Below are 71,311 nucleotides of genomic sequence, written 5' to 3'. Positions count from 1 at the left end.
AAAAACTTCTATATTTATATCAACATTTGAAATGTGAGGTATTTGTTTTGATAAATTCGCACCTTTCAAGCCGTATGAGTGTCTGGCTGACTTGAAGACACACAAGAGATTTTATTACAGAACATTTGATTTTGCCTGCCAACATTCATGTTCAGAACTTAATCAAAGCGTTTGTCATTGTGAATACAGGCTGTGTAATAAATGGGTCCCACACAGTCTGTATGAGCTTGCAGTGGAGACGTCTGCCGTGAAAGATACAGTATTCATGGTCATCGTAAAGGACTCTGGGAGAAATTAAAACGACATTCAGATATGCTGTTTTTCAATGACGCTGTATGAAAACAGTCAATCATGTGTGCAAAAACAAAACGAATTAAAAAACATTAAAAAGGGAAATGCTGCACAGAATTTTGTTCATACAAAAAAGATATTCTCTTGGAAATAAAAAGATAATTCGAAGTACTGGCAGTGTTCCTCATGATGGCGACTGGAAATCCTGCAGGAGGAATGTTCAGTGACGTAAACACTCATATGTCCATTTTATATTAAAGGTGGGGGAAAAAAACAACAACGTCGTGCTCGAGAGCTTCTTCACTGCAGAGTTGATGTGAGTGCTCATATAGAGAGTTTTTAGTCAAATAACACCCACATGAGAGCTTTATTACCTTTGAAATAAAGGTGGAGCAAAACCTGCACTGATGGAGGAGACTTCCACTTATGGAGTCGTGTCTGAGAAAACAAGCCAAGCAGTGTGTGTGTGTGTGTGTGTGTGTGTGTGTGTGTGCGTGCGTGCGTGCGTGCGTGCGTGCGTGCGTGCGTGCGTGCGTGCGTGCGTGCGTGTGTGTGCGTGTGTGTGTGTGTGTGCGTGTGTGTGCGTGTGTGTGCGTGTGTGTGTGTGTGCAGGGTTTTTCTTGGTGGGGTAAGTCCTTGCCATCTGTCCTCGCTGTGAGAGTCAGAGAGACGGTGCTGCCAAGTCAGGCGCGAAGGCAGTATGAGGTCGGATGGTGTGCCGTCACTCACACACACACACACACACACACACACACACACACACACACACACACACACACACACACAGAGGGAAAAACTTCCTTGGCTCCCGGTGACAAGTCTTCCAGTCCAACAATGACTCATGCATAACATCCCCTCTTTGAAAATCCAAATCTGTGTTTGACTTCAGGAAGCAGTCTGCTTCATAAACCGCCCTAAGTCAGCAAATCCAGCCAGAGCACCTGCTGCTCACTTCCAGTCACACATCTCATGGAGCCTATTGCCCACCTCAGTCCAATGAAGAGCCAACTTCAAACATCTGCTTGACATTGAGCAGTTTAGAATACACAATATCAAGCACAATCCGATGCACTGATCATTTTAATATATAATGTTGTGGCAGTTGTTGTTTTTTTACCTTGATAAAGCTTGAAGCTTTTCATATGGAATTATCGTCACACGCTTTTCAGAAACCTGAGTGTATAGCGTACACATTCAGGTGTATTTATTTATGTATTTTTGCCTCATTAGCCGCACACAGCAGACACGACAGCTGGACATTTCTACAAAATAGGACCCAGCGTGTCAAGGCTGAACCATGCTTCGCTGATCTGGTCGGAATCAAATGTGTGGGAGGAGAACGGTTTGTTGAATCTGCAAGGACAAACACATGCTGAAATATAGTGGCATGTAGTATGGCACTGGTGATCTTCAGAGCTGTATAGGAGGGAGTCAACGTTCCAGGTGGCAGTTGGTGTCCTCCAGTATCTATTTCACTCACCTACACTTTGATATGTGTATAGTATGATATTCCAGACTGAATAAAATAAAAGGTAATATCATACAGTCTACATGAATTTGCCTTGCTCTGGCTTTTTAAATAAGGTGTCAAAGCATTTTGATGATCGGCCTGCAGCTTACGACTTCACTTGAAAGTAAAAAAAATAAATCACAACTTTCTTTTCAGAGAGTTTGAATCAAGCGAGTTGCTGACTCCTGAAGTTCAGTTTCTCAGGAGCGACTGTTACACATGAAGTCTTACAAACACGTTGTCTTTTAATATTTCATGACAGCCTGAAGACTTTGACTCACAGACATCAGCAGATTCTTTATCTTCTTTCTCTCACAGCTCTCGCCTGCAGGGAGGTCTTTTTTTTTTTTTTTAATATATCTATACTTTCAAACTCTTTCATTGTAGTTTCACGCTCAGATTGAAAGTCCTGCTGGAAGATGACATGTTGTACAGTCAGTGGTGACTGTGAATTCTTGGGAGTGTTCAGTATTCATCTTGCTGCTTCCACATCCGTGAAACTGGCGAACAGCAATCTGACTAACACATGAAGGAATACAATTCAGGCCACGAGCGGCTCCCATTTTATGTAAAATTTCCATTATTTTTTTTATTTTTGTGCTGAACTTCTAAAGTAATGGAAAATAATAATTGTTTTTGCTTAATTGTTAAAGAAGTCTGTAACTAGAAAGCATTCCTGACTCACTTTGAATAATTAAACAGGATCTCTTCTTTTCCACTCATCCAGATTTCTCCTCAGTCTGCCAGCTCTTTTATTTGAGCGCTTGCTCCACACTTGCGTCTCAGCCTCCCCAAATATTCATTGCGTCCATGTGACACATGAAATATGATTAACACCACCGTTCCTCAATAAACAGCGGCTCAGTGTGACGCCTGAGTCCCTGCAGTTAGAATAGTTGAAAAAAGTATCTCTCTTGCACTTTTGCCAACACTGATGTCAAACCTATTAAATAAGAGTTAAAATCAAAACTTATGTTTGTTTTGTTGTTGTGTGTCTTATGGAACATAGATGAGGTAGCTGTCCTGCATAACTCATACCATCAATAATCCCTCAGTTGTAATCTGTGCTTGTGGCGTTTCTATGTGGAGCTTGCCTGTTTTTGTATCTGGGTTTTCTCTGGATACTCTGATTTTAGTCCAAAAACATGATTTTGTTTTTACTCAAATAGTGACTCTAAATTGCCTTGAAGTGTATGTGACCTGTCCAGGGTTTACACTGCCGTTAGTCACAACCTAAACTGACATAGACGGGAGAATGATTGAACATTATACCTGTTCTTGTATGAAGGCTTCCGGTGTTGAGTGTAAACTGGAAGCAAAACTTGAGATGTGTCTGTTCAGGTTAATTTACATTTACTTTTCAGGACACTGCACCTCAGCATAGTGATCAAGATCTCTGAATCAGAGTGAACTTCAAATTTTATTAAAAAAATTATTAAAAATCCCAACTCACTCCTGTCCAGCTTCGTGTTTGCAGAGTGACCAGGGTTAAATTCAATTAAATTCTGTGCTTATTTGTTGCTTGTCTTTCAGATCCAGACGACAGAACAAAATGTCCTGAAATGCTCTCTGAAAATGTCATAAGCTCAACTCCCGTACTTCCTGTACCAGATTAGTCCAGACCATCTGCTGTTTTTGTCCCTGCACGAGGAAAATATATATATAAAAAAATTAAAATATTATGAAAAAAATGTGGGAAGACAGGTCATGGACAATATTTGAGTATGCATATTGACTACTTACTTGAACCAAAACTCTAATTCAACGCCTACATGAGATCCGAAGCGAGGATTATCTTTTATATCATCAGTATTTATGGCTCTTGTCCAACCACTGAAGTTTTTCTCTTGACAGGCCGGTACAACAGTTGTCTCATGTAACTATGTCACCCATAGTGTAGGACGCCGGCTTTAAAAGTTTAAATTACATGTGACACAATCATGTGCAATAAACTTTTCTTTAACTTTTCTTTTTTAACTTCCATCACCTTCTGAAATACTTTGACATTTTTTATGTATATATTCCACTGATTAGTGCAGGCTTTCATTTATTCTTGACGAGCTTAGAAAGCATTGCTCCAATTTTTTGCAACAATTATTTACTTTGTTGGTTGTAAAGCATGATGGAGTGGTTAGCGTTCTTCACCCACAGCAAGCAGGTGATGGTTTTACATACAAGCTGGAGCTTTTTGAGTGGAATTTTTCATGTCCTTCCCTGGACAGACGACCTGTCCAGGGTGTATCCTGCCCATAGTGAGCTGGGATTGGCTCCAGCAACCCTGAACAGGATAAAGCTGTAAAGATGGGTTTAAAGCAGCATGCTATTGTTTACACTGAACCCTGAATATGTAAAAAGTCTGAATAGAAAAATGACCTTCAAAAAAATGTAGAAAACGTTTTTAATTCAACCATAAATCTACTTTGAATCGACACAAGATACTTCAGACCCACAGCACAGCTTTGTATTTGCATCACTGTAATGTATATGAAAGTCGTGGAACTCCATAAAGAAATCCGTCTCCAGCTGTGTTCTGGTTTGCACAATGAATTAAGAGATCTAATTATATGGTAATGTTCCTTTGACAGTAGGAAATAAAACAACAAAACTATCCTCCAGAGCTCCGCGGGACAGATCACATCCGATCAGGCGTCGTCAGGTTTGTCTGCTGGTGGTCCACACGGCTGCAGCATCTTCTCCATCAGGTTGAAACGGACCCGAGCTTTGCTCTCGTTCTCCGCGACGGAGAAGTAGTTGAGCAGGTCGAAGTGGCCCATGTAGGAGCAGTACGAGTCCCGGTGCTGGTTCACCAGCCATTCCCACTTGCTGGTGTCGGCGTGTCCGGTGCCGATGTACTTGGACTGCAGATGCTCCAGCTGGCTGTGGATGTTGTATCGGTCCGTCATGGTGGCTGCGAGGAGTCCCCGAGGCTGTAATGACAGAGAGGAAGCTCCGAATACAGATATGAACTAAACTACTCCGGTCGTTTCGAGCGGCTTTACTGTTAGCATGCTAACAATGCTAATAAACGGAAGCACACTTAACGACCTAAATCGTACGTTCAACAGCTCGTTGAGCGGAAGTTACATACTCATTAATCAAATATAAAGGAAAACCAAACTCACGCAGTAGATCTCGGTTCAGTTGTAATGAGAAAGTAATTTAAACGAAACAAAGTGTCTGATCCACTGGACACGACGAAACTCTCGCCTCCGCTGTGTCCGACACTGTGAATGGTCCGGGCAGGAACGAACATAACTGGGAACCTTTGTTGTGCCGCAATTTCCACAGTTCTTTCTTTCTTTCTTAAAAAAAAGACGTCTTTAAAGAAAGACGACTTGAAAAACACCTTTGTTCAGAAAACATAAAAATCACTACTACCATATGACAAGTTTATCCATCCTCACAACGTCAACAATAATATTTAGACAAACAGTGTGAAACCAGAAAACGGGTTGCACACTGTAATCGGCTATAAAAACAACCCAAGATCACGTGCAATGTTAAAATGTCATGATGAGAAAGAAAGAAAGAAAGAAAGAAAGAAAGAAAGAAAGAAAGTTCATAATTATTTCTCAATTATACTATAATTCATTTTATACAGATGATGAGGAGTGCTTTGATGTAAATAACTGAAAATGAATAAAAAGCAGAGTTTTTCCTGAACTAAGGAGGGGTGATAAAATACTTTATGGGATATTTAAGGTTGAAATACTTCCACTGTAGCAGGCACAACAAAACCAATGCTATGCTATGGTTTGGCATGCATACCTCTGCCTTCATAGAAATATGTTTTTCTTTGGAGATTTGCTCTTCTACTACACAAACAAAGAAAAAAAAAAGAATATAATTATGAACAATAATTAACAATGATGATGATGAGAAGCTAAAAGGAAAAACGTTGAACAGGAAAAATAAATAAATAAATTAAAAAAAAAAGCCAGATTTTCCACAGAGCTCAGTTTGATCTGTTTTCAGTTAGTAGGCCCAGCGGCTCTTAAGAAAAAGTGTTTCATGAATAATATATGTTTCTGTCTGTATTGTCAGATGTAGAGCATCAGCCATGCTTCAGTATTTCTGTCATGCATTTTGTAGTTGCTCAGAAACTTTGTCACGCCGCCTTGTCGGACCTGAATTACACTGGAGTTTTGGAGCAGATGCCCGGAGGTTGATGGACTTTTCTTTGGGTCCAGACTGTGAGAGTGCACTGCTGTGCTGCGGCTCAATGCTATTAGAGGAGCCAGACTCCATCACTCTGCCATGGGCAGGAGGTTTTCTGATGATTGCTTTGTTGCTATGGGCAACCAATTCTAGTACTTTTCTTGCAAAGTCTCACTTTCACTGACAACTTCATACAATCATAAGCTTTTATACCAAGAGGATCTTTTAGCTACTGTCCAATTACATCTGCCATGCAATTTCATATTGTAAATGCAAAATTCTGAACATTTACAAAAGTTTTCTGCTCTTTGGATTTTGTCTTTGCATCTTTTCATGGTAATTTTTTTCCAATTTGTTGGCATTTTGTGTTTGTTGTTTGTTTGTATCGCTCTGTGTGGTAGTTTTGTGTCCTGGTGGGATCATCTTGTATGTATGTATGTATGTATGTATGTATGTATGTATGTATGTATGTATGTATGTATGTATGTATGTATGTAACCAAATTTTCCCAAAAACGATTAACCGGACCTGCATGAACGGTTCAGGGATTATTTGTCATCATCCAAGGACCTGCCCATTAGATTATGGGAGCTGACGGCTCCTGGGGAAGTGAGATATTTACTCCACTGTAGGCAAGATGGAGCTCCATGGTGCGCTCGTCACTCAGGGCTGACGCTGCCATTAGATACTCCACTACGCGCCCCACCTCTCCACTCTCAGCCACTCACATGCCAACTCACTCGAACACAACATCATTTAACTTTACCATTGCAGCAACATGAAGCAATTAAAACAACCATAACAAATGATGGAAGGAGTGATGTGGGGGATCAAATAACCTTGTAATCCATTGGTTTCCATGGTAACAAATGTGGTGTTGGCGAAGGTATGAGCTCTACCGAGTGCCTGTCCTAGTAATTGTTTTGCGTCTCTTTTAGTTTCTCTCCATTGGTGTGTTGTTTCTTCAAATCTCATTTGAACTTTACATATCTGGATGTTAACTGCCCTGAAATCACCATGTTGTAATTAGTGCCAAAAAATATGAATTGAATTAAAGTTTCAGCACAGTGACCGTGGAGAGTTTCTGCCGTGTACAACATTCACAATGAAGATTACAGTGGATGCTTATTTTTTGTTTGTTTACAAAAAATATTTTAAAAGCCACCACAAGCAAGTTCTTTTTTTCAGTTTGTCCTTCACCTCCTTTAATTTTCCAATAGAGTGAGCTCATCCATATACAGTATATCCTTATAGCTCTTTAACTGGAACACAATTACAATTATTACAATAGCAGTGACCTATATGTCTAGTTTTAATTGCTGTTCTTATTTCAAACTCCATTTTTTTTTAAAAATGGTAACACTTTGATTCATTACCTGACATTTGAAAAGGCTGCGTGGTCCTTGTATGTTTATTTCTTAAATTCAGTTTGTTGTTGTTGTAAATGACTCAACTCCTTGTTGCAGTTGTTCAGCCATTGGTGGCTGCATGAATATCCCCTACATACAGTTGTGTGACCTCTTGATTGCTTTACTCAGAGATATTACTGCTTTTGTTCCCTCCAGAATCGCAGTGAAAACAAAATCACAGCTATTTTTGTAGGGCTGTTGCCAGACCACATAATAAAAAATCCCCACACAACACACAAGAAGGAGATCACGTGGTTGAACATTTAGAAATTCAGACATATGAGACTGAATGATCTGAAGATACTTACAACTTCAGGGGGAAATTAGTTTAAAACCCATAAACCACCTTGAAAAGCTTCTGTCCAGTAGGGGTGTTGCAATTCTGTAGTGATATTGAAGTTAAATTAAGATGACTATGCAAAGTGGGTAGGATTAAATAAGTCCGTACTTCTTCCTACCCCCTTCATGACGAATATGAAAAATCAAGTGTGCTATCGCCGTACTTATTTTTAGGTTTTTCTTTTTCACTTGTTTGTTTCTTTTCTTTCTTCTGTTTTTACATGTCAGCAATAAAACATTCATTCATTCACGATAATGATGAAACTAAAACCGCAATTCCCCAAAGGTTGTGACACTTTTTAGATATATATTTTGTTGTGATCTAGTACTCTTCAAAACATTGTCAAATTCAGCAGCTTTCTCTGTTTCAATGTTAAAAAAAAAAGTGAGAATTGAGATTTGCAATGAGAATTGCAAGTCATTGCTTCACATCTGCTTGTTCTTTACACACAAAACAAGCAGATCACCACTCCACAGGTGGGTCTTGATCCGCTTTCAAACAAATTCCGATGCAGTTTGATCAAGGAGCGAACGCATGCATGGCAGAGAAGCATATAAATAGAGCAAGCACGAGATGTGGCAAGCCCCAGAAGGGCCATCCTCGTGCAGCAGGAGAGATTTGTGCTGCTCGTTTCCCTCCTTTATATTTTATGAGCGATACTGAGTCCTGAGCTCATGAAAAATGCCATAATAACTCTACGAGTGTATCAAGGCCAGCAAATCGTGACAGTATAAGAAAGTTTCATAATACATGGAAACCAATCGAATGTTCCATCTGTCTACATTTTTGAGTCCAAATGTTAAAACTACCAGTGCCAATATCATATAGAGACAAAATGCGGAAGTTCTGCTTTGGTAGAGACAAACACTGCACCTCAGGAGTGGGCACAGTTTTAACATCCATCCATCCATCCATCCATCCATCCATCCATCCATCCATCCATCCATCCATCCATCCATCCATCCATCCATCCATCCATCCATCCATCCATCCGCTACAGTTGTATCCAGCTATTCTCTCTGTGACAGTGCTCACCACCACACAACTTGTAAATGAATAGCTCGTTCTTAGGTTGCCTGAGAAGAACTGACTCATTTCAGGTGTAACAGTAATAAACGGGGCAGAGCCCATTTATGCACCGGCACCGCGGGGGATTGAGATCAGGCTGTATTCCTTGAGAGTACATCCTCGCAGAAACCAATGAGAGAGAGGTCAGAGCATTGCGACCCATAGGCTGTGATGGAAACAGGTTTTCTTTATTGAATAGTTGGAGAAAAGCAGCAGTGGCCAGAGGATTTGAGCCTTGATTAGTACCTGGTGTCTTGATGCATGGCTCTCCTGTGTGAAAGAGGAATAACAAAGAGCTCGGTGCCATCACGGGGATGAAACCTGGCTGTGTTATGAGACCGCGTACAGGTACAGAATGAGCTGATGGAAACAATACAGGCCGCATACAGTTGAAAAGATTCAGTATTTGCATTAGAAAGAGAGTATTTATACAGACGGATGGTATGGATGTACGACACAGGGTAGGGGATTCGCTGCTCATTAATTTACGCCTCTGGTTTCCATTCTGATTATGACCATTAACAGAGCTGCGTTTCTATTTCGCCACACTTCAGCATTCATCAGTTTTCTTGAAAAGCAACGCAGCAGGAAAAAAACACTGAGAGAAAACATTGAAAAGGCTCATCGTCTTGTTAAGTGGACTTAAGCTGAATGAAGATTCATCAGGGACAGAACGAACACATTTGCATTTCAATTTCTTTTTCAGCTCTGAAGAGCACATTTTACACATCCAATAATCTCTTTTAATCAAACTAATTGAATTGATATTGTTATATATAATATATTATTCACTATACATGAGCAAGATTGCATTTATGAAACTAGATAGTCTAAATGACCTTTGAAATAATAAACTAATGATCCTCTAAGGATTTAGGCCATTGACAAAAGGCTGTGTTGCTGAGGCTTGACTAAAAGCTTTCAATTGCCTTGTTTCAATGTCCTTTTCGCAAATCCAACTATTGAGAAAACATTCTCTAAACGACCCTGTCCTCTTTTTGTTTTGTTTTGCTTATCTTAAGCTGCAGATATATTTTGAAAAAAAAATACAGAAAACAACGGAGCCCTAAAGGGACATGCAAAAAAAAAGTCAATAAATAAATAAAATAAAATAAAATAAGGCACGTTCATCAACAATTTAAACACATTTACTGCTGCTTTTGGCTTTTTAAGCAATTTAATGTGAACTTTGTTTATATTGGGGTTTTTTTATATGTTTTTTGTTGTTGCTGTTTTTTGTGAATAAATGCAAAACAAGATGTCCTTCATGCTTAGTTCTTATTCATTTTTGTCCATTGATGAAGAAATGTAACATTTATCTGATTTCTCAATAACAATAGAAGATATTAAAAATACATTTAAATCTTAAGGATGTTTTTCACCTTGTCTTTAAAAATAATTACTATCACTCGCACTTAAAAAATAATCAAAAATTGTGAACAAATTTTTAATGCTGGTTTATCCAAATTAGCGTTGACGCGATCCCAGTTAACTATGGGTGAAAGCAGGAAACGTCCTGGGCAGGTCAGCAGTTCATCACCCCGGAAAGCCTAACATCGAAAAAGAGTCAAAGACATCGAAGAAAGCTGAGTTGAAATTAGAAAAAGACTTTAACACCTGTTGACATACAGTTTCTTGAGTAAAGTTCAGGCACAATAACGTGCTAATTAAATATTTGTGTGGAAAAACCAGTGAGGTGCCACATTTCGACAAACACAAATAAAGCGCAGGGCTCCCCATACCACAGGACAAATTATGCATAAATACAAGAGCCAAGTTAATGGCTGGCTGACGTTTACATGTATTTATCACAAACGAGTTATATTAACTGAGTGAGACTTTACTTCTTGTAATCACAGGTTTTTCTATGTCTGCCAGTCAGGAAGAGTGTTCAGCAACACCGGGCCGCTCAGGGAACCGTCCTCTCTCCCTCCCTCTATGTCACGGACTTCATCTTCTTCACCTGTCACCTCCGGAGAGTCACTGATGACTGGAGATGGACGTGTCAGCGGGGGTGACGAGACTGAGTCCAGGGCGACGGTGGATCATTGTCTGCAGCTCAATGTGACAGGTCCTGAGGAGGAACAGAGTGTCCGTGTTCCCTGTTTCCATTCGGGGGGCGCCGGTGTGGGCATTGTGGAGTATAAATATATTTCAGTGTACATAGACAATGAACTTGGACTGGGTGAGGAACACTGACGCCGTCTACAAGAAGAGCCACAGCTGTCTCCATTGTTTGCTGCTGCTCTATGCTGAAGGTGTTCTATGTTGTCTGTGGTGGACGGTGACGTCCTCTTTGCTGTTGCATGCTGGGACATCGTGGCGGGTGGAAGCGGACTCTGTGGTCTTGGAGAGGAGAATATGGTCCAAACCGAAGTCCATTCTGAACCATGTGTCTCACACCCTCCATGATGTCCGGGTCAACAGCAGGAGCTCCTTCAGCAACAGACTCAACTCAGCAAAGTGAATTACAGAGTCACAGGAGATCCTTCCTTCCTGTGGACACCACACTCCATAACTCCTCTTTGTAAATATTGTTTATATTGTGTTTTTCTGTCAGATCCATTCTTTCCATGCTTATATTGGTCATGGTTAAGCTTTGTATTTGTAATGTTTTCCATTCTGTTTTATTTTTGCATTTGAATTGAACCCATCACTGTTATGGCCGCTGCACAGCGCTGTAGCGGTCAGTGATGAGTGATGCCACCCCACAATATTAAAATGCAGTACCTTTCTGTATGGAGTTTGCACGTTTTCCTCATCTATGTCACTTTGCTCGTATTGTCCAAAGTGGATGAATGGTATTGAATCTGGGTTTAAGCTTTGTGCCGAACTTTCTGGGTCATGGAAAAAAATGTGTTAAAAAAAATGAATAAATAAAGGTTACTTTGTGACTTTTTTTTCCTGGCTTGTAATAAAACCAATGTGTGTATCACTCCACATCCCCTTATAAAGCCTTGACATTAGAAATTGGTGAATGTGAACAATGTAGGGAGCAGGGATTCATCATAGATGGTATTATATGTACTGTGTACAATGTACCCATGAACAGCCCTTAAGAAAGCTCCTTGAGTGTGTAACTACCTGACCGTGTGTGGAATACCAGGTCACGCCTGTTTAGGCGGGAGAGAGGCTCAAAGCTGCGTGGCGGTAGAGAGTATAGATTTGCAACAAATAGTCTTTTCTCAAGTGTTTTTGTTTTTCCTGCAGGTTTCTGCGGTTTTACCTCTTTTTTGTTTGGTTTTGTAGAGTTACTTGTATTGTGAAATAACAGTCACGGAGGCATGATAATCAAACGTTGATAGCAAATCTTTGTTGGCGAGCAGAGGTAGGAAGTGCAAAGCAAAGCACTAGGAGGAGGACAGGGTAATGAAATCAGGTGGATGGATGGGAATATTACCTGACTGGAGGGCTCCCGTGCCCCACGGTCCTGCTGAGTGATAGCCCAGTAAAAAAAAAAAAAAAAAAGGGAGTAAGCGATATTTCCTGTGATTTAAACCAGCCGTCTGAGCAGGAGCACTGTCCCAACCGTCAGGCTCCAGAGGCAGACAGGACAAGGAAAAGAGGTAAAGACAAATGAGGCCCTGTTGGGCTGTTGGAGCGACAGCTGGTCGGTTGACTGACAAGCCGAGTCAGCGTGTTGCTGCTCGGCTGGACGGCGGGTGAACTGGCAGGCAGAATGCTGATGTGAATCACAGTGGCTGCTGGATTCTATCCCTTCCTATGTGCTCGAGCTCAACCAGGTGGCTGGTTTATTCCGCTCACTCTCAGTCTGTTTTCTAACGACAGTGCGAGATTCAATCTGGCGCCTCCTCATGTGCCGCGAACCGCAGCAGCAAAATGCCTTGTTCCCCTCGGTCAGATGATAGCAAGAAGTTGGCCATTCGTCTGAGTGTGAAATAGCCTGAGGAAACTACCTCTCTCATGACGGGGCTGAGTGGAGGGGGTATCAAGGCCTTAAATCGGATTTGGCGCGGCTCTGAACACAATACTTTACTCCTTCTTGCCCCCCCTGCTGTTTGGGGCGGTTTTTATAAAGGATTTACGCTTTCGTGCGGTCAAAAGTCATTACTGTCCCCATTTCTTAGTACCTTCAATCAGTTACAAGCTGGTTTAAACGAGCCTTTGGTTGTGACCCGAGCAAAGACTCCTCGTAGACGAATATAGAAAATAAAAAATAACCTTTCTACCGTTTGGTCTTTTATCGCGGCGTGGTCAGAATGGAGCTCAACGCTCAGCACGAGGCAGATAAAACCATCTCAAGTACATCAGAATTCTTGGATGCAGAGTTCAATCCTATTTTCTTGCTTTTGAGATTTATAGATTATGCAATAATGAGCACAATATAAATCTCTCAATCTAATAATCGATCCATCACCTGACAGAAAATCTGATGATTTTTAGTTATCTGTGTGCATCAATTAGAATTTAAAAATTTTTCTTTTACAATTTCTGGTTTTTCAAGGTTTTTTTTGTTTTGTTTTGGAGTTTTTTTGTCCTACTTGGTAAAACGCCATCTGATCTGGCCAAAATAACACATATAAGGCAGCGGCTTAGGCTTTAAGATATTTTTTCACCATTTTCTGACAATTCACGTATCAAATAATCAATGAACTGTACAATCAGAAAAACAGGAACAATGATTGTTTGTTGGAAGGAAATGTTTCTTTCAAGGCGTGCATGTGTTGATGTTTACCGGGTATTCTGATTTTCTTCCACAGCACAAAATGTATATGAGATGAATTCATGAGTCGTGTGTGTGTGTGTGTGTGTGTGTGTGTGTGTGTGTGTGTGTGTGTGTGTGTGTGTGTGTGTGTGCGTGGTGTACTTCGCCTTCCCCTATAATCAGCTGTGATTGTCTCCCGCGCTCCACAACATTATGTTTGATAAATCAGTGTAGAACATGAATGGATGGCTGAAACACATTTCCAAGAAGTACAGTGCCATATTGAAAACGTCCCACACACACGTACACGGTGGTCTATATTCCAGAAGCATGATTGTAAATATATTCACATTTAGAGATGTAATGTTCCTATATCTGATGTTCTTGGAGAAAACATGAACAGGGAGTACCTTTGCATGCGTCATAAATTTGACTGTGGATGCGAAAAAGCACATTCAAAATAAAACGATGTGTAAAGGGTTTTCTTTTCTTTCTTTTTTTTTAAATATCTCAAGCAGATTCTCATTTTGTCCTGGAGTGAAAGATCTGACCTTTTAAATACGGGGTCGCTCGATTTAGATTTGGTGCATTAGCTTCGGTTTGGTTGATTACCTTCCCCATGCGCCTTTTGATAATAACCGTTGTGACATGACTAATCATGCTGCCAGCTCCACAGCCTGACCTCGTACATGACAAGACAGAGTTATGGGCATATGCAATAGACATACATGCTGTGAAAACAGCCATGTACCTCCAAGACAGTGATGATGACGTTATCCCTGGCAGACTCCAGGACCTCATGCACAGTGCACGGGCATGCCTGCGCCCACACACACACACACACACACACACACACACACACACACACACACACACACACACACACACACACACACACACACACACACACACACACACACACACACACACACATATACACACAACCGATCACATGTGCAGCCAGACTGAATGAAATCTGGGTTGGTAGCGTCCAGGCATTACTGAGACAAAACTGAATTTTTTCAGATAGTCTTTGTAAATTGCTTCTTTTTTGTTGGGAAGCTTATTTCACTGTAAGTTTCAGGCTTTTTTCAGTCACAATGTGACAGCGTGAAGATAGTGTGGGAGCAGCTGGATACACTGGTTAAAATGTTGCACCATATGTCAAGCCAGGAGTCACTTGCTGAGTGAGAGGACAGAATGACACACTTCTGAAGACTGAAAAAAAAAAAAAAAAAAAAGTATATGCAGACGAAATCAACTTGTACTTAAATGAATAACAGATTGCTGAATTTTAACATTAAATTGCAAAATGTTAACACATGAATGTCAGAAGTGGTATTTTATATTCTTCAGGAACACGCCTGGAAAAAAAACAAAACATGCACGCATCTTCCATCTCTCCCAAAGACCTTGAATAATCAATCTCACTACGCGCTTAAGTTATTACAGTATATATCAAGAGAATCCAAAGAAAATGCAAAGCGACACAATAAACAAGGTCATGAACACACCCTCACAAATGTAGTCGAGTTTCCATCAGGCCCTCTTCACTGGCAGCCACTGGGGAGTTAAAGAGGGTCGAGGAGCCGGAGAGACCTAATTCCTTGAGAAATATAATACATTTGAATGGGTGATATGATTTCCCTGCTGCACATTGAGACAAGTGTTGGATTTCAGGGTTTTGATTGTTTGGCTCTTCTTCCTGTGTCTCAGTCGCGGGAGTGCCTGCTTATCACATTGACTGTACTGTTGTGTAGTATGCAAGAGCTTCAGTCACTATTATTACTTACTTCTTCTTTCAGTCACTCAATACAGCATCATTTACTTTAAAAAAAAAAAAAAGCTTATGTCGTAAAGTACACTAATAGCACGTTATGAACCTGTCTTCGAGATCCTCTCACGACTGTTTTTTTTATTTTTGTTTGTTTCATTCTGTTTATTTTAACATGTTATATTGGTTTATTTTTAAAGGGTCTCACATATCGCCGCCATAATCATACATTGTTATTGTCCAGTAGACAAGGTAGAAATACTTAATTTATTCATCTGTTTCTTAAATGTGCATTTCACTTCACCTTGTGCGAAAATCAATTGCACTGGATAGTATTTTAGTTTATTTCACACAAAAAAAACCCCAATGACATGGCATTTTCGCTCCTGCAGGCAACACCTGCCATTCCGAGTCTGGCCTCCTGTTATATCGCACATGATGGTTTCTGCAAAAGGCTTCCAGGAACGGGAAGCTTGATCGATTGGGAGAGTTATATGTTACACATGTGCATTTGTTGCTGTGACGAATCTATATTTCATCAGGGGCTTCGACTCTCAGACAAAAAACACAGTGAGCTGATGCAGCGGCTGAAGGCTGAAACATGGAGGTCAGCAAGTGTCACGGCAATACGTTTTCACATCATTCCGCCCTGAATTATTGTCGCAGAAGGCAAGACATGATTGAACGGGCGAAGGTACAGTCTCACATCGAGTTACATGTTCTCCGCGAAAATGCAATATGTTTTGGAAAGATTTGAATTTGTCAACAACTCATTGTTGTTGTTGAACAAAACCTGTCCCGGAGAGGAAAATGAGCCTGCGCATAGGAAAAGACGGATCACAATGGCGATAATACTTTATTTGATGCAAGAAAGAAGGCATTCAGTGAGCTGCAGAATTACATTTTATTCCATTGACATTGCATGTATTATCCACTATGTTATATATTAAATTACAGAATTTCATTCTTAAATGAGAAAAAGGAAAAAAACAAACAAAAACAAAACATAGTTCATACTTTAGATTACAATAAATGAATTTTCAGGACATTAGATATCATGGTTAGTCGTGTAAACAAGCAAATTAAATCAAAGTTTGATGGCTGTGCACGGTGGCAAGGTAATAAATTAATTCTAATGATTTTGACCTTCATGAGGAAGATTCTCTTGCTCACATCTTCCACTGTTTTTTGTTTTTGTACAAAGAGGCTGAATGCCACATTTTACAGTCTTGAGCAGATTATGCCAAATCTATCCCTTCTATTCAATGTAGATATATGTATAAATACAGGATAACATTGCTTCTGTTGCAATGCTTGTCAACCACTTTGTGGTTGAAAATCTGCATTTAAAAATAGTAAATATGGTAAACTTATAAACAAATCCATTTGACCTTCAGTTTTGGTGCTCAAATGAATGTTTATCAATATTGGGAGGTTATTTACGATTATTACCTTCCCATGTGACATTGCAGGCTCCTGTTTTGTTTCTAAATGACTGTAAATTGGGTGTTTCGTTTGAACTTTGTGGCCACACAACATGTTCATGGAGATAACGTGCTTTGAATCTAAATCAAAAACCTGGGGGACACAACCCTCGCTCTCTTACCTAAATAACTGAAAGAGTTTGCGTCTGCACACATGATGCTATATGCATGATTGATTCTGCATGTTCCCCAATGAAGAAAAATCTACATAGCTGACTGGCTAATGGGCCAAGCGCAGCGCAGAACAATCCTTTTAGGTTTTATTAACTCCCAGAGCTCTTTCTATACTGAGATCAGACTTACTTTTCTTCAATAGAAAATTGGCGAGTTCTCTATCTGTGCAATTATCTATTGTTTTGAAAACGAAGGCGTAGCTCTTACATGAGGACCTTTGTTGGTTTAATGCAGCCTCCTGCTTTTGCATTTTGTCAAGGCTTAATAAAAAAAAAAAAAAAAAACCTATGGCACAAAGCATTACCAGAAAATAGAAATTTACTCAGAAAAGACATGACCAGGTCCAGTCACATCACTTTTTTTCTGAATGGCAACCTGGAGAAACAACCTATTCATGCCTTCAGCTACCGGCACTATAGAGTGGAAACTAGGTCCGAGTCAGTCTTTTTACTTTTACTGAGACTGTAATGGAGGTCATTTAACTGTGACAGGTGGGATTTGGCCTCTTAGCATTTTAAAAAAATGTTTTGATCCGAGACATGTTGCACATTTTGCCCATGCAGTGCATGGAATACAGCATGTGGCAGTTCATGACTTGCTGGTAGGAGAAGCCTAAATTTCAGACTGAAAGACTGAAATAAAGGCTGAAAAGAGTAATAATCTGCAATATATTATTTGAAAATGGACAGCAGCGACACCAGAAGTGGCCCGGTTAAATACACAGAGTGACAACGTCATACGTCAGTGTCCTGTCAAAAATTCAACGAATGAAGGAATGTACAAATTGAAAGTTTATATGCATTTTCATATTCACAACTTAAGATTTTACACAGTGTTTTCTCTTTTACACACCTTTACAGAGAGCAAGGCAGATTTATCGGGACAGAATTTATATTGACGAGCACAAAGATTTCACAGTTGTAAAAAAAAGGAAGCGACAGAGTACTTACAGTATTTTACATGGGAGATTAATACAATCATGTTCATTTATACAGCTCTTTAGAAAAAATCACGGTACATATATAGCCAGCATAGAGCTACTGGAAAAGGCAATCATCAAGTAGAGCAAACGGCACACAATGTAAGCACAAGCAATTCTAAAGATCACAACAGATGTACAATCCTGCTTGGCTCACTTGTTAAGCTCCTTAATGGAAAGTGACTCCATTCAAACCCATCTCTGCTCCAAACGGCTATAAAGCTGCAGAGGGTCCTATGCTTGTAAAACAGTATGTTTGCACTATACGTTGCAAAAGCACTCTCTGTGCGCTGCGCAAACAGGCTGATGCGTCTTCTTTGCTGGTTCAGGTCACACACACAGTTTTGGACAAGGAGCCACTTTTAGAAAACGCAAATTATTTACTTTTTGTACATTCAGATGTTGGATGGAGTTATCAGAGCGAGGATACTCAAAGCTCCACGGTCAAGAGGAGAGGCTGAAGGGGTACAGAAAGTTCAGGTGTGCATCAGCACAGTCCATTATCCTGAAGGGGCCAAAGGCGGCGTGCTGTTGCTCAGCTCAGCCGATGGTGAATGGTGTTAATGAGGTGTAAATAATGTCAGGGACAACCCCTCCTGAATTGGTATGGAGGTCGAACAAGGAGCACAGTTGGAGCTGTAAATGATTTTGAATGACACCGCCTGTCGAGTGATGTCTTCATGTGGCGAGAGTGCCTCAGAGCCTTTCAGCACCCCTCATAAAACTGGTTCAGCTCCCACACTTCAATGTGACCCCATAAATACACATTTCCCACAACCTTCACTGTCCCCTATCATGTAGGCACAAAATGCCCATTACCGTTGTTGTCCAGTTGTACGAACTGTACAAACACGATTCATTGATTTGTTTTAATAAGTGATACTGAGTGTTAGGACAGGAGGCTTGAACCCATGAGGCTTTTATAGATCCGACCATGTTTGCTGTACAATATAATGTGGACTGTAAAGTTGGTTTTGTAATATGAATAACACTAATGGATGTGCCAATAGCAATAAACAGATTAACATTATAGCTACAAATTAGTGCGGAGGCTATGGCACTGTTGTAATGACAATCTTGATTATATTAATTCGAGCCAGTCTCATTTTGAAACCCACTTCAGCGACTGGAAAAGTCTCACACAGCCTTGTGGTTGGTTACACTTGTTTGTCAGGTTAATAGCCTGACATGATGCATTGCTGCAGTTAGGCTTACGACACATTGCCAAGATGGATCCCTGTTATTGAGCCTCAGTCATGTACTTGATTTGTTAGTTTGGTGTGCCTACGTATAAGTCGAGGCCCAGATTTGAAATCCATGTTGAACTTAAAGTCTCTAGTAGTCATTCCCAACAAAAGAATTTGATTTGATGAGAAAACGGTAGATGAACATGTAACTTATTAACAATGAAACTATATGACAAAGTAATAAAACACAAATGGAAAATATACTGCAAATAAATTAAATGATGAGAGTGAGAGTTTTACTTCCTCCTTGAATTAGATAATTCCAATCTGGGTCTCAACATACTGTCTGTGTGAGTGTGTGTGTGTGTGTGTGTGTGTGTGTGTGTGTGTGTGTGTGTGTGTGTGTGTGTGTGTGTGTGTGTGTGTGTGTGTGTGTGTGCGTTTGTTTGTTGGTCAGAGCCCTGTAGTGACCTGTGTGATTTCCGAGTTGAGATCATCGTTGGCCATACCGCCACAACAGCGGGAGTCCACCGATGACCCCTCCAAGGCTAGTCATACCTGCGAAAGAGAGAAGAGAGAAACAAACAATTGTTTGTGTCGACGCCATCTGGAATCAGCGGCAGTGCTTCAAGACAGACGGATTACAACTGTTTGAAGGTTCAGACTGAGGAAATACTCACTGTGGTCCTCAAACCTTCCCTGTGGCACTTTTAATATGTGTGACACAGGTAAGACTGCATCAATTTATCCACAATGAACGAATCAAAAGGTTCATATTTAGAGAAACGGGTCTGTATGTTTTCAATAGTACCATTCTAACAATTGTAGGCAAGTAGAAGTAGCTGACTGGAAAACTAGTAAAGATGTTTCGGATTTTATAAAAAGAGGCTGCACAGTGAGGGAGTGGTCACGCCCGCCTCAAAGGTAAGTATGGAAATATGAGAAGCTGCGTTCTGGGGGGCACCGTTCTGTGTTTGGATAGTCAACCTATGTACATGTGGGTTTGTCCTGCCTTCACCTAAAGTCCCGTGAAGGAAGATGTCTCCAAACATGTTCCTGATTTCTTTGTATAACTCACAGGGGGCTTGAATTTTGAGCGTGTTCAGTTTTGTAAAATAGCGTAATATTTGTCATGGGTGTCTGTATGAGTAGTATGTAGAATGTGCCTTGAGCCTGTCAGTCAGCATCTGTCCATTTGTGTTTTGTGATTCAGTAATCGGTGGTGTTTTTTTTTTTTTTTTTAAGGACCAATTCGATCGTTGATGTCAGAACTGATTTGTGATCAGTTCTGACATCAACGTGAAGCGTACAAGACCAAGATGTGGTCGGAACATTTTTATTGTTGGAAAGCATCAGTGTGTTCATCGCTAAACAGCCGAAAATAACGTAAAAATGTGTTTTCTTGCTTCTCTTTTTTAGTCGAGGGTTGCCACAGCATAGTTAGATGATGGCTCCAGCTGATTGACGCTTTACATTGACCGTACAGATATCCTATTAGGAATAATTTCCTCATTCGCCAAGGCTGGCATATGTGTGCAGAGTGAGCGGCTACCTGCTGATTCGACCTTTCCCCTGTGTTTGCGCTGATGTGTTCACGCTGGGGGGGCTTGCGGCTGGTGACTCCGGTCCTGGATGAGTTCTGCATCTCCAGGACCGAAGGACTCGGGGTGCAGAACTCGCGGAAACAACGCTTGAAGTTCTCGTCCAGGTAGCCGTAAAGGACTGGGTTCAGACTACTGCCAGGGGGCAGAAACAGAGCAAAGTTCTTTAACACAGATTCCAGGAGAAATCAGCTAAACCTCCCAACCTAACTCTTGCCTGTATGATATGAGACGGGATCTTACCTGTTGGTGTAGCCCAGAGCGATGCAGAAATGCCAGGTGATCGTTTGCAGCGTGGAGCTGGGGATGTTGATCAGAGCCGTGATGATGGCGAAGATGTGAATCGGGGTCCAGCAGACGATGAAGACGGCCACCACCACCAGGACCATGCGGGTGATTCGGCGGAGGTTCCTGTCCTTCTCCTGTGTGTGAGAAAAGAGGGAGAAAAAAAACCAAGTGTGAGTGGTTTCATAGCAGGGATAAGTGGGTGCACAAGATGAGGAAAGCATGAGGAGGCAGGGCAGAGAGGATAATGACGGTGAAATACACTCAAGAGTGGTGGGCAAGAAAAGGAGGGATGGAGGGAAGTAGAAAGCGTGGGGGTAGAGGAGGAGAGGGCAAAGAGATTAATGCGATTGTGCACGGAGGGATGAGAGCTCATGGGAGCGTCTGTGACGAGGAAAGAGGATAAAGCTGGCAGAAATACTGCTCGTATTGCATAATCGCACTGATTCACAACTGAAATCTAAATAACGACATGCGCAGGTTGTGAGGCAGGTTGTAAACTGCCAAACATCAAATTACCGTTGCCAGTCATGCGATGGTTTGCTGCGGCTCGCTTCTTCTTTTTTTTCCAAAATTAAGCGACCATCGAGGAATCGATACCTTAAAACGGTTTCATATTTAGTTCAGAATTCGCTGATGCTGCTCATTCTAATTTCCCTTCATCACATATTTAGTCTGGAGAGTGTTGAGGGGTTAATTAAAACGGAGTCGCCTCAGGCTGGAATTGATTTTCACTAATTGCTTTGTCTTGAGCCCAATGAGTGCGTTGAATCTGCATGCACGCTCTGGGCGTTATTCTGTTTGTTGCTTTGTTATTCTGAACCCCCCCCCCAAAAAAATCAATTAGTTATGTGGTAAAAACTTTACACTTGCCTTGCATCTTAACACAAGATTCTTTCCAAAGAAAGCCAAGAAAAGGTCCCTATCTAACAGGCACGCGATATAATACACTATTCATTTAATGCATTCACCTTAATCAATATGAAATATTCTGTGTGTGTGTGTGTGTGTGTGTGTGTGTGTGTGTGTGTGTGTGTGTGTGTGTGTGTGTGTGTGTGTGTGTGTATACATCAACAAGGTTATTTATAATGGAGTCATTTGCATTGGTTATGATAACACAATTCTTTAATAGGCTGAACAATTTCATCCTTTAGAATCTGTTGATTTAGTTTTATTTCCTCAGCTGGTTCTCCACGACTTTTATTTGCAACCTTTATGATGGGCTATTTTCTGCATTGTGTCCTCTCAGAGGTCTTGCAATCTACATGGTTGAAAACTTCCCCCATCAACATGTCATACTCCATGGTAATCACATTTTATTTTGTGATCCATCCAATCAACCCGTGATTAACGCGAGAAAACACACATGGTCATGAGAGGAGTGTCTCATGTAAATTTGTCCTAATGCCCCCGTTGGTACGTGATGTACTTGCTAATATCATGAGTGGTGTAAGCTATATGCACAATCTATATTCAGTTCAGCAGAAGTCCTACAGGATCATATTAAATCAGGCCCTTTGTGTCTTATACTGGTAAAAGTGAAGAGATTTTTTCCTGACCTGTGAGCCCGACAGCATGCGCACGCTCTTCAGCCGCAGGATCATGAGGCCATAGCAGACGGTGATGATGAGCACGGGCATGATGAAGGCAAAGATGAACATGCAGATCCTCAGCAGTGTCTCCCAGTACCAGGAAGGGTGCGGGAAATTCAGCTTGCAGTCAACCATCGTGGAACCTGGGAAGAGGCGAGGAGACACACGTGCCTGTATTTAGAGCGCACATCATTTCAGAAGTAAACACTTCAGTCTCATTCAGTATCTACTGTTATGTATTAAATATGTTTAATATGCTTGTTTAATCAGCTTGTAAAAAAAAAAAAGGCAACCTCATAAAGCACTGATTGGAAACAGCAAGAGTAATAACAGTATTTGAGCTACAGAACTCATGTTGATTAGCTTTTCTCTTGATTAGCTGATGAATCATGTCGTGATATTGCAGGCATGGCCTTTTCAGTAGTCACTGAGACGTCACTGATATGCTTGGTTTGCACTAATACAGGTATTTGGAGGTAAAGAGAAGAGAGGGAACAAAGGCAGCATATATAAACATTTTAAAAGTTGCAAACTCAGCGTTTAAAGCTGATTAGTTCAATTAAATGTGAATGAATCTCTAAAGGGGAGCCGACTGGAGAGGCTGGATGCAAAATGGCTGCATTTGCCCTGCAATTACATTTGAAAGAAATGTGAAATACACACAAATAACCAAGAATAAAGGGGAATATGTTTACTGCGATACTTTTTCTTCTTCTAAAATGTTTACGCATGAGATACTTTGGGAACATTATCCACGATGTGTAGCACCAAAGTGGACCCTCCGTCATGCATCCTGGTGTTTCACAGAGCCGACACCTCTTCCTGCTCTATTCCCTCCACAGAGAGTGAAATCTCACTTCAGCAATTTCAATGGCGGCTTTGTCCTCATTACCACTGCACTTACCTTGTCAGAGAGGCCTGTCTTTGCAGGTTGGTCTTTATCTGTGCAGACAGTTACATTAGGCAGTAGCCAGGCGTATGCCACTAAATACGTCTTTGTGCAATTACTCGGTGAAAAACTCTCCAGGACTGTCTGTTATTCTGCATCCTGTTAGGAGAACTAATATGCTTTTAAGCTGTAAGGAAGAGAACGAATAGAAAGGAAAAAGACGTGTATTTTCCTTCTGCTTTCCGCGCTCCCTTCTACTGTAATGTAGTACAAGGACATAGGACACAAAGGAGCAACTCCTACATGCATGGTTGTGATTGTTCGGGGGAAGAGTTTGGGTTTTATGCCACATAACATAATGGATGCTCCGGGGTCGTTTGTTCATGCTTACTAGTGGGTGAAGTGGAGGCCATGAACATCACGGGCAGCCCGATGGCCGAGGAGAGGATCCAGTTGCAGACATTGACGATCTTGGCGTTGCGAGGCGTCCTGAAGTCCAGCGCTTTGACGGGGTGGCACACGGCGACGTAGCGGTCGATGCTCATGGTGGTGAGCGTGAAGATGGACGTGAACATGTTGTAGTAGTCGATGGACATCACCATCTTGCACAGCGTGTCGCCGAACGGCCAGGTCCCCATCAGGTAGTCGACGCTCTGGAAGGGTAGCGTGCTGGTGACCAGGGCGTCAGCGAGAGCCAGGTTGAAGATGTAGATGTTGGTGGCTGTCTTCATTTTAGTGTACCTGCACAGGAAGCATCACAGAGAGACCAAAAATCCTTTACACTGCTTCATAAACGCTAGAAAACCTACTCAAAGGACTGCTTAGCAACAAGTAACGCCAACCTCTCAGAGTCATTTAATTGTTGATTTTCTTTGGTCATATCTGTGGTCTGCCATCATCAACCTCCAGGACATACAGTGTTTGTTTTTGTTTCTTTGCCGGGATCCCTACCATTCAAGTGAATGATGTGCAAAATAAACTTCCAACATTAGTCGTAAAGACCTCGGCATCCCTCCACATACAGAACCAAGGTAATTTTATCATTTTACTGATGCTGAAACAAATGTCAGCCTCCAGACACAGTAACTTCAACTTGAACAGTGTGAAAAAACCCCAGCAAACCTCAAGAGGAGAATTTTCCAAGCTAGATTATATACATGCATCTCCTTTAGAAACAATTGACTTTTTACTACAGCAGATTGTTGATTATGTCCTAATATACACTTTTAGTTTTCAGTGTTAAAGCATATATCCGGGGACCCGTGTGTTTATTTTTGCTGTACCTACATATTTCTGATGGATTTGATGTTTGTGATTTTATTTTCAGAAACTGTTTTATTACATAGATGATCAATTTCCATTTAGTTTTCTGGGTCAGTACTTAATTTACCTCTATTGTTACCTCTATTGACAGTACGCTCACCTGTACTCGGATATACCAAACACTTTACATTTTCTCCCATCTTCTCAGGAGCTTTCAAGTTTAGCCTTCTTGAAATGTGTGACCACTCTGAATAAAGCGGCAACCAACTGACAAATCGAAATGAAATGGCACTTTCAAAACACTGTGAAGTGTTTTTGTCGTTCTGAACGATGACCATCTGGACATTGTCCTTGAAGCAAAAAGTGAGTTCTAGAAGAAAAACAACGCACAAGTGAGTAATGGTCTTTGAATGATATTCATACCGTCTCAATTCACAGCTGCCCAAAAGAATAAACACTCAATCCATCAGAATTCTTATTTATTTTTAAATTTTTTTACAAATACATGGTTTCCTTCGGATGGTTTACCGTACAAGCTTCAGCATGACGCTCACGTTTCATGAATTGTAAACCATCAAAAGAAAAACCTGCGGGCAGCTTCCTTTCCTTTGTCTGTCTTTGTACATACACCTATACGGAACATATCCACAAGTGTGGCTCGGCTCCTGATTATAAAAACATTCATGTTGAATAATAATAGAAAAAGAAATACCCAGTTGAAGGGAAAAGTAAAGGCTTATTCCCTTTTTCACCATTTTTGACTGAAAGGACAAAGAGGGCCACTTTCAAGGAAACCCACTCGTTAGTCTCCAGGCATTGATCAAAGCGTGCTGAATTCCCTCTATAGCGTTTCACAGAAATGTCTCTTCAGTCAATACGGAAGGGAAATTGGCCACAGAAGAAAGGCAGTCCAAAGACGATTGAATATAGTCAAGTGTTTATAAGAAACGTAAGCCGGTATGTGGATTTATTAGCGCCGAGAGCACAAGATGAAACGCAGAGGACTGAAATGGCTCGATTGTTTAGATTTCTTGTCAGCAAAGAAGTATAGTTTGTTTGGCTTTTGCTCTCATGGCAGTGAGGCACGGGTGACGCTGGATACCATCAAAAACATCTGAAATTACTAATGTGACGCATTGCGAACAAAACATCCAAGACTGAAGAGAAATGTCACAAACATAGGGAATCATTTCAGAAAACAAATATGTGTTAATGGTTGACAAACGATGTGAGAACTTCAACTGCTCTTTGCAGTTCAGGAGCACTTTTGAGAAGTTTGACATTTAATCAAGTGTTTTGAGTCTTCCGTAATGTAGATTGTTAAAAGGATTTTTACTGCTGGGCTCCCCAGCGAGGCCAATATGGCTGAGAGCTATTACAGAGCTCCACAGAGCTCCATTACACAGTAAAGAACCAATCAGCACAAATAATGAAGCTATAATGGAGCTATGTGGAAATGAGGAGGATCTGACTGTGAAATGCCCTTTAATTCTACTGTCACTCGCTTGGTCTTCCTGCTGAGAGCCTCGGATCTGATTTCATTTTTCCTCTTTAGATGAGAAAAACGGAAAATTCCCTAATGGTTGTACAAATTGTGTAACACGTACATTTGTAATGTTTCCTAATAAGGTGACGATCTGAAATTCCTGGAAAAAAGAAATAATCCCCACGTGTAGAACATGCAAACCACCCGCCCAGACTCAAACTCGGGACTTTCTCACTATGATCTGAGATTGCTCACCTCTAATAATCGGTGCAACCTGAAATATGATTAGGAATATAAACACTTCTATACATGCTACAGCCGCAGCTCAATTGAATATTTAATCCGGACTCTCTTTAATCATTTGTGGTTTCATATCTTTTGATTCAAACTGGTCTGGTTGAGGATTAACTCTCTTACAAGGAAATTAAATTGGACGTATTTCAAAATGAGTTAAAAGATACAAAGTGACTGAAATGAGGCTTTGATCTATTTTCAAACCTTTCTTTTAGAGAGAGAGAGAGAGAGAGAGAGAGAGAGAGAGAGAGATGCTTCAACTGCAGCGTATTAAGAACTCCACTGCTCTTCAGCGTTTAGCGATCCACACAGAAACAATCTATAACCACTTGATGTGTGACATCAAACAGCCAGCAGCTTCTTCAAAGAGAAAAATAACAACTCCCCGATAGATGTGCTACATGTAACCCACTGGTGTAGCCCTGCTGTCCTGACACATATTCACACATACACAGGAAGAGTATCAGCAACAAGTGTACTGGACCAGCGACAGCTCTGCACAACAAAAACCAGATGCACTTGACAGCCACGAGGCGCAATCGACCAGCAACGGTTAAATTGTAAATGCAACAAGTGCATTCAAACAACAAGAGTGTACAAGGGGTCAAATCCATGGCCTTCAGCCAAGACGTACATCTCAGAAATTACATAAATACAATAAACATAAGCCATAGAAAACACACACACCCACTGTCAATATAACAAGAGGAAATTGTGGATTTATACTGTAGTTATGTATGTGCCACTTTTATATGTGCCTTATCAAAAGAAGAGGAATGATAAAAAAAAAGTATATATTCCTTCCTGATCTTTTTTCGATCGTACTATGATTTGCTTGAAATTGAACAACATTATATCCACTCATTTTTGGTTTCACGCTGTACATGAATACATATTAAAAACGGACTGTAGTGTTTTTACTGTTACATCAGATGGGAGTTTTTCCCACTCAAAATTCATTATTTTTTCCCGGCTCACCCTCTTCCACCGAGTGAACAAGTACATTTACTTTAAGTTACTGTCACATGACGCAATACAGAACCTCCTCACACGCTTCCCTGCAGTGGCAATATTGAAATAATCTGAAAACACAAAAGTGACAATGATACATTACACCCGACGGCCTCCACTTTATTAAGGCCCTACTGCCAATCTTCAGACGAGGCAATTTACATGTGTTTTGTTCTAGTACCCTCCTCAATAATCCCAAATCCTCTTAACAACCACAGATGACAGTAAGTTCATTAAATTCTGATTAACTCCGACACTGACAGCTTAGTGTGTGTGATATTTCAGACGTTATTTGCACAGGGACTGACGAGACGCCTCGTGATCGTGTAAAAGCTGTCACCCTACATTGAGTGGTGCGCTGTACCTTTAGGTAATTCTCCAGCATCCCCCTTATTGACTTTGAGGCTCCTGTGAGCTCGGCTGCAGATAAAAGCTTGTGTTTCTCCTGCGCGCTGAACGTCGGCGGCTTAGTCATGTATGAAGGGGTGAGCGGCCTCATCTCCTGGAAATGACTTGAATGCTGTGTTTTATTAATCAGGTTTCGGCTTCAATTTATTCCGTGCCCTTGAGTTTTGTCATAATGATTCATGCTCCATAAATGCTGTGAAATAACAATGAGCGCTTGTTACTTCTGTTTTAATAAAACAACACACACAATAGTCACTAAAGAGGTTTTGCCAATCAGACGTGGCGAAAGAGAGCCCGGTGTTCTGTCCAGTGGTACAAACAGTTTATACAAACACAATCTCTCTCCACAAGTGTGTTTACGAAACAGAGAATTCACTGTTGTCGTTCTGTTAAAAACTGTTGCTATCTAATGGCCACATAGTGTTACTGAGCCGTTGATTCACTCATTATAATCAGCTGAGGAGCTTTTCTTTTTTTTAGAGGAAGATGTTTATTATATAACTTAATCTTAAGGGGTAATTTCAGTGAAAAGCAGCTGCAATGATTAACGAAAAGTGTTATGAATTAAAGTTAATTTAGACCAGGGATCAGCAAACGTTATCATTAAGAGATCCATTTTTGTTTTTTCACCGAAATGTGTTTTTGTCTTGACCCGCAAAACAGTTCTACGGGTGAGGAAGGATTCTTGCAAAGAAATGAGCACAGTATAATTTTCATTGTAGGTGTGTTTTAAAAACGGTAAAACAGAATATCAACTGGAAATAATTATTTGATCTCCTAACAACCAGCAAACTGGCCTCCACAGATCAGTTAAGTGACCGAGAGTATGAATTAGTCCTGTCAATTCAAGAATGTTCAGCTAATCCCAATATTACAAGTATAAGTATAAAAAAAAGGTCTGTCACAGAAGTAGAGACCAAAGACCATCGGCAAGAAGCTCGGTGAGAAAGAGATCACTGTCGATTTTTTGAAGATGGAAGAAATACAAAGTAAGCATCAATCGCCTCGCTCTGGAGCTCAGTAAAATCTTGCTTCATGGGAAGAGAATGATCATGAGAAAGGGGAGAGGGATCAGCCCACAACTGCACAGGAGAAGTTTGTAAATGACCTCAAGGCAGCCGGGACCACAACGACCAAGAAAAGCATCGGTAACACACTGCATCGACGTACAGGACTGTATCGATATGTACAGGCCCGTCTGAAGTTGGAAAATCAAGACTTGAATGATTCCAATGAGCTTTGGGAGAATGTGACTCATCAATCATTCGCCTGAGAGTTGTCACTGCTTACAGCAGCAGAGTCAAACATGAGGCCTGTTGACAAAAGAGGTCCAATCCGGCCGAACTAAAAACTGAATTTCAAAGAAAACCAAATTTTTTTTAAATTGTATTTTTTAGCAGATTTCCCAAGAGGAGCAGACACAACACAATACTGGGACCCGGGCTGAAATATTGGTGATGCTGCCATAAAAGAACAGCCGCCTCATTGCTGTTTCTTTCACTGCATTTTGCACCAGAATCATTTAAATCAACTTTATGTTCACATTGTAGTTATTTTAGGTAGTAATTGTTATTTGTTTTGTTGTTGTTATCACAAATACTCTGTGCCACAACAAAGAAAAACTTAAAAGTTCAAATTTTAAGGTGACTGTGGCACGATTTTACTGCTCCGGCCCACTTAAGATGAAATTGGGCTTTATGTGGCCCGTAAAGTAAAATGTGTCTGACAGTGTGCGAGGTATGTAGAGCCGCATTATGTAATAATATAATAAAAGTTCAACCCATTTTGTAATAATCTGCCACCTTTTGTAATGAAATTCTTAAATGCATTTTGTAATAAACTTTGCCGCAACAGTTATTACAAAATGTGGGTGTTCCACTTATTTTTTTTTCTAGAAATTGTAATAAGTTGGTGCATTATGTAATAAATTTGGTCCTTTATCCATATACATGGTTCTATGTTTAATAATGAGAAAAAAATTAAGATTCTGTTCAACTAGAATTATATGTCACTCTTTGCTCATGTCCTGCCAACAAAACAATGTAGAATCCAGTGCTCTAAATCAGGTTTAACTTTTAAGATCACCTGCCATTGTGGCTGCTAGATTTATAAAGTTACAAGCCAATCAGCTTTTCCACCAGTCATGTCTTTTATTTCTTGAAGAAATGAAAACAGATTGTAAGTGTTACTGAGCGCATTTCATAATTTAGCACACATTTTGCAATATGTAACAAGTTATTACAAAATGCATTCAAGAATGTTATTACGAAATGTGACATTATTACATAATGAGTTGAAAATCGATTACATTTTTACAAATTGCACCATTAATACTTAATGCGGCGCGACAAAGTGAAATGGTGATGGTCAGTCTGTCACTATGGACTGTGACTGAATTACTGCCCCTCACATGACTCTGGCTTTATTTTAGCCAGCTCTCATAAATCAGGTAGTACTTAACAGTCACACATACAAAATGTTCTACTCCGACATATTTTTAAACTCTCCCATCTCTCGGTACTTACAGATAAAGAAATGTGACTGCGTTGTGTTTGTTTTGTGGCAAGGTTCCCACTTCTCCAGAGACCAAATGTTATTAAACGGTTCTATGCCAGCTCTCTGGTGTTTTTTTTTTTTTTTTTTTTGCTTTTATGTCTAATTAACTTAATCTGGAACTTTTTAATGGTGCATGGAGTTAATTGCAGTCAACTTAACCATGACATCATGCTCACAATACATCAATTGGTTATTGACAGAAAATGAAACATTGTGAGCTGATGTTTTGCAATATATATCCTTCACGGGTTTAATATCACTTTTCACTCCGGCAGGTAATACTTGTTGTGTAGATGAGCTAATATTCTGTGATAGATTGGCAGCACGTCAATATGGAGAGGAAATTAAACAGAATTATAAAAAAAACCTTGCAAAATACGTGGCATGCGAGCACCTGCAGGTCGAGAAATCTCATTGCGAAAGAGGATTAGGATCGACTGTCGAAGGGCTTTTCGTTTCGCAAGTAAGCTTTGAAAGCTCGACGAAACAAAAGATAAGAGCATTGTCCCATCAAATGCCAGTAAATCAACTGCAATAACAAAAATCTTTACAGAGATCAAGCAGGTTTACTGACGGGAGGAAGTGACGGCGCAGCCACAAAGAGACCAGACACTAGTAATTAACTGAAAACTGAAAACCTTTGTGGTGTTACCTTGTGAATAAACACTTGACAACAACTGTTGTTCTCGCAAACTCTAAAGTACATCAATTTAGTGCTTTCCTGGTCCACTTGCAGGTTTAAATATCCAACTTGCCCTTGGGTTGGACACGAAAGCCCAAATTGCTTCCAATTAGAGCTTCATTCATTTGTGTGTGTGTGCAGTTTAAAAAAAAAAAAAAAGAAGTGCTAAACAAGTGGAATCAATTCACCATTTATATACAAAAACTCTCAATAATTCAATAATTATTACTTGAGCTGTTTGTGTGATTGGGCTGAGGCGGGTGGACTCCAGGCGTTCGACGACAATGCAGAGACAATGGCTCCGTCATTTCTACTTGCCGGTGACGCCATAAACCAACCCAAAACAAAACAAAACAACACAGCGAGGCAGTGACAGACGTGAATACACGTGGGACAAACAGTCAGGGGAGAAAATCCATTCTGCCTTCGCTGCGTGTCCCCAGTTCATGAAAATGCGACACTGCATGGAGCCGTTCTGTTGCTCCTGAATGCTAATAAGTTGCTGTGCGCTTTCCACGTGTGAGGGAGTTGTGCTTCACCATGGCAACAGTCGTGAGCAGCTGGAGGAGAGTCTTATGGCGCTGAAAGAGAGGTATACGACAGGAGACGCTTGGTGGCTTTAATGTTTCTGCTGCTGTCAAAGAGCTTGGGTTTAACGATTAAAGTGCAAGAGAAAGGAAGAGGCATTATTTGGAATACTATTTGGAAACAACACGTGACATGTAGCCTGGCAACACGTCTCCTCACGGAATGGTTTATATCCTTAGCGATAAACCTATTTCAGTAGGTTATGCCAATAAAAGTATAAAGCCAGTGATAGGGAAAAGAGGATGTAGATATTTATGAGACAATGCTTTCATGTTACTGTAATATTCATCCTCGTTCGTTCTCTGATAAACATTTTCTCTGGAGTTGATTTCATGTGTCAAACTGCTTACGAAGGAGTGTAAACTGTCATTAGCAGACTAATAACTTGGTGGACATTTAAAGCCGTCTCCATAAACGGCAGCGTGTGAACCTTGATTTGGAACAAGCCGGCAGTGACTCGGACTTGTAACCATATCTCAACAAAACGTAACCCGCACACTTGTGGTCAACGGATAGGAACGGAAAGTGATTACGTTTTATGGCTTTTGTCACACGGCAATCTAAACATAATTCATCACGAGCCGGCAGAGCCTGGCCGGCATGTTTGCAGCCTGGTGTTTGATTCATGAGCTGCCGCCGAGAGCAGATCAACCATTAAGTCCTGCTCGCGGGAACAGAGGTCTGCACGCTTTGGGCTGGGAAGCAGCTCCGCACTGCCCATGCACGCTGTGAGCATACGATGAACGAGGGGGCGACTGTGGGCATGTCGGACTGCTGCTGGTGGTTTGTTGTGTTGAGGGAGACGGTAAAGGTTTCTCAGCAAGGCAGCATACCATAATCTCCACGTCGTGAGATGTTGCACTGAAATGAGTCAATTGGCGGACTCTGTGGGTCAATGACTACTTACACTGGGAATTTTTGACTGATTTGACTAATTAGAGGTCATTCATATTCCATCAGACGGGTCTGTACAACTCAATCAACACAGGATTCAGTCAGGGAATTGATCAGGACGCATGTTCCCAATGCAGCAGCAGAAAGCTCGCTTCCGTCTTTACTCTGCCGGAAAACTAAAAACTTAGTTGCACTTTTCAGGTGGTGGGGAGGCTCTGAAATCACCATTAAAGGACTGTTTATATGAGAATAGGCACAAATTTGATTTTGTCCACACGTACATGTGAAAGCTGGACGCAGTGAGACAGACATGATGTCTGACTGAAGCACAAAGAAACATCCAATTAGAGCTTATAACTTCATGAACAATGGTTTGTTTCCTATTGTAGAAAATACTGGGAGGACTTCATGGTCATAGATTTGAACGCAATGTTTTCATTGTGATTTACAAGGTACGCTGTTAGGAATTGTCTCTTTTTAATGAGAAAAGGTGGTGCAAATCAGTTCCCCGTGATCGTTAATTCACAGACTTTATTATATCTTCTGTGTTGTCCTTCGCCTCCTCCTTTTTTCTTTTTTTTATCTTTCAATCATTTCTGATTCTCTTCTTTTTATTTTTACCACTTTCTGACAGATCATCTCCCATATTTTGTTTTCTTCTTTTGCCACATTCACGTGTATTTGATGTATTTGCTCTGTGTTCTTCTTCTTATAATATTTGTAATTGGTTTATTTAGGTAAATGTGCAAAATATCATATGTTGACTTTTTAGGAAACATTTTTTTGTGTCTCTCGCTTGCAATTTGTTGGTACAAATTGTTGATGCTCCAAAAAAAAATTGCCACACAATCATATGCAGCCATGGCAAGTTAAACCAGTGATTCCCCTGCTGTGAGGCAAGAGACCAAACCACTTCCCCAACATGCACTACTCCATATAAAGAAGAATGGCACAGAGTTAACAATCGACACAAATAGGCCGAAGTCACAATACCGGATTGAAACTATTCTTAAATTCTCAGATGGATGGGAACACAGCGACACGCTGACGATCAAGCTCGTGAGACTTGAGAAGAGAAGTAACTGTAGCAGTGAGCGGTCTTCTCCTCCATTAGTCACTCAGCAGCCACGTTAAACAACCAATACTGACAACAAACAGCCAGTTAGGGTAGATTGTGTATTGGTAACCTTCACTGTCACATTGCGTGCAGCCTGCAGCTGTTTTGAGCATTTTTTTCATGTTTTGTGTGTGTCTGCTTGAAAGTCGTGAGTGAAAGTCGCTGTTGGGGGCTGATAATGGCGCAGGGGGGGGGGCTTTCTAAAAGTTAAACAGTCGGGGAGTTTTCTGGGGTTCAAACAAGGTTGTCATTAGTAAGTATCTGATGTGAATCAAAGTGGACTATAGATGCGGCCTTGTGTGAAAGTGCTCTGCTGCAGGGAATAAATGTTTGACTATTAATGAATCATTCAAGTTTAATTTAATGTAACTACTAAAAAGACTCTGATGACTTGAAGGGGATTTAAACTCGGGCTTATTTATGTTGCCTGGTAAAAATGTTTTACAGCGCTTGATGGGAAGACTCATATTGTGTTAAAGCACAGAATAATTCATCTTGACAATGGCCAAAAATGTGGAGATGTTACAAATCCCATAAGACCTTTTGTTTTGTTTTTGTAATAGTTCTTTTATATACAAATGATGAAGAGGATCTTGGAAGTGATGCAGCTGTAAGTCCAAGAGAGCAAAAACCAAGGGAATGAACCTGAATCTCACACCACCTCAACTGCCTCTTCCGAAACAGAAAGAAACTAGAAAACTCATAATAATCTCCTTTATTTTGTGTCCCAGCTTTACATTGCTCGAGGTCCTCAATCATTGGTGATATGAGATAAAATAGCATTTCCGCTGGTTACTGCCCTATTAGTGTTAATCCTCTTCACAAACCATGTTTCCCCTGTGATATAAACACGAACTGAAGTTAGTTCAAATTATATATATATATTTTTTTTTTTAACTCTCCTGGAAAACATTTTAGCAAATGAAAATCATCAGAAGAGCTCCGCTGGAAAAGTGCAGCGGCGGAAACGGGTCCCGGTACAGTCTTAAGCGCTGTTAAATGAACCTTCGTAGGACGTCAGCGGCCTAGACAGAATGAGTGAGATACAGCACTCAATCCAACACGTTGATGAAAGGACTTTTACAAACAGCTAAAGTAGGCTTCAAGCAAGAAAAGCCTAACTTCTTAATAAGTGACCTGAAAACAAAACACGTGTGCAGAAAAAATAGGAACAAAACGTAACGCTGAAACCTGTCATGCATGCTTATAAAGAGACCTTAGAAGAAAATATCCTTGTCAGCAATTCTAGTATCTTTAAAAGAAGTTTACAGTCTCAGAATTGCTGATTGGATTAAGCTCACCACATTTGTTCAAATCCTCCTTCCTTTATCAAAATGGTAAATAATTCTTGACTCCACTGCACCCATAAGCTTGATCGTGTCTTCATAAACTAAAGTAAACCAAATCCACAAGCTGTCAGCATGAATCCATTCATTACCTTTTGAAAGAAGATCGCCTGCCAGTCGTTTCAATATTGATCGGACAAATTGCATTTGCTGACGATTCTGGAGAAGGACTCAAAAGCGGGACACAAAAAAAAAAAAAAAAAAGGATAAAAGACAAAGAGGCTCTTCACTTGATCGATAAGCAGGGATGGACAAAGCAGATAAAGAGCAAGCAGACTCTAATGTGGATCAGAAGAGGCCGAAACCCGGACAAGGAGGGGGAAAGGTTTGATCTGTTTACAGCCGAGCGGAAGTGCAACACTAATGCAAGCCATTTGTACATGTATGAATGCCGCTCTGCCGAACTCTGAAAAAGCAGTCCACATGTTTGGAAAGTTCCTTCTGGTTTGCTTTGAAACTAAAACTAAAGTTTGATTAAAGTCAGAACGCAGCACGAGCCACTGGTCAGACATCAGTTATCACATCTGGTCTGGATAACATTTTAATTGTCTGTTTGTATATTTAGCAGCAGGACTTTAATGATCCGCCCCCTTCACCCCTTCATCCGCACACTGACCCTTCGAGGTGCTCACACTCACCAACGGGACAAACTTAGGGCTCGGTGTCTTTGCCATTTTGAGCTTTAAATACAAAGAAATGAGACTGGAGGAGCCCAGTGAGCCAAAGTCACCTCACACATCATGGCTCTTGTATTTTCTACTCCTGAATTCTAGTCAAGTCTGGTTTTGGCATTGTTCGGGTTTCCTGACGTGACTGATTGCTTGTCTGTTTACTAATGTTGGTTCTCGAATCGCCGTGCGCTCAGTGTCTCCTCCGTGCTTCACTAAACCTCGATTGTATCCACCATTGTCTCGTGAGGTTTCCACTCCCCCCGTGTATATAAGTGATCTCCAGTTTGATCTGCTGCTGTTCCATCAATCTTTTGCTTGTCACGTTTGTTTGTTTCATTCCAGCCAAGTGTCTTCACGTTGGTTCTCTCTGCTTGAACTTGGACAAAAGAATAAAAGCCTCTTTATGTGCGTCTCATGCTCTTGACTAGTGTTCTGTAGTAATGGTGAATGTAGTTGTTACACGACAGCCATGTGATATAGTTAAGCTTGGTTTGTGGGTAGGCTTATTTTCCCTCCTGCGCTCTTCTCTCCCTCCTCCTCTGTCAGCTCTCAGGTGTGATCAACTTAATCTTCTGCACCTGTTGCTCCTGTTGTGTCCTCCGAATCGGCCGATCCTTATAAAAGAACCGCTCCTGCAGGGAAGAGACACTCGTCTTTAGCTGATCCTTGTGTGTGTGTGTGTGTGTGTGTGTGTGTGAGTGTGAGTGTGAGAGAGAGAGAGAGAGAGAGAGAGAGAGAGAGAGAGAGAGAGAGAGAGAGAGAGAGAGAGAGAGAGAGAGAGAGAGAGAGAGAGAGAGAGAGAGAGAGAGAGAGAGAGAGAGAGAGAGAGAGAGAGAGAGAGAGAGAGAGAGAGAGAGAGAGAGAGAGAGAGAGAGAGAGAGAGAGAGAGAGAGAGAGAGAGAGAGAGAGAGAGAGAGAGAGAGAGTGAGTGAGTGAGTGAGTGAGTGAGTGAGTGAGTGAGTGAGTGAGTGAGTGAGTGAGTGAGTGAGTGAGTGAGTGAGTGAGTGAGTGAGTGAGTGAGTGAGTGAGTGAGTGAGTGTGTGTGGAGCTCGGATTTCTCTGTCAATTTGCCCAAGAGTGGTTTGTAGGTTTGTGGGGTGAGGGGAGGGCAACTAAGTTTGGTGTACTCTGTACATTTTTCATTCATGTAGGTGTTCCCTTGTTAAACACACTAGGTTATTGGGTTGGTGCCACCATTGTATTTGCTTTTGATTTATCCCATTTTTAGATAAGTCAGCCAGGTTTTTGGTGAAGTTTTGTTTGATGTAAGTGAGGGATAGTGAGGCCTGGTTTTATTGTACTTGTAGTTTTGTTTGGCACAACCCCCAGGTCTTCACTTTTCCATCGAACGGTAGTTCACTTGCATAGTGCTTTTTAACACTGATTTAACAGCCCCCAAAGAGCTTCATGATGATAGTGTTATTCATTCATTCATTTGTTTATTTGGACAGGACAGTGCTTTTTAATGAACAAGCCATCTCTTCACAAGGTTTCTGTAAATATCCCTAATTTCCATCCGTTGTCCCACATAAAACCATACAAGGTTACAAACATATGAAAACAATATGGTAAAACAAAGATGAGAAAATAATTATTCCTAAAAACCTACCGTAAAGTGCAAATATTAAAGTGCTTACTCAGCAGGCTGACATAGGTAAAAGGCCAGTTTGGTTTTTTTTTTGTTGTTTTTTTAATATATATTTTAAAGTACATGATTGTCCTAATGAACATTCACACATTCACACACCATTGGAGGCCTTTAACCTTGGACAGTTGGAATCGGCTCCAGAGCTCTGAACTGAACTGAACTGAAGAGCACATTTCAGCAGCAACGCATCACAAGCTGGCTTTCTTCAACAAATACAACATCAAGACATAATTAAAACAGTGCATTATAAAAACAGAAGTGCAGTGGTGTTGTGAGCGTGTAAATGGGCAGCAGATGTGTACTGATGCTGGTGTCAGGAACACAAACATGACACAGTGAGAGCAGCTCAGACTGTGGATGGATGGATGGATGGATGGATGGATGGATGGATGGATAGATAGATAGATAGATAGATAGATAGATAGATAGATAGATAGATAGATAGATAGATAGATAGATAGATAGATAGATAGATAGATAGATAGATAGATAGATAAAATCCTTATCATAGATTAAAAGAGAAACACTGTATAATATTAGAAATGCAGAGTTTGAAGCACTGTGTTTTTGAATGACAGAAAGATAAGATTACTCTTTATGGAGAAATACAAGCATAAAGCAGCAGGTTGTCTGTGCAACCTCAAACTCTGGGCCTGTTAGAGCCCGATATGCAAGAACGGCCCAAAATCAAACAACGACCCGAATTGTTATAAAATATAATGTAATAAAACTCGAACTGTAATAACTGGTCAATAATGGAACAAGACGCTGAGCCCAAAACTTAAAAGATTCCCATCTCAAACTGGAGAAAATTAGATTCAGCTTGAGAGGTTCAGAAAAAGACATTTTACTATGTGTGGAGGCCTTTCTTAAAGTTTTCTGATCAACCATCTACTAGGGTGCAATAATGATTGTGTTATCCACTATATCCTGGTTGACTGAAGGTCTATTTTCTCTATTTATAACTTCCTTTTATTCCTGTAATTGACAGTATTTATGGAGGTTGTTTCCTGTGTGTGTGTGCGGGGGGGGGGGGGGGGGGGGGGGGGGGCTTTAAGTTTGTTTGCTTTTTTTTTTATAACTTTGTTCAGTCAAAACTTCAATGAATATATTAAACTATATCGTAAACAATAGTGTAATAATTTTATTCCATCATAATGTGGGTCAATGATTTATAGTTTGAACTTGAACTGCTTCAATTTGAAAAACACTGAAAGTATGAGTTCTGAAAGTTTGGACTATTTGTTTATGCGTATATCTATATACAGTTTATGGTATTTATGTATGATTGCTGTCACCCAAGGCATTTATAGTATTCTGTTCTCTATAATCTGTAATCTACTTCTACAATAATCAGTAAAAAACAATATACAACATTAAACATATTAAGATCACATTTCAATTCTTAAATCTTTTTTACATTATTGGAAAGTTATTACATTTTGGGTTTTATTACATTATATTTTATAAAAATTTGAGTGATGGTTACATATCGGGCTCTAACAGGGCCGAATAGAAAAGGTGTGGCTCAAGAGAGTGTCAACATGTTGCTGTCCTTACATTAATCTTAAAGCAGCGAGACTTCACTTCTCTAATGTCCCCACACAGAAAGAGCAGACAGTCAACTGATCAAACACGGATTCAACTCATGTACTGAGCTGATAAAACAAAGAAGCAGGCAAATGTGTGTTTGCATTGGGCCCTTTATTCATTCATGTGCACCACATCCGCATCGGTGTACCGGCAGACACGCCCACGCCAGGCACAAAGTCCTCTGAAAATGACTGAGAAGGCTTGACAACGCACGCTTCATGACCCGTCACAGAGCATCTGTTCAGTCTCCTGTACAAACAGTACAACCACGTGTTAATGCACGCACGCACCAACGTGTTCAAATGTTATGATTTTGTTTCTTTTCGGGACGCCGCGTCGGCTGGCATTCACATAATTGCAAATCTGAAACTAACTTTAATTTAAATCTTATACCTCAAGCTGTAATAAATTTCTATATATCGAGCCTCACAAGAAGAAAAACTGCTTTTGGTGCGAGTGTGCCAACAGATGCAATCAGTCATGAGCTCACGCTGATGAATAATTTTCATCTGAGTGACAAGCAGCTCTGTGAGAGGCTTCTTGGGCTTGTCAGACACGGAGTTACAGTGATGGTGACAGATGTGCTGATTGTCAGTCTTCAATGTAATGCTTTAGTTGATTCTTTAACGCCCACTGTGATTAATTCACACAGGAACCCGCAAGATACTTTTGTTTCTTCTCACATTTTATGATGACAAATCATTTAACTCTCAGCAATTAAACTTCCTGCAGAGGTTCACTGAGATTTTTCAAATAACAGAAACAAAAATATAAATGCAAATTATATTTCTCTGATTCAATATATCTAGGAGTTTTTCTTTTCTTTTTGAAACTTTGTTTTTGGCAATATATTACTGTCCCCTGATTAAAACCTTCCTTAAAGAGCTTTTGGGTCACTGGAATCAAGTCAAGGTGAACTAATCGCTGTTTTGGGGAGTGTTTACATTTGGGCTCGATTCTTCCGTTGAAGGAAGTGAGCCTTGTGCACGACACAAGTGGACTCAAATGGGTCTTTGTTTATGTCCCCGTGAAGTCCTATGTACTTTGGCAAAAGAATTGAACGCAGCACAACTCAAGGCTGTCGGAATAGACCAGGTTTAAAACATGACACACATCAGATCCCAGCAGTGTATCTCCGTTGGTCCGCGTGACGCAATTGCCTGAAACGCCACTATTTACATTACTTCATGCACTTGAAGCGGGCGCTTAAAAGTTCGGGCAGCGAGCTTGCGAGAGAGCCTTGGCTGGTCTCCCTTCGACTTCCAGACATCAGGAAGCGCATGTGTAACAGCATCAATAACACTGTTATATTCAATCAATCTTTTCTGTGTTTATCATAATCACACAAAATCTATGTTAATAATAAACCTGCTATTCACGTCTCTAGCCGGAATGCTATTGTGTGTCATGATGCAGATATTTCCCCTTATTGGTATGTCTCAATCCAACTTTAAATAGTTTTTTGTGCCCTTATCATTCTCAATTTCCTCACACTTCTGTTCACTGCTTCTGTTTATTTTATATTATTTTTGTTAAAAATCTGCCGGTTCGCTTTAATCGCAATATGTCCAAGTGAATCAACTTACTGTATTTCATATTGATCTAGCTGGGCTCATGCAGTGTCCATGCTGTCTGCTGCCCGGAGGGTGTACGTCTAGTTTGTATTGGCAGAAAATAAAAGGGGATGGTCTCCAAAGAGAGGGGTCCAGCCTGTTGGTCACACTATTAACACAACACAGAGCGAACTCAAACCAGATTGACATGCTGCACGAATATTGTGCCAAATACAAACCTGCATATCACAAACCCCAGAAAGGAGCAGGCAAAATGCTCAAACGCTCAACTCTTTCACACATTTCACAGGCTATTGTGAGTCCTTAAAAAAAAATAATGTGCACAGAAGGATGAATTAGTCTGCATCAAAAAGCATTCGAGTTGTCTTTCGTTTAAATTTCCCCCTTTCAATATGAATCATACCAGTGCGAATCCCGTTCAAACCAGTAGTAAAATGTAATTTTCTGCTTTGATTGTGTTTCGGCTTTGATCAAGACCAAATTGCAGGTGTGTACATACTATTAAATTTATGCCCCGCTAAATAATTAAACTCAGGTTTTAGTACCACACTTGACTGGCACAAAGCTAAAACACCACACTGAGAAGCCCATGAGGAATGGATGGACGTAAAAATCAAGAATGCAGCTTTTATGTCCACCAATAGGTGCCATTTGCACCCTCCTTCTTTATGTCCTAACCCATAAATTGGCCCCTTATCACAGAAAACACACACTCACACATTCTCCTCCCTGTGTCCTCTGTAGGCCAACCATGTGGTCAGTGACGGAAACGTTTAATAAAACCATCCATCAACAGCAGCGAAATGGCATATCGAAACACTCCCAACTGGCCTGATGGAAAGTGAAGCAGGGAGATCGATACGCACGAACACACACAAAGAGAAACGTCAGTGAAGAAACTCGGCAGACGTACAATTGATTCAGCATCCCTGTTAGAGACGGAACACGCCTCTTTCATCACAGACTTATTAAACGGGCCGAGACGAATGAAACAAAGTGCTTGATAAGTCGTTCAAGCTCAAACCATTTCCGCCCGTGAACAAAGGCTTGCCGACGCGGTTGACAATCCAATTAAAGGAGTCCACACGAGGCATCCGTGGCCAGTAACATGGTATTTGCTTGGAGCAGCCATCAGTCTGCCTTGGAATATAAGCTTTGGGTAGCAGCGATTCTCTCTGCTGTGACCACCAAAGCAATTAAGTTTCATGTATGACAGCTAATTGCGATGACGCGGGGAAATCAATTCAATCTGGGGTGTAAAGTAATCACTTCGAGTGCGGCGGAACTGGCACGAATAAAGAAGAAGAGAGAAAAGAAAATCCAAATAAAGACATTTTCCTGATTTCTTTTTTAAGAGACAATTATCCATCACATGTTGCACCTCACAACAAAGTTGACCTAGATGGAAGATGTGGTCAAATTTGGTTTGCAAAACACTTCAAACCACCTCCAAATGGGTTTTTTATCCAAATCACAATGACAGAAATCTCACACGCCGCATGCTGTCAACAACCACAGGACTGTGTTCTGATGGATAAAGGGTTCAAACTCGGTCCACTTCGTTGTGATTCACTCACGTATTTGTTATCCACGTTGACGTAAACTCCACGTCTGAAGGTTTGTTGCTGAGGGAACGCCGCTGCTTTTTCGGTGACCAGAAAATCACTTACATCGAATTTCCACTTTGTCATGATCCCTGTCAGTTCCGGTCATGCCCAGGGCGCGCCGCTGTTTCTCCGGCTCATTCCTGCTGCTCTGCTCTGCCCTGCACTCAGCCTCGCACACCTGCTCTGCATTAGTGATTACTCTGCTTTAAATCACAGGAAGCTCTCACCACCTTCGTCAGTCCGTCTGATCTCCACAGTCACGTCAACTCCTCACTCTGAACACTTCAAGCCATCGTGGATCCAACTCTGCCTGTTCTTCGACAACGTCTCTGCCTGCTCCCTCTCGGTACCTCTGCCAGCGGTTATTGGACTTCTTTTGTTTGCCTTTTTTCCAAGATTAAAGTTCCTAAGTTTTTTCCTCGCAACCTGTCTCTGCGTCTGCATTCTGGGTCCAGCCCTATCTCTTGGTGGGAAGTCCAGAGCTCTTGACAGAACGGACTGACCAAAAGATGGACCCAGCAGACTCTGACCCTGTCCGGCGTGCGCTGAGGACCCAGGGACAAAGGATTGCACAGCAGGAGGAGCAGCTAACGTCCATGCACACATACATAAAGGACACAACAGCACGCCAGGAGGCGCTGATCCATGGTTTAAGTGCACAACTGAACTCTCTCACCCAGGTGCTGTGTCGGGAGGGTGGACCGTCCTCTGATTCCGTCTCCTCTCCTGCCACGCCTCCTGCTCCAGACAGGGACCAGCCTGCTCCCCCTGCCGCTGGGACTGCACTGCAGCTGTCACGCCCTGAGAAATTTTCTGGGGAATCTGGTGATGTCCGGACATTCCTGACTCAATGTGAACTACACTTTGAACTTCAAGCCTCTGCCTTCCCTTCCGATCGAGCCAGGGTCGCCTTCATCCTGTCCCACCTGACCGGTCGTGCTGCTGCCTGGGCCACTGCAGAGTGGTCGCGCCGATCGGACGTTTGCTCATCCCTGGTCACCTTCACCCAAGCTCTCAGTCAGGTATTTCAACAGACCTCTCCGGGGCGGGAAGCCTCTCGCTCACTCCTTAAGCTCCGACAGGGAGGACGCCGTGCGGCAGACTACGCCATCCAGTTCCGCACCCTGGCCGCCGAGAGTGACTGGAACCCTGCAGCGCTGAATGAGGCTTTCTTCCAGGGGCTCTCTGAGCCCATCAGGACCGCCATGGTCGCCATCGATCCGCCAGCGGAGCTGGATGCTCTGATCGCCCTCGCCATCAAGATTGACCGCCGCCTGCCGGAGAGGGAGAGAGCGAGAGTAGGCCCCGCTTCTGGGAGTTCTCCGCCGCAGAGTCGGAGGAGTGACCTCGCCAGTCTTCCAGCCTTCCCATCACCATCGTCCTCCCGACCCTGCGCTGAGGAGCCCATGCAGATTGGACAAACCCGTCTCTCCCAGGAGGAGAGACTCAGGCGACAGAGAGAGGGCAGATGCTTTTATTGCGGCGAGTTAGGACACACAGTCAGCCAATGCCAGGTAAAGGCTGCCCGATCCCCCAAGAGACAACGACTCCCGGTGAGTGATGCCATCTTCATAAACACTGTTAGCCAGGTCCAGCCACAGGTCGAGCTGGCCGCTAATCATGACACTATCTCCGTGCCTGCATTAATTGACTCTGGGGCCGAAGCCAATTTGATTCACTCCCATCTTGCCAGGTCACTAGCTCTGCAACTCATCGAGCTCCCGCGCCCCCTGGAGGTGAAGGCCGTTGACGGCTCTCTTTTGGGCAGAATAACTCACCGTACCCAGACCGTTCAAGTAAGCTTCCCAGACTGTCACAGTGAGACTATCAGTTTCCATGTTTTTCCAGAAATGTCCCATGACATCATTCTTGGTCAACCCTGGCTAGCATTACACAATCCCCAGATAGATTGGGCAACCGGACAAATCAGGGGCTGGGGGGAGAGGTGTAAGGACACTTGTTTTGCTAGAGGGGTTAATATTGAACCAGATCACCAGAATCCTGACCTGGCTACCGTCCCATCCTGTTACCATAGTTTAGCCGAAGTCTTTAGTAAGAGAAAGGCCACCACTCTACCTCCTCACCGTGTATACGACTGTGCTATTGACTTGGTTCCGGGTTCTTCCCCATCCCGTGGAAAGCTCTATTCCCTCACAGTACCTGAACGCTCCGCCATGGAGAAGTACATTAAAGACTCCCTTGCTGCTGGTCTAATCAGGCCCTCCACCTCACCTGCAGGGGCCGGCTTCTTTTTTGTTGGCAAGAAGGATGGGTCCCTGCGCCCCTGTATCGATTACAGAGCACTAAACAAGATTACAGTCAAGAATCGGTACCCTCTCCCACTCATCTCCACTGCCTTTGAGCTCCTTGAGGGGGCCAAGGTATTTACGAAACTAGACCTCCGCAACGCCTACCACTTAGTCAGAATCAGAGAGGGAGATGAGTGGAAGACTGCCTTTAACACCCCCACAGGCCACTATGAATACCTTGTCATGCCTTTTGGATTAACTAACGCTCCCGCCGTTTTCCAGAACTTTGTTAACGATGTCCTGAGGGATTATCTGAACGTCTTTACTTTTGTGTACCTCGATGACATCCTGATCTTCTCTCCCGATAAAGAGTCTCACATGCAGCATGTCCGGTTAGTCCTCCAGAGGCTGATGCAGAACCACCTGTATGTGAAAGCCGAGAAATGTGAGTTCCACAAACCCTCTGTATCCTTCCTTGGGTTTGTGTTTGCTGAGGGAGTAGTAGAGATGGACGCTGGAAAGATAACTGCTGTGATTAACTGGCCTACTCCCAAGTCTCGCAAGGACGTCCAGAGGTTCCTAGGTTTTGCTAACTTCTATCGCAAGTTCATTCGCAACTACAGCTCTATTGCTTCACCCCTGCATGCTCTCACTTCTCCTCTTAGGTCGTTTGTATGGAGCCCTGAATGCCAGTCTGCATTTCAGGCCCTTAAGGAGCGTTTCTCATCAGCCCCTGTTCTCACTCTCCCCGACACCAGTCTGCAGTTCACAGTGGAGGTGGATGCCTCCGAGGTTGGGGTAGGAGCCGTTCTGTCACAAGTTAGTCCCAAGGACCATCGGCTTCACCCCTGTGCCTTTTTGTCTAGGAAGTTGTCTTTGGCTGAGCGTAACTACGATGTGGGGGACAGGGAACTACTGGCGGTGAAACTGGCTCTTCAAGAGTGGAGACATTGGCTGGAGGGAGCTCCTCACCCTTTCCAGGTTTGGACAGATCATAAGAACCTCGAGTATCTTAAAACGGCCAAAAGGTTAAACGCACGGCAGGCCCGGTGGTCCTTATTCTTCAGCAGGTTTAATTTTTCCATTAACTTTAGACCAGGTTCCAAGAACGTTAAACCTGATGCGCTGTCCCGTTTGTTTGAATCCGATACTGTACCATCCGAGCCCAAGTCAATCCTTCCAGCGTCCTGTTTTGTTTCCGCGTTCTCGTGGGGAATCAGAGACAGGGTCAGGCAGGCCTTAGACCAGGTGGACGTTCCACCAGAGTGTCCGACAGGGAGACTGTATGTGGTTCCTGAGCTTAGGGGGGCAGTCATTGATTGGGCCCACACTCTCAAGACTTCTTGTCATCCAGGTATTACCAAGACCATGTTCGTCATAGCTCAGGGGTTCTGGTGGGCCAACATGCGTAAGGACGTTACTGAATACATAAAGGCCTGCACCATCTGTGCCACATGCAAATCCTCTAAACAGAGGGTAGTGGGGGAGCTGAGACCACTCTCTATCCCCAACAGGCCTTGGTCGCACCTTGCCATGGACTTTGTTTCTGGCCTGCCGCCGTCTGCAGGCAACACTACTGTCCTTACGGTGGTAGACCGTTTTTCCAAGATGGTGCATTTCATTCCCCTCCCGAAGCTGCCCTCGGCCAAGGAACTAGCTGAGATAATGTTAAGGCATGTGTTCAGACTCCATGGGTTCCCCTCAGACATTGTCTCGGACAGAGGACCTCAGTTTGTTTCCCACTTCTGGAAGGAGTTCTGCAACCTCCTGGGCGCCAGCGTGAGCCTGTCTTCTGGTTTCCACCCCCAGACTAATGGCCAATCGGAGCGCCTCAACCAGGAGCTGGAAACAGGTTTGCGTTGTCTGGCATCCCAGGAGCCGTCCTCGTGGGCTGACAAGCTCATTTGGTTGGAATATGCTCACAATACATTACCTTCCTCATCAACTGGTTTCTCCCCTTTTCATGTTGTGCACGGTTTTCAACCACCTTTGTTCCCCTCCATTGACTCTCAGTCCACAGTCCCATCCGCTTTGACCTTGGTCCGGCGCTGCAAGAGGGTATGGGAGCGAGCTCGGCAGAACCTCGTCAAGATGTCCTCTGCGTACAAGGTGGCTGCCGATCGCAAGAGGACTCCAGCCCCTGAGTACCAGGAGGGTCAAAGGGTTTGGCTCTCAACACGCCATCTGCCCCTACGGGTTCAGTGCCGTAAGCTCGCACCCAGGTTTGTGGGTCCTTTCCCTGTATCCAAGGTTATTAACTCTGTGACTGTGAAGTTGAAACTACCCAGGTCAATGCGGGTACATCCAGTTTTTCATGTCAGCCAAGTCAAGCCCACGGCGGACAGCACCCTGGTTCCTCCAGTCAAACCACCTCCTCCCGCCCGGATCGTCGATGGTGGCCCTGTCTTTACTGTAAGAAAGTTGCTAGCTGCTCGCCGTCGGGGTCGAGGCATGCAATACCTGGTCGACTGGGAGGGATATGGTCCTGAGGAGCGTATGTGGGTTCCCTCACGGTTCATCATGGACCCTGGCCTCATCCGTGATTACCATGCCGTGCATCCTGGAGTTCCTGGGCCGTCGGGTGCCGGCCCTTGACGGGGGGGCACTGTCATGATCCCTGTCAGTTCCGGTCATGCCCAGGGCGCGCCGCTGTTTCTCCGGCTCATTCCTGCTGCTCTGCTCTGCCCTGCACTCAGCCTCGCACACCTGCTCTGCATTAGTGATTACTCTGCTTTAAATCACAGGAAGCTCTCACCACCTTCGTCAGTCCGTCTGATCTCCACAGTCACGTCAACTCCTCACTCTGAACACTTCAAGCCATCGTGGATCCAACTCTGCCTGTTCTTCGACAACGTCTCTGCCTGCTCCCTCTCGGTACCTCTGCCAGCGGTTATTGGACTTCTTTTGTTTGCCTTTTTTCCAAGATTAAAGTTCCTAAGTTTTTTCCTCGCAACCTGTCTCTGCGTCTGCATTCTGGGTCCAGCCCTATCTCTTGGTGGGAAGTCCAGAGCTCTTGACACACTTCAGCAGGCCCAACATGAATTTCACTTTACTTAAACTGACTGGCTGGTTCAGGTTTAATCATCTTTGGCACTTTGCGTGAACAAACTATTCAAGTGGAAGACTGGTGTTAAAAACGGACAATTGGCCATCGTCTCGATTCTGAGAAATGCCAAAATTGATGGAGAAAGAACATGTATAACAGTACCTGTCACTGTACATGAAAAGTAGAATTGGTCTAAGTGTCTGAGTCACTTTGCGGATGAGAAACAGACAAAAGAGCTGAAAAGATCAGATCAATCATTGTGTGAAAAGAAAAAAATTATCTATCTTTTGTTCCTTTTTGTTAATGACTCATCATTTTTTTTCCGGAGCACTCTCTCTAAAGAAAAAGTCTTCAGCCTCCACCGCCGAGTTACTTTCACTCCATCCCCTCTTTTGTGAGCGTGCATCTGTTTTCCTCTTGCAGAGCACGTCCTGCTGAAGCCACACTGATAGTCCAACAGTTCTGGACCCGTGTCCGGTGGCGTTGGGGGATTTATCTTCCCGCACACGCATCGTCACCGACACACACAGAGAAGAAGAGCAGTCTAATTAGCTCTCTGCACCCCCTGCTCGCATTTGTCTCTTTAGCAAGGAATTAGACTCTGTGTCACCCTGGTGTGTGCAGATACACTGAAAATCTCTCATTCGGTCTCACACTGTGCTGTCAAACTCTTTCCTTCTGATTGTTCTAATGATTCCCGAAACTGGGGGAGCTTTTGAGAACGAGTCATACAATTACTTTTCATTAGAAGCTGATCATTTTATTGTCGTTAGGGAGTCGGTGGGGGGAATAGGTCCGTATTGATTCGTTTTGTGCCCGGCGACTTCGCCATTGCGCTAAAGCAAACAAGGTAATTGCAGTATAAAATCCACATCACTTCCACATCACAGCAATTACTGAGCTGCTTGGCATTGGCTCAAGCTGCAATCAAGACTATGCACACAATGCTCACATGCGGAGTGCAGAGAAGACGCTGCAGGACTGAAGAGAGAGAGTCCGTTCTAACGTTTTGGCTGTAAAGAGGTGCATGGAGCACTGTGGGTTACACACAATCATGCACACACACACACACACACACACACACACACACACACACACACACACACAACAACACTTTGTTTTCTTTTTTATGCAGATTTCAGGGCTGTCGTAGGTCCAACTATTTAATGGGAACCGTGACTTTCCTCTGCCTGTACCTTACTAAGTCCCTTTTGCTGGACACTCCGAGTCATCGGTACGTGTAACATAGAATATGTATCTATGATGTGTGAGTCCGTTCATGAATTCACATAAAAGGTATGTGGACCTCCTAAGTATTCAAGGCCTGCTTTCAATCATCAAGCAGGGAATTTCAAGAGAGCCAGTCCTTGATCGTAAGGGCTGATTATATTTGCCTTTTTTTCTTTTTTTTCATACGCCGTGCATACTCAGTGACTAATTTGACTTGATGAGCGAGAACTCATTCTCTTTCATCTCACACAACCTGCCACCTGTTAATTACAATTCATAACTTGAGTAAAAAAAAAAATCTAAAATGCTCTAAGAATTCAAACTCCATTCAACAAGAGCAAATTATTGAATTGTAGACTGACAGCACGCGCTCACATTGGAGTACAGAATGGATTGTGGTTCAGCCAACTGGCCTTGCAGAGGTACTCGTGCATTACGCTCACATATTGAGCACAAGTACAGGGGGAGCTCTTTTTTTTCTAATGTAAATTGGGAATCAAAGGTCTACAGATAACATGAGTATACTTAGGCAATCAAGCAAATTACATAAGCGATGAATCACTCGTTTCACAGGTCATGGAAGGACTGAAACACATTCGAACCAATTATCAATTGAAGTATTACATTTTTACTAAACCTAAAATGTTTTTTGTAAACATTTCTAAAATGTGCATGTTGATTGAACTTAGACATTCAATTACTCTTTTTCTTGCAGCAACATTCTCATAAATTGTTTTGGTGGAAGAGGAAATAAACCCAGTGGGGAGCTTCGTAGATGCAGTGATGGAGGACAAGAATTGATTTGATGATCTTCTGAGTGTGTAATGTGTTTTCAAACATCTAGTCTAGTGCTTTCTTTTTAAATATTGACTACCTAAGACCAAATAAAAATGCAAGTTCCACTGCTCATATATACTGGAGACGTGTCAGTCGTTATCTGAATTGCTGTCTTCTCCCACCAGACGCTGATCCCGCATCTCGTCTTCTGAGCGGCGCTGGCTTTGACCTCAGTCGGAATGAAAACAGCTGCTTACATCAGTCCTTAGCACTCCAGCTGTCAAACATGGCTTCCATCCCAGTGTTCAGAAGAACAGCTTCAGGGATGGTGACAACCCCCTTCTGTTGTCTTTCCATGTGGTTTTCGAGGAGCAGTGCAATTTAGAGAGAGGCCCGATGTGAAAGACACGAGACGCTGGGCACACATATTAACAGCGAACATGGACGTAATCGGGTTTAGATCGTAACTAGATATGATCTGGAGACATTTTGAGGCCAAGTTTAAATAATGAAGTCCCCTCCTTAAGCAAATCCGTTACATGCATTTCCACATGAAACGGTTCAGTTAAAACCACAGCGACAAGTTTAACCGATGAAAATGAAGCTGTTCAGTTGAAGAGAGAAGTTTTAGAAATGGTGCTTCAAATTTTAACGCACAATGTTTTGAATGAATCATCTGCACTGTCCAAAATGGTTAAAAAACACACACACACACACACACACAGAATTTGTGCTCATGCTATATGGCTGTGTAAAAACGAAAAAGCTTTTCCCAAAGCAGGTTTGTTTATGATTGTCGGGTAGATGAATGGTGTGTGGTGAGGCGCACGGAATGAAAAAGTAGGAGGAGGGTAAAAAAGGAAGAAGTCTGTTTACTTTAACACGGCAGAAAAATGCACCTCTGATTATTTATGCCATCCTGTGCGCCGAAATGTTTCAAATAGTTGTGCGGGGAAAAAAAGGTGCGATAAGACCAGAAAACAGCAAGGAGAATCTTCTGTTTGCATTAAATAGTTTATACTGTACTGTACAGGATGTGTGAAGAATGTGTTGTATTTTCAACCCTCCCCCCCCAAAAAACACAGTTTTAAAGAGAAATTTGATTGTAGTTTGAGTGTGATAAGAACTAATCAAAGATAGTAACTCTTCATCTGACCACTTGACAGCCACTTTACTTTTATACGTTCTCCTGCTCGCTCAGTGAAGCTGAAAATCACCCTGACTTTCGGTCTCCCAGCTCTGAAACCGAGTCACTTTGAGTCAATCCAATTTGCTTTATCCAACAGGCCCCAATTCCAGCCGACTCGGGGAAAAAGGCCAAGCACACCTTGGACAGCTGGTCCGTCCATCACAGGGCGAACGCAGAGTGACACGGACAATGAAACACATTCACACCTGCTGCCGGTTTACAGGCACCAATCAGGCCGAGGACCCCGAGGTGAAAAACACACACATGGGCAGGGAGAACATGCCAAAGCAGGAAGGACCTGTGCCCAAAACTGGTATTTTCAATACTGGCAACAACGACAGCATGCTACCAATACGTGGTCATTCTCTAAGGGGCCGTTCACATTGGGACAGTCTACGACTCGCTTCACTTGGGAGGGTAGGAGCTGCAAATTTTCCCACCTTTATTTGGTTCTGGTGGCATTCATGTTCACTTTTGAGACCGGACCAAACTGCCTGGAAGATGTGACGCAATTACAGCAGCTGCCCATTTGGGGGCGCTGTCGCCTGAAACAAACACTGACCAGAAAGGAAGTCAAGGAGAAACATGGCTCATTGATTGGTCCAGACCGAAAGCGGAATTCCCGCCGCTTTAGCTCGTGGTGGCGAGGCTAATTAGCGCGTGGCTAATGAGTAGCCACAAACAACCACGATATATAGTCTTCATATATAGCAGATATCAATGAGAGTCTTCCTCACTACTTGTTCCTCATTACTCCACGTCTGTCCCCGAGATGTTTTCCAACTTTTTCTTTCTGCGTCTGCTTCTTCTGATTAGCTTTGTTTGTTTACTACACAGAATGCATTGCACACTTCGTCACGTCCTATCACCCCGCCCGCTAGAAAGATCGTTTTCAAACGAACTGAGACCCAGCATTTCAAGGAGACCAGAGCTCACTTGTTTGCTCCGGTTCAGAGTTCAGGGGACGGTTTTTCCCTGAAAAGAACTCTGGTCCGGATCAAACAGGGGAATGTGAACATGCCCTAAAACTAATCCTTTATGTATTTCCCTCTTCATTCTTCCTTGTAGTGTTTTCTTGCTGAAAGTCATTGTTAATGTCTAAGTAAGCCTGTTGAAAGATCCCATTGACTTCAGACAAACTTCAGATCAAGAGTTTGATCTTTTTTCATTTACACTGGAAAACAATGACAGCCTCTCTAGTCATCCTCTAAGTTGTAACAGTCACTGTCTCTGAACAATGATCCTGACCTTGTGGGCTGACATACAATCAACAAAAGCACCACAAAGTGCTTTGTGAAGGCTGTCGAGATTGAGGCTCTGCGTTAAATGACAGCCTGACAACTGCAGGTTAGTTATCAGAAACTCAACGTGAGGCCTCATTATTCATCATGTCAGGCAGCAGGAGCTTTGAGAAAGCCATTATGTGAGATCTGTGCCAATTAGTCTTTTGAAATGGGTCGTGTTATCATATTTTCATATATTGTGCGGCTCGGTTAAAAACTCTACTGTGAACAATGGGGATGTTTCCATTTTACCTTTGGCACAGTAGAGCAGCGTTTACAGATCATTTTCAGCTCGGAAGACGCAGCAGAAACACAGAAACGGTCGCTGCAGCTTGTGAGTGCAGATGAAGTTCGGTCACATCAAAACAGAAACATCCAAAGTTTTGGAAACACGGCGGCAGCCGAGCGTGAACATTAGATCCGGCTGCTCGTTTTCAGCTGGATGGGGTATAAAGACAGCGGTTTTGGAGAGGTGGAGGAGTCATTTTGCTCTCATCAGGCTCAAAACACCTCCCACTGTTTCCATGGTAACGGGAAGCACTCTGCTCTGGCGGAGTATTCCTGGTGGAGCTCAGCGGTTTCTGTTCAGCCACAATTGATTTCCTTTTTTTTTTTTTTTTTTTTTCAATTGAGGATGCAGATCTCTGCTCATGTTTGTTTTTCTCACAAGAAGTTTGGGGATGTTTGTGGAGTTCCATACTTATTCAGTCAGAAGATAAAGTGAGATAACGAGAAGTGTTTTGAGGTCATCGTCACACAGATTGCAAAGGACCAAAAAAAAAAAAGATCTCCAGTTCTCTGCTGTCTCTTTTTTTAATTTTTAATTTATTTTTTTTTTTAATTCAGGCAAACTGCACTAAAAAAAAATGAGGACTGAGAGTTTAAGTAAATATCCACAGCATGTCATTCGCTAAATGGTAGTTCCCTCTCGATCTGGCAGCAGAGAGAAAAGACCAGAAGACAAGCAGAAATTACAGAGGAGGAAAAGGGGTTGGTGGCTGCTAATAACACTGACAGGGTGGGCTTCTCTGCAGAACAAGACATGATTTCTTGCTTTGCAATCTCATTAAAGTCACATTAACTCAGAAGGACTGCAGGAAAACCTGCAATACTAAACTTGATCACATTTACATGTCGAGAGTGGGCTATTAAATGCACAAGAGCAAAGAAACTCCAATCTTACCCTCGTAGAAGGAGCAAAGCAGAGTAACTCATGCACAGGGAGAACATGCAAACAATCCCAGAGACCAGAGACCATTGCACTGTTCGGCTGCCATGAGAGAAAATGCTCAAGATCAAGAAATACTCTTCATCATCTGTTTTGTAGACAAACCACTTCAACTCATTCATGCTGCTGCGTGAATTATAATTCAAAAGGTGGATTCACTTCCTTTTTCTTTGCCACGCTCTCCCACCAGGTTTCCCTTCATGATGTCGCCATGGATGAGAACATCTGCTTTTAGTGCAATTTGGAATCAAAAGCATCCATGGAAGCAGAAAACCTGCAGTACAAATGTGATCATTCTTTGGCATAACAGCTGTATTTTGGGAAGCACTAAGGGTGGAATAAGTGTGGGATGATACATGCTGTCTGGCAAATGAGCATACGGTACACGTGGCCTGAAAGAAAGCAAAAGCACATGAGGAGAATGACGGCTGCAATAAACCAAGAGTATTATATAATAGGTGGTCATAAAAAAGTAAATTAACAATTGAAAAGATCAATTTCTGCAAAAAAAGAGCCGTATCTCGCATAGAAAGCCATTAAAAACACCTGTTGTGACACGTTAAACACAGCAAATCCTCAACTCAGCCATTCTTCACTGATTCTATCAGACCAACAAAGAGAGTAATTGGGTGGAAAAATTAAGGCAGACCGCCCTTGCCTTCATCCCTATCTTCACATTTAAGCTTTCCACAGTGGTCAGCTAGCTGAACCCAGTGTTTTTGGCGAAGTTATCTTTTGTCCTCGTTTACCCTGTTCGCCACCTCTCTGCCTTCTCAACCAATACAGTGCCATTCATTACCTAAAAGAGCCTCATCTGGAATGACACAGCACCAGCCAGGGGAGGGGGGGGGGGCATTTAACCAACATAAATGTCAGCTTTTCAAGTGTAATTAACAACCTGAGAAGTGCAGCTTTTCTCAATAAAATCCACCTCACTGAACAGACAAAGTTAGCACAAAGAATGATATATTTTTAAGTAGATTTGCTGTATCTTAGCACAAAAGTGCGATTCTATGCCTGCAACTGCCAAGGAGGTCATCGTTTTTTAAAAGTAATTTACTGCAGAGAAGAAAAATAGATTTCAAGGCCTGACATATTCTTCATAAAAGACACAATGAGATTCAAATTTGTTTCAATAAATCTTGGATTTAGTAACACACCACTAATACAATCTGTCCTTGTAGTGTGATTTAAGAGAATAAAAGCGTCTCCTGTGGTGTCATCCTAAATCTGTCACATTTGTTTGAAATACACATTTGAAATATTAATGATCAGTGGACATGGTGTGAACAGTTGGGAGTGTGCTGGCTTGGATTTAAGAAGTGGAAGCGATGGGGGGCGTTGTATGTTTTATAAGAGTCACAAATCTCGGCCTTCCGCATACAATCAGAGCTATGGGAACTGAGATTAGAGCAGCATATGTGGCTAACTTTTTGCACTCTCCAGCTGTCCGCCTGCTAAAACACCTCATCCAACCATGTGTGGACCCTCGAACAGAGGACACCGAATTTCCCCTCATCATCGGTGGTGTTTAATTGCGCAAACTCACATCAGTGTTGCTTCCCACTTCAGCTTTGCATAAATGCAGACGCACAGATGGAGAGACATGGGCTGTCATTGTTTTGGAGTGAACAGGGGAGTGTGTGCGTGTGCAGCACTGCTCTACCCTCTGTCCACTCGCGCGCCGCGGCATTGCGTTGCGCGGCGCACTGGAGCAATTTGGAAGCGTTTTACGCACGAGCGGCAGCTGTGCCGACAGTGTTGTCAACAGCCCATTCACATGGTTTCAACTAGGCCTTGTAAATACACACACAGTCACACACCTTTACGTTCAATCTCCTTCATACAGCCACAGGTTTTATGCCGTTTTCTCGGCCCGGTGCCGTGTGAGTTTGTTTCAAAAAGCACACACACGCGCGCACATGCGAGTTCCTTCTCCGGTCTTACCTGACTATGATGTACATGACCAGGACGTTTCCAACCAGCCCCACCACGCACACGATGGAGTAGAGAGCCGTGATGACAACCGCGATGATGACCGGGTTGGTGTCGTCTTCGTTGAATCCGCGGTCCACTTCACATCGCGGGTCCACGAAACTCCCGTTGTCGGTGAGGTTCCGGCAGTGGCTGCCGTTGAAAAACAAAGGCATCTGGCTCCGGTGGTCCGCGTCCGAGCCGTTGAAGGCAGCGCTCTCCATGGTGCTTTGCTCGGTCGGTGTGTCTTGTGCGGTCGCGGCGGATGCGCGTGTTCTTTTTTTTGTTTATTTGTTTTGTTTTGTTTTTTCACCGACCCTCAGGTGCCTGTCGGCGGACTCGGTGCCAGCGGTGCCCCGCAGTGTGTCGGTGTGCGCCTCGATGCGCGGGACGGACCGCCGGTAACGTGACGCTGACCGTGCAAAAGAATGCGTGTTTGTGTGAGCGCGCGAAGTGTGTGAGTGCGTGCGTGTTTGTGCGTGTGCGTGTGTGTGTGTGTGTGTGCGAGAGCGAGAGAGCGAGAGAGAGAGAGAGAGCGAGGGGCTGACAGCAGCCTGCGCGAGTTTACTGGCAAACCCTCGCCTGCACGGGACAGGAGCGACGGCGTGAAAATGAATTATTTCGCTCTCTTTCTTCCTTCCCTCCCCTGGGTGCTCGGTCTCTTCTCTCCTTCCTCCCCTTACCCATCCCGCGCTTCCACGCGCTGCTCGCATTTGTTTACTTTCTTCCTTTCCTTCAGTTGTCTATCCTCCTTTCATTTCGGCCTTTATTTCTCTTCCTCGCCCATCCTTTCTTCCACAATTTCTTTCTTACACCCTTTTCCATTTTTCTTTGCCCATATTCCTTCTTTTCATTTCAATATCTCTATTTTAGTCTTGTTTCCCCCCTTTTGTTCATCACGTCTCTGTTTTTTATTGTATTTGTTTTATTGTGTTCAGCTATTTTCTGAACTTGTTTTTTGGACCCTTCTTTCATTTAGCTTCTTCTTTAACTTATTTCATCTTTGCTTTCACAATTCTTCTCCTCTTTACGTCTCCCTTTTTCCCTCCCTGTCTAAAATCTCTTTTTTTAAATACCTTTTTCCTTTTACATTTATTCATTCATCCGTTCATTCATTCATTCATTCATTCATTCATTCATTCATTCATTCATTCATTCATCCTTGTTTCAGACCTCCTTTTTTCATTGCTTACAATTAGCTCCTCATCGTTAACATCTGTTTTCAGGTTTGTCTTCCTGTGTTCTCTTCATATATCTTCACTTTCTTCTCTCTGCTTCTCACTTTCTTCCTTTATTCTTTATCATCCCATCTTTACTGCCGCTTCCTCTTTTCTTTCTCCTCCTGTGTCCATGTATCTTCTTTATTGTTTTCTTTGAGTTAATTAATTCATTTCCTGATGATAATCTGCCTTCTTTTCTCACTCTTGTCCTATCTTTAATGTCAGTATGAAAGGGTGAATGTGACCACTAAATGCACATTGACACTGCTAACTGGTGAAAATGGCCATTATGAATAAACGTCTTGTTTCGTTGACACATCAAGTCAACTCCAAATCAGTGAGTCTGAAACATCCCGAAGCAGTACATTTTTTATTCAGTGAAATAATCAACACTGCAGCAAAGCCCGTTAAACACAATTACAGTAACATGTTGTCTGAATGAGATCTGACTACCAGTCCAGGGATTATCTGTCAAGCTGTGAATGCACGTACGCTTAGCGCTTTGATGAGTCTTATCACTTATGATTTTGGTTTTCTGAGCTGCGTTATAATGCACGGTGCCGAACCGGGCGGCGTAATCCAATAGGGATCGATTCTAATCAGGATAATGTCCCTACTTGTCTCATTTCAGCCTCACAGAGACACCAAACGGTCAAAGATCATTTACTGAACGTGCTGAAGTCGAGTTGGGAGTTAAACTTTCCCATATGTAAATCACTGGTCCTCAAAGTCGTTGATGTGTTTATTTTTAATTGCTTTAATCTGCAAAGTCTTTAACTATTAAATAAATGTCAGCAGATCGTATTAGCGCCTCAAGCTTTCTTGCTTTTCAGGGGAGAAGAATTGTAATTCTTTGTCTGAATGGTAGTTTGATCTCCCTCTATCCCTCTAAGAAGTGAAATGAAAGGACATAATCCAAATGTCGCTGCAGTCTTGACCTCTTGGTGGAGGAATTTTGAGATTTATGCAGCAAACTGGACTCACAGGCACTGAAAAAAATGCACATGACTCACACCAATGTCTACAGCCTGAGACACAAACCTTGTTATTTTGTAAATTTAAAAAAAAATCACCTTGTCTGAGATTACAGAGGCACACAATCGCTGAACCAAAGAAAAGATACTTAAAGTCCCTCTGGTTTTAGTTCAAACATCACCGAAGCAAAGGCTTACAGAAGGAAAAAAAAACTATTGTGAAAAATCAGTATCAAGACAGTTAAAAAGTCAGAGTTAATAAATAAATGAAAAGCATGTAGGAGATGAGGTAACATTGCAGTACTGTTGCCTTTCAGCTCTGACATTGATAGATGCCGGGGATTGACTGCTGTGGCCTAAAGGATTTTCTTGTTTTTCCTCAGTTGGGAGTACTTTTGAAAGACGTCAGCTTCCATTCGAGCTGCGTTTTCCTCTTATATATCTATAAAATATATGATTCACTGGCGCATCACTCAGATGTGTTGCAACAAGAGGCGCTCCAGTTCCTGCCAACATGCCCAGTATATACAGGTACGCCGACCAAAATCAAACAGAGAATTAAAAATAACAAACAACAAAAACATTTCTTCTATTCTTCTGGCTTTAGCTACAACTTCAGTAAACATTTTTTGTTTACGTACGAGCCATTTGTTTTACTTTATAGGAAATTCCTTTTGCTGTGCCTTTGAAAAGACTCAACATGTTATTATGAAGGGACAGTGATTTTACTGTTTAGATTACTTTTGTGCGGCAGTAAAGATAACGGATTACATTAGTGATATAAAACTGAAACATGAAGCTGTGTGGAGATCTCTTTGACTACATTTAGTTAAAAACTAAAACAAAAATAATAATAAAGACTGAATAACCCCGAAATGAGCTCCATTGTGGTGGTTATAGAAATCCATTAATGAAGGTGACTGTGTCTCTCTGTGTTTGAATGGTGATGGACTGGCCGCCTGTTCAGGCGTCTCCAGCCCTCTTAAGGTGGATTAAATGATGCAAGACGGATGAATTACACTCCGGGGATGTGTGAGGGGATTTGCCACATTAGACAGGTAGAAACAAGCCACATCTCAGATTGGACAATCCCATAGAAACTCAGTTGAGTCTGTGTCGGTTCTATTTTTCTCTATGTTTGTTTTTACAGACACTTTTATTATAAGTCCTCACTTTCTCGAGAAACAGTTATGTTTTCTTTTTCAGGTGTTTCTAAAATAGGTATTATTAGTGAAATGTCTTTGAAAGAGTGGGTTTGAAGATTTGGGATTGTTTTTTTTTGTCTAAACTCTCAACCCTTCAAGGGAATTCAGGTTTGAGATATAAAACACGCTCGCTGTGAAAACCGAGAACTGGACAGATTCTCTTGGGTGTATTTTTAAATCAGACTCGGTTCTTCTTTAAACATCACTGTGACACCCTTCACATGGTCTCAAATGGGATCCTGTCCTACCTGAAATTAACCTGCTGATGTTGGAGGTAATTCCCAAATGGCGCTTTCTTATTTTGTTTTGCTTCGCATGTAACAGTTTATTTCAGTTGTAATAAAAGTCTGTTTTCAGCTATTTTCTTGTATGATCTAGATTATGGCCACAACATGTTGAGCAGATTTGTAACCATGGTTAAAATGCATCAGTGAAACACTGTGATATTGTAATTCCTCCAAAAGCTCCTCATTTGTGGGGGGGGGGGGGGGGGGGGGGGGGTTGTTATTTCTGGTTAAACTGACAAGGGGGGGGGGGGGGGGTTGCAGCCTGTTGCCATGGAGAGGGCGAACGCTCGACTCCACTGAGAAAACACCTTTGCTGACTCTACAGGTGGTTGTTAATTCTGCATTTGCAGCATATCGAATCTGTTTCCTTGTGTGACTCCACACATAAATCTCATGGCGCTGCGGCGGCCTGTGCGGAGCCCATTTCAACTGTGTAACAAGCAGCTGCAATCCGCTGGCTCCACTTTCAGTTTCTTTCCACGCGCAGAAACGCCAGTCTGCTTGTGTTGGAGTGTTGCTCAGACTAACTGACATTAACACAGACCCACTAAACGGGTGCACCTTGTTAAGCAAATAGAGGTGAAAACACGTCAATGGAGGCTCCAGGTGAAGTTGAAGTAGAAGACAGCTCTCAACACGCGACTAAACAGCTTTTTATATTGTCATTCAAAGCAGAATAAAGCAAAATATATGAACACACTCATGCAAGGTTCCCTTGTTTTTGTCTTTTCACTCCCGACTGTCACCATCTTGTCACTTGAAGCCTGATTTGTCAGACTGTCAGTCACGATAGCAGTGGTAGACCTTCTGTCTCGCTGGCATGTGCCCGCTGTGCAAAACAGGCCGCATGAGGCGCTGGATGTTCTGTTGTGTGCTAGAATTACAATAACAATGTTGATGAAAATGAAGCCCCGTGCGCAAAGCGTGTGCTGCATTTAGGGACGACGTTGTTTCCTGCTCGACTTCTGAATGAATACTTTATGTAAGCCTTCGATGTGTCACAGAGTAGTGTTACTACATATGGAACTTTCTGATATGTAATGAACCATCCAGACCTCAAAATCAGACCTGCTTCCCGTTCCCGCATGAGGAAGCTGCTATTAGTTGTTGTTTTTTTAACAAGGTATTTGCTGCTCCCTTTCAGTGAAGCAATGTGTGTGTGTGTGTGTGTGTGTGTGTGTGTGTGTGTGTGTGTGTGTGTGTGTGTGTGTGTGTGTGTGTGTGTGTGTGTGTGTGTGTGTGTGTGTGTGTGTGTGTGTGTGTGTGTGTGTGTGTGTGTGTTTTTAATGATGCAGTGTGACACTGAGCTCACACTCACTCTCACGCCGCACGTGATTTTTCCTTGTCTCACACAAAACTGTAGTTTTTATCTCAATGCTGAACTCAACAACTTTTATATGAAAATAAGATGATTTGACTTTTATTGCCAATTCTGTATGAAAATACTTGAATACTCGATAACACGATGGAACCTTTTATTTTTTTACTTATCAAACTCATGGTTTTACATAGTGACATAATGGCTTGCCTGCATGTGTGCATGTGTGTGTGTGTGTGTGTGTGTGTGTGTGTGTGTGTGTGTGTGTGTGTGTACCGACTAAAAAAAAAAAAAAAAACCCACCAAAAATGAATTTTTCTAATTGATACGATCACATTTTCATTCTTTCCTTTTTAAAACAACTCGTCATTACAATTGTTCACTTGTTCATGTTAGTTTACCCAAAGCACCTTGAACAACTTGATGTTGTTCAATAAATTGTACAATAAATTCTAACTTATGAGGAAGTAAAATGTAAAAAAAAAGGTTTTCACACATCCTAAAAAGTGTTTCCATTCACTCACATTAAAAAAAAAAAAAAGGCGTAAAGTTTTCGAGTTAGTTTTCAGTTCTAGTTATTTTCTAGTTATTATAACGTGTTGAAATACAAAGTGAACAAACTTTGAAATGAAAGATGTGGCATGAAACGTCTACGGAGGATTTCACTGAAGCAGCAGACGAATGAATCAGACCTCTACAGAAAACTAAATGAATCTGGAGCTTCCGCTCATATAAATAAACAGAACAACACAGATATGTTGGTTTCCTTTGTTTGTGCAGGTGACGTTTTCTTCTCTGCAGTGGTTTTATGGCTGGAGAATTAAGGTCAACATAAAAGGTGTGACGCTTATATTCGTAGTTTCTTCATTTCTTGGAAGTTGTTTGTTTTTTAGGGGGGAAAGTTGATGTAAATATGCATTAGATTTTGGTTGGAAGGGTTTTTTTGGTTTTTCTTATGTAATATTGGTTTACTGCCACTCCAGAAAACACATTGTTATTCTTTGTTCGTAATCTTTTCTTTGATTTTACAAACAATAACCCACCGAGCCACGGATCAGCTGTAAAACAAGACCCTTCATGACCCATTAGGACCTCGGTTCTGGACCCACAAGGTCCTGGTAGGGGTCTTGTTTACTGCTGAAAAAAATATGGGCCAGAGAGAAGCACCTTTAAACCTTTTGTAGAAGTGAAAATCCATCTCTGAAAAAGCTTCTTTGTCTTTGATTTATTTTTCTTGGGGAAACACAGAGAAGTTGTAGAGCTTCTAAAGTTTCTCGCTGGTGTCCCAGAATTCAGCTGAAGTTAGTAGGAAATGTAACGCTGGTGCGCGGATGTTATTTTGTTCTGTTTGTGTTAATTATTAAAGAAAAATTATATTGTAAAGTGCAGTCATAGCTTTTGTGTGTGGGTATAAGTGTTTATGTCTGTCTGTAGGTATGTATGAATGGACATGTATGTATACAGTATATATTCTATGTGCTGCACAGGACGTGTGTGTGCGTGCGTGCGTGCGTGCGTGCGTGCGTGCGTGCGTGCGTGTGTGTGTGTGTATGTATGTATGTATGTATGTATGTATGTATGTATGTAAGAGATGGAAGGAAGTAATTATGTTATTTACTTGTGAAAAGGGGTGAGAGTAAATAAGTTTTTACTTCTTCCCACTCCTTTTCGAATACTCATCTGACGATATTTTTCTTGATTTATTTTATATTATTATTACTGTTATTCATTTATTTATTTATTTGAGAGGAAAACTTTGTTGTTAATTTTCTTTTTTTTTTCATTATTTGTTTTCCTACCTTATTCGAAATAAACATTTCAATCAATAATAGGACATTTAAAGATGGTGGGAAGGAAAAACACTTTCTGCTGTTCTGGTTGGGGTTCGGGGACAGAAAGAGAGAGAAAAGGACCGGAAAGACAAGATTCAAAACCCGGTCTGTCCAGCGGCCACAATGTTGAATAATTGTTAGACATTAAAAGCTGGAAATAACTCTGATTCGGATCAAAACTTCTCAGTCAGTCACTGTACAATTTTAACATTCCTACAGCTGGTTTTGCACGATAGCATTATTGACGTCGGTTCATTGTGAAGTGTGTTTAATTTCCCAGCTTAAACAGGCCACCGCCAGGGAACAGTTTTCCTTTAACTAGAGTCGAGACAAATACTAAGCAGATTACATGGCCTGTATTTCATATTATGAATTGAATGAACCATTTTTTTTTTTTTAATCTGTGTTAGTTTTTGTGTGACATCTATGAGTTTGTACACTCCGCGGTGACTGTGACCATGTCGATCGTAGAGAATGGTGTTTAGCATTCACAACAAAGGCTCAAATGAAAGCGTCACATATGATTTCAAGACACTGGCAGATTTTCCTTTTATGCCAGAGAACAACAGACGATGATTGCCAGGAGAAGAATTCTCGCTGCAGAAGAAAGCAAAGCAACAAACATTTATGAGAAATGAAGTCAACGCCAAATTCTAATTAGTTCCTTTTGAAATGTTTTACAAACCTGAATGGGATAATCAGCAAAAAGCTCTTAGTGTTTGTGTGAACAACTGCAGGTCGAGGGGAGAGAATCAGGATTAGACAAACAGGCAAAGAAGTGAAAAAGAAGAGAAACTGTCTAAACATGACGGATTAAAACAGGCAGAACCAGTGAGTAGAGAAACAGCAAAATACTGTAACGGTATAATCACAGCTATCGTTATGTCAGGCAGTCAAATGTAGGTTTTTACACATTAACAATTTAACATTTGGTAACTTTTGCATGTCTTTATATTTTATTCTAAATAATAGAAAATGATGGACGTGTCAGAATATAGAAAAATAGAGTTTTTCAAATTATTCCGACTGTTATAAATGTGTGTTGTTGTTTTTTCTTTTTTAATAACAAAAACAACTGTGTCAGGAACAAGCATCTCAAATTCTCAGTCAGTTCACCTCATTGGTGCATTTGTCTTGAAAAAAAAGGTAAACTCTGAACTTGATCAATCTGACTATTTTTTTTTTTTTTTAAATTAATTAATAAGCAGCACCTTTTATTTTCACACGTAATGTGTCACCAAATTTCAGGGCAAGTAAGGCCCCTCTAAAGCGATTAAAAATCAGTTTTGCCTCACGTTTTAAGAGATTTCATTGTGTAATTGGATCTAATGGTGCATCTTTATACTGACTTTAAAGTCTTTAAATCTCCACATTAAAATACTCAGTTTGGACATGTGTTTTCTGTGTTTTGTTATTTTTGTAGCACACTAAGTTAACGGCGTAATCCTGCATAACCAGATCCAGCATTTCCACTCCTCATGATTTCTATGGATCCTATATTTAATGACAATAACCCTGCTGGTATTGAACAGGACCTTTGCTTTTGTTTAGCTTTGTTGGGTTTAGTCTCCCACGTTTAGTTTCTCCTCTCAGGCTGCTCTGAACCTCATCCAGCGAGTCCAATTAGTCGGCTCGTATGCACAAACCAAAGGGCAGAAACAGAAAGAGCGAGGGAAGAACACAAACAGTCACAAAGCGCTTGGAAGCTGCTCGTAAACATTATGGCCCTGAGTGGACAGATATATCTGAAGGCAATCCAGACGAGTTTGAGCATTTTCATCCATTCACGTCTTTTCTAATTTGGATAATGAAAGCGAGACAATAAAACAACAACAACTGCCAGGGGAAATTTTTGTCGACTCATTTAAAATGGTTTCCCATAAAAACGTGGTGTTCGGAAAAAGCGAGGGAGAGACGTGTCGCACAACTGCAGGGGACACTGTATATATATATATATATATATCTGTAACACATATATATATCTGTCAACACAAGTCATTCTGCTAATCTAACACAAACAACCACATCTCAAACTTGTCCAAACAAACAGCCTCTGTTTGTTTGGACAAGCTCGTGAGCTACGGAATGATCATATTCCTATTGTGGACATAAAGCACGATGGTGGGTTGAGAATATTCTGGGTTGTTGGCCTTGTGCCTGTGAGGGTTTTCTCTGGTAAAATCTGCTTTTCAGGTTAATTGGTGGCTCTATGGCCTACAACTGTTGTGAACTGGTGACTTATCCAGTTTGTACTCTGCCTTCACCCAGAGTCAGTGTGTCTCCAGCCCCCCCAGTCCTTTATAAAGTCAAGAATGTTCTTAAGGTGGACTGCTCTGAGGGAAGCTGTGACTGTGCCATGGAGGCACAAACACATGTGAGTCCATTCCTGGTCCTGGAAGACCCCCGTCCTATATGTTTGGAACCCCCCCTCTTGGTCATTTAGCCTGCTGACCTGCGTATCCAGGTTGTAGAACTGCCTTCCTCCACAGACGGATGAAGTGGAACAGAAACTGGATGGAAGAAGACAATGTGAAAATACAGAGATTCAGGACATACACACATAGTGCATCATCAAAAATGGACATAAATACCCTTACTTCACCAACAAAGCTATTTTCTAGGTAGAAATTACGGACTGAACAAATTAAACACATTTTCTTTTAATCACATTTGATTGTATTTGTAGGTCACACCAATGGTCAAGAAAAGAAAGTCTTGTGATATGAACTAATCTGGTTTCTCCTTCTTCAGACAAGCCAGTGTGATCAAACAGGTTAGGAGGTGTTTCCATCAAGGGTGTCTTCTCCCTTTAAACACAAACCAGGTGGTTGAAAAGTTCATTTGACACAAGAGGCTGATTAAACAGTGACCAACGCAGCTTGAAGCTGCCTGAAATAAACTGGAAACAAACAACAACAACAACAAAATCCAAACCAAAGGCTTTCCATCTATCTGCTGCGTCCAATCTCACATCACAGTGTGCGAGAGTCGATCCCAGCGGACTGTCAGAGAAGGCGAGATACGCTGAGGACAGGAGCGTCTCAGAGAGAGAGAGAGAGAGAGAGAGAGAGAGAGAGAGAGAGAGAGAGAGAGAGAGAGAGAGAGAGAGAGAAACAGCCACATGCCTGAATCTAATGATTCTGTCATCGCCAAGCACCTGACGAAGCCCAGTAATCAGCCTGTCAATGCAGGCAGGTGTGTTGCAGCAGGTACATGAAGCTGAAACATCCAGGATTCAGTTTGGTAATATGAGCTGCAGAGGAGAGGAAGCCCCCCACTGCCTCATCCACCGAGCGATGAACTCTACTACACAAGCAATTCTACAGAAGATGTTGCCCCGCAGAACAAAGTGGTGTTTTTGGTTTGTGAAGTATGTCTTCTTCTGTGTTCACATGCAGTCATTTCTGGAAGCTTTCCTGAGCCCATGAATTGATAACCAGCAATGAATCTCACTTGGTTTTAATACTTTGCCGCCTCATGTTCCAAAGATAAACATCATCCAATTTATGACTTAGGTCTTGTCCATTGCACACAGAAATGTATGGATTCTCTGAACTGTTTGATGGCGTGGTAAAGGGCAGAATCATTTTAACACGATGCTTCTGACATTTCTTTGTAATACATGAGTAAAGCTCAGGGGTTGCATCTTGTTTTTTTCTTTTTGTTTTTTTAAGTCTCCTGTATTATTGCTGTCAACTTCAAAATGGGCTAATGTTGGACAATCAGATGTTATTTATGTTCTTTTAGGTTTATGAGGATTGCAAATCATTTTTATAATAATTTTCCACATCATCCCAAACCACTTTAGAGTTCATTTAAATTCATGTGATTGTTTTAGTTGACATGATTAGAGTGGTGTAGCTGTGTTGTCCTGTCACACTGAGTTAATGCATCTCTGTAGCGACAACGAGAAGGTTTGCAATTCCCCTCAAGTTAAAATGCCTTCGGAAAGTCTTTTGTTTCTCTTTGCCTGGAGCAGCTCTCAGCCCTCCCTCCCTCCCTCCACCGCTACAGATTTATGGTTTGTCAGTCGAAGGGAATATGTATTGCACTTTTCAAAGAGAGGACGGGAAAACATTTTGACATTGATAGCCGCCCATGTTGGCACGTGCGTTGATCATTGTGTTTCAGGCCTTTATGAAGCATGTGAATGTCGGAGGAACGCTTACTGAATGCTGAAGGTAAACAACAAATCATAGGACGTTGCTTTTCTTCCAAATGGCTTCCAGCAATAAAAACCTCAGAACTCACTGAAGTGCGGCGGCTGTAAAAATGTGGTTTCACTCTGCAGTGGACAATGTGCTCACAGTAGCAACGGTAACTGCCAGGACCTATGTTGTTATTGGGTTCAGCCTCTGTTATTCTTTTTTTTTTCTTCTGTTGTTCATGTTAACCTCTGTGTTTGCCGGGAACCTAAAAGGTGGAAATATCCTGTGTTTCGTTCTGTTCCATGATGTATTTCCTCACGTTTATCTGGTTTTATTTGTCCACCGCCGTTGTTTTCTGTTTTCTGTGAATTCCCTTCTTTCCTATGCATTTGTATTGAGTGTGTACTTTGTGTCACACCAGTGTTTTGAGTAAGTCTAAACCCGACTGTGTTTGTATTCTCTTCCTACATATTTGATTTATGCCACTTGACCAACAGTGTCAAACATAAGGCCCATCGGTCAAAACCAGCCCGGAAGAAGAATTTTTAACGCCGCTCCCTTAAGAGTAGTGGACTTAAGTTAACGAATCTGTGAAGCTGCCATGAAAGCCTGATACTTTATCGCCACCAAACTCGCCTCCAAGCCATGCGGTCAGGGCGGGTTTGTAAAAACCTGCACGCAAAAAGGCTGCAAACAGTAACAGCTATAGATTATTTCGGGACATTTCCCTGTGTTTTGCTGGTTGTATGTACCTGAACTGTGATCAATTGTTGTATTTTCTATCTGTTTTTATAGCAAGGTGGAATGAATTAAAACATCAGTGATCCAAATCATAAAAACCAACAGTGTTTAAAAAAAAACAAAAAAAAAACATACAGAAAAAAGACAAAAATCTATGTGGATCTTTAAAATCTATCTTCAACCTGGTTAAGGTTGCACCATATGAAATATGGATGATTTTAGCGATCAAATCGGAACAATATCAGAATGAAAATGCAAAAGTGGCAACCTTCAAGGATTAGTTATAGCCTGGTCATAAATCTATACACTTTCTGTAGCGCCACTAGAGTGACCTAAAACCCTCTCCAGGTGGGAATATGTTTATTGTTTGGCCATCAATACATCCGCTTCAATGGAGATGAGAAAATGTTATGAACAATATTGCATTCAGCCACTTCACTGTTAAGGAGCTGCAGCATGTCCATGTTTGTTTAAGTTGATAGTTTAAAAGAAAATGACTGTACACATCCTCACTTTGGGCCTGATCTCCTGAAAGAAAATAGCTTTTATACAACGACTTCATAATAAAATTTTCCGTGTTGTACCTTTTCTTACGTAATGCAGTGGCCTGTTGCAGCTTTCAGTTTGAGATAGATCATCTCTCCTGTGAAGTTTTATGTATTTATTTTATTGTCAAATTCAGATACATTTGCTCTAACATTGTGACATGTAAGACAAATCCCTTTTCCATCACATCCATTTCAATGGCATCACATTGTGGTATATCCGTCTTTCACTCTGTGGCCAATGCAGGCAATAATGTGTGCAAAACCTTCATTTTAACACTCCGGGTGGTATTGTCAGGTGATCACTGACAAGCTCACAATGCAATTTAGCCTGGATCTTAGTCATTTTTGACAGAAATGCCATTCTTAATTAAGCCATAGAACTTTCCCCTGTAGCTTCGTTGCATAGACGTCATGATGTCTGCTGTTGTTCCGTGACTTGGGCCACTGCAGATCAGTCCTGTTCTGGGTAGGTTGGTTCTATTTTGTCCACATGGGGTCTGACAGGGTGCGATCTACTGCGTGGGATGGAAGGGATATGCCCTCATCTGCTATGATCAGAAACAGCACCCTACTAACATGTGAGGTCAAACTTCCTTTTAAATGTAAACAAATGACCAGGTTATTTATTTCATGGAGGAATCCACAGACTCGGGGTGCAGGCCATCTTTGTCTATATTTTGTGTAAATATTGTCAAACAAAATAAGATTTGCCAGAGGGATATCTGCAGGGTTACACATTGTTCTTCCTCCTCCGCTTTCAGGAAAATAAAGCGAGGCAATCTTCTTCTTCTTCTTCTTCTTCTTCTTGAGCTTTGCTCAAAGCGGCGCAGCTCAAGTCATTGAGAATCTGTCCAAACTAAATGCTTTCCTATTCATTTGTACTTTAATTCAGTTAATTCCGCTCATTTGAAGTTCACTCAGTTCACTTTATACAGCCTCAATTCTCCTCTGTGAAACTTCCATTTATTTCCCATTCAGAGGTTTTATCGTGCAGTTTTCTTTCTTATTCCAGTCGAAGGTCAAAGCGAGGACAAAGGCCGTTTTCTGAAGAGACGGTGAAAAGGCTTCAGTGTTTGGATCGTGATATTGAGCTGAATTGACCAGCTTCTATTCAGTTTGCTGTAAAGCTTAGTTGTGTGTCGGTGTGTGTGCAGCTTTGTGTACTTGGTCTCGCCACATTGCTCCTTTTTCAACGTATCATTCCCAGGCGCAAGTTACAGACCGTTTGAAATCAAATATCATGCCTCGGACACAAGTGGATTTGTGTATTTTGTGAGATTAATGTCATTATGAACTGTCCAACAGTGAAGCATAAAAACAGAAAGTTATTTCGTGGTCTTATCTCAAAACCTGTTAAATCCAGAAAATGCAGGGATTTAGTTCATCACGGCCAGTTTATTTATTCAGCACAAAAGGGTAATTCAAAGTGCTTTAAAGGCATAAGAAAAAAATATTTAAAAACAATGAAACAATCTAGTAACATTACCAGAAAGTTTCTGAATACGAACGATAAAAACATTTGAAACGACATGAAAATATTCATAATACATGAAGACAGCAGTGATAATGAATAGATATGAAAGTTTCTATTTTCTTTACCAATGAGTTTCAGGTTCTTTTAATAGGAAAACTGCTGGAAACAAAGTGTTTTGATCAGAAACGCTGAGAGTGTTAGTGGCTCTTAAATATTCTTCTCACCTCAACACACTAACATCCACTTATGTACGGGCTCTCTGGAGAATGACTGCACAGCTAGATTGATTGGGAAGCAGAGCTTTTAACCGTTTGATCAGTTTACTGGAAAGTGATATTTCCTCCTACATGTTCGCTCTTATAAGTCAACATATAAACACCCAAATCCGGCTTCATAACACGACAAGCTGCTACGGCGAGTCCAAACCAAAACGAATTAGTCAAATCAAATTTTTAAGAAAAACACTACCATTCAGTTCTATTTGACAAGCTGATATTTAAATTGTATTTTACATTCAAATATACAAGCAAGCACAAGAGAAGAGTAGAAAAACTTAATTATAACAAGAAGACACGTTTGGGATTCAAAGTGTGGAAGGATGATCTTCAGAAAGCTTGGACCACATTACAGCTGAGAACCATCGAGTTGTTTTTCACATTAAAAGATATTATTGTTGTTGGCTGAGACGTTCCAATAAACAAGTCTGTCTCTTCCTGTTGCACTAGAGCTTATCTTGTGGTTTTATTACAGTTACAATCTATTCAGTTCAACTCTGCTCTTTATAAATTATGACGTAAACCCTCTACTTTTTTTCTTCTCATCAACGTGATGCATTTTGGGGTAAAAATTGGGATTAAGGGACGAGAAATTAGAGATACGTTTAGTCTAGGGGCGCCTTACAGGCCACCGAAGGACAGTAAAAACCACCGAGATCTAATGAGCTGGAAGTTTGAAGGCCATACAGGTAATCAGTCTTTAATGGTTTCAGAGGTGAGGGGCGGAGCTACTGAAGGCGGTGAGGTGAGTGATGGACAGATTGGATCTGAGAATCTGAATGAATGAGGTGCTGTGAAGGAGTTCTGACAGGTCTGGAGGAGTCGGGTTGTGAGCGTCCTTGAAGGTTGAAAGTAAGATTTTTCTTCGGACAGTAATCTGATCGCCTTGCTGCAGACTGGATGAGGTGAACAGGCACGGATCACAAACCTCCGGCTCCACGGCCAGACAACAACACCAACAAACAAGCCGCTCAGACACAGAAACAAAGATTGTGGATTTCTGCCCTTTAACCAATCACTCATCTTGTTTTGTGAGCGGCGTGGCTCAGGTGGCGGAGCCGGCTCCCCACCAATCCTGATTGCATTGATGTGCAGAAGAGTTCTTGGGCATGACACTGAATCCAAAATTGCTTTTACTGCCGGGTGGGCGTCTATCTTCATGTTTCATTCTCACCAAATTATTTGTGCAACAACACCAAGCAGTGTGAACTCTGGTAGGTCTCCTACATGTGCTGCACACTCACTTGCTTTGCGTACATGTGACGTGTGTCTTCTGATGTGAATGAATACTTGTGTTACTTGTGTTATTCCAGATTTTTCTTGTTTTTCATTTATTTTATTCTCTGGTACATGTGTATGTTTTTCTTTAAAGTAATTGTATTTATTTCTAAGTTAAATATTTTTTTATAGCTTTTAGGTGATTTGCATCAGGTCTGCTTAGTTTGTTCTTTCTTTTTTGTTCTGCACTCTGTAAACTTTGCTTTAAAAAAAGAAGAAGAAAAAAAGTTACGGTTATATTTTATTAGCGTAAAGTACACTCTATCCTTCATGTTGTGCTCTTTACTTATATTAAATGAACCCTGTGGAGAAACATTAAGCGCTGGCAAGAAGAATAAATTGGCAAAGCGCTCCAATAAAGAAAGGGAAATCTTCATTGCCATTTATTTTCCCCGGCGCGTGAAAAAGTGTCTGAAATATTACAACAACTCAACGAGGGAAAAAACAAAACAAGCACTTACTGTATTGTCTGCGATGACATTTCGTGGTTATATTTTCTGAGCTGCAACAACTTTGTCCTTTGAAAAAAAAATATTAATGTCATTAAAGTTATGATGCTTTACTCGATTTCTTTCTCTCGACGTTGTTTCTTCTCAAGATCTCCCGGTCAGATCCCGCTGGATGTCTCAAAACAAATAAAGACAGAGCAAGACAAAGGACACAAAGGATACAACAGGAAAGTATGTTTTGACATAAAAGTGTGATTTAGAGTTCATTTCTAAATTACTTTTGTAGAAAAACAAGGCTGGATTCAGTGATCACCTTAAAACTCAGTGAATTGTGGCTCGACTTGTGAATAAACTGCACGTAATGAGGTGATCGCCCTTCTGATAACATCTGTGTCTTTGGAAATGTATTGAATCTTGCAAAACTGCCTTTGTGTTTAAATA

General features: G+C 41.8%; 2 protein-coding genes across 2 annotated transcripts; both read right to left on the bottom strand.

Annotated features, from left to right (window-relative positions):
* Positions 1–4,185: 4,185 nt before the first annotated feature.
* Positions 4,186–5,033, bottom strand: sf3b5 (splicing factor 3b, subunit 5). Its single transcript, XM_080481007.1, has 2 exons — positions 4,924–5,033; positions 4,186–4,728 (listed from the first exon to the last, which is right to left on the bottom strand). Exon 2 carries the CDS (start codon positions 4,702–4,704, stop codon positions 4,444–4,446), a length of 261 nt encoding a protein of 86 aa, XP_080337133.1. The 5' UTR covers positions 4,705–4,728; positions 4,924–5,033; the 3' UTR covers positions 4,186–4,443.
* A 14,559-nt stretch (positions 5,034–19,592) lies between these two features.
* On the bottom strand, positions 19,593–55,498 carry oprm1 (opioid receptor, mu 1; the record flags this gene model as incomplete). Its single annotated transcript, XM_080481003.1, has 6 exons — positions 55,095–55,498; positions 23,799–24,148; positions 22,486–22,661; positions 20,885–21,063; positions 20,593–20,776; positions 19,593–19,598 (listed from the first exon to the last, which is right to left on the bottom strand). The coding sequence occupies exons 1-6, from the start codon at positions 55,343–55,345 to the stop codon at positions 19,593–19,595; spliced, it is 1,146 nt and encodes a 381-aa protein (XP_080337129.1). The 5' UTR covers positions 55,346–55,498.
* Positions 55,499–71,311: the final 15,813 nt, after the last annotated feature.

The sequence above is a fragment of the Lipophrys pholis genome (genome assembly GCF_963383615.2).
Source record: "Lipophrys pholis genome assembly, chromosome: 15".
NCBI classification, from domain to species: domain Eukaryota; kingdom Metazoa; phylum Chordata; class Actinopteri; order Blenniiformes; family Blenniidae; genus Lipophrys; species Lipophrys pholis.
This window is presented reverse-complemented; position numbering and strand designations above follow the sequence as displayed.

What these genes read in the sequence shown, in the direction of transcription:
- sf3b5 (XM_080481007.1), bottom strand. Translation starts at nt 4,704, where the DNA reads ATGACGGACCGATACAACATCCACAGCCAGCTGGAGCATCTGCAGTCC.